Source organism: Tetrao urogallus (assembly GCF_951394365.1).
Source record: "Tetrao urogallus genome assembly, chromosome: 1".
NCBI lineage: Eukaryota > Metazoa > Chordata > Aves > Galliformes > Phasianidae > Tetrao > Tetrao urogallus.
In genome coordinates this window covers 129,208,399-129,272,054 of record NC_136813.1, presented here as the reverse complement: position 1 = coordinate 129,272,054, position 63,656 = coordinate 129,208,399, and the positions used below count along the sequence as shown (strand labels likewise).

At 39.5% G+C, this 63,656-nt stretch overlaps 2 protein-coding genes across 2 annotated transcripts; both read right to left on the bottom strand.

Annotated features, from left to right (window-relative positions):
• Nucleotides 1–2,970: 2,970 nt before the first annotated feature.
• LOC306957714 (solute carrier organic anion transporter family member 1C1-like) lies at nt 2,971–21,765 on the bottom strand (the record flags this gene model as incomplete). Its single annotated transcript, XM_079549060.1, has 14 exons — nt 2,971–3,193; nt 4,001–4,118; nt 5,052–5,116; nt 6,490–6,671; nt 7,582–7,747; nt 10,198–10,393; nt 10,801–10,965; nt 13,342–13,581; nt 14,377–14,475; nt 18,450–18,596; nt 18,869–18,999; nt 20,186–20,318; nt 20,430–20,571; nt 21,655–21,765. The coding sequence occupies 14 exons, from the start codon at nt 21,763–21,765 to the stop codon at nt 2,971–2,973; spliced, it is 2,118 nt and encodes a 705-aa protein (XP_079405186.1).
• A 16,100-nt stretch (nt 21,766–37,865) lies between these two features.
• On the bottom strand, nt 37,866–55,208 carry SLCO1A2 (solute carrier organic anion transporter family member 1A2; the record flags this gene model as incomplete). The annotated part of the gene is made up of 14 exons (XM_079542388.1): nt 55,146–55,208; nt 53,866–54,007; nt 51,811–51,943; nt 50,312–50,418; nt 47,951–48,097; nt 47,564–47,662; nt 46,842–47,072; nt 44,500–44,664; nt 42,474–42,669; nt 41,619–41,784; nt 40,691–40,875; nt 40,110–40,174; nt 38,907–39,024; nt 37,866–38,013 (listed from the first exon to the last, which is right to left on the bottom strand). Exons 1-14 carry the CDS (start codon nt 55,203–55,205, stop codon nt 37,866–37,868), a joined length of 1,962 nt encoding a protein of 653 aa, XP_079398514.1. The 5' UTR covers nt 55,206–55,208.
• Nucleotides 55,209–63,656: the final 8,448 nt, after the last annotated feature.

Here is a 63,656-nt window from a genome sequence, read left to right as displayed (position 1 = left end):
CTTCATGATAAACAAGAGTTGAGTAAACTCCAGGCTCATGCCCTTAAACCTTCCACAGTCTGATAAAAATCCACCTGTTCAGTCACCTCCTCATTGATTTCAGTAGAACTACTGTAATTGGCAGCCCACCTAGCCGCCTGTGATGGTCTCTTAGCTACCTGATTTGTACTCAAAAGCATGCCTGTAGCTGCAAATTAAAATGCCTCTAGCACAGTTTTCCTGTTAAATACTTTATCTTACTACATATAATGTTTTCTCTTTCTCTTTGGAGAACACTAAGGATATTTTGTCAGCAAGGAAGCTAACTTGTTCAGTCATCAATTAGTTTTTGACAAAGCGATTTTCTGAGAAGAGGCATACATGGCATGAAAGCATATCTGATCACACCTGAGAGCACTCAGCCACGAGAGGTGAGTGTACAAGGCCATGGACAGAGCTGCCAACCACTAGGCAGGCTGCCCAGGATCCATCTTGGCCTTGAATGCCTCCACAGATGGAGGTGCCTCACTTTTGGGCCAGCTTGGTACTACCTTTTTGAAGGGGCCATTTGAGGATAAGGTCAACGACATGAAACCCTGAGACCCAGGGCTCAGCAGTTTTGCTGCAGCATGGCTGTGTGACATCGTGAAGAAAAAATGAGAAAAAAAACCACAAAACAACAATAACAAAAAAGCCACCTTTGTCGAGCTTTGAAGAAGAACATGAGATTAACCTGTCTAGAAAACAAATGCGAAAACACAATGAGCACTGTAACTGCTGACCCACCTGTAACTAGAAGATCAACAGTTTAAGAAATGAGAAATAGTGATGTGAATAGGAATAAAAACCTAAGAACAATGGTGAAAATCAAAAGGTGGCTATTTACAAAAATGAAGGACCGGTCCATTCCTTAGCATCATTACGTGATGGACAACCAACAGCAATTTGGCAGGGAGACTCCAGCATCAGTAACAGAGCTTTTCACTCAAGTTTCTCAGTAGAGTCCCAAGGACTTCTTCAGTTCTCCATTCAATGCATTCTTCACAGTGCTCTATTCCTTGCCTTTGGAGCAGGGAGACTTAAAATGGAGAATTTCCATATTTTTCCCCAAATGTGAGAAGCAAGTGGAAGAAATGCTCGTAGAAAATGCCACACTCTTGTGCTCCTACATAATTTTTACATGTTCTATGCTAGTTGCATACTGAAGAACAAATTCTTTCTCTGAAGAAACTTCTGCCTGCTCTTCACAGTAGAGTGCTTAGAGTAGCACTTAAAAATCAGTGCATATCAGAAAGTAGGCAAGTGATACAGCCTTGGAGTTGGGAGCATACTAAGCCAGAAACTCATTTAATACTACCAGTGGTAGCATTTATGCCATTATTGATGGTAGAGATTGTTATGGAGAATGATGTTAAGTCTCATTTATCTAAAAAAGTCACAGCATCAGGTTGTAGCTGGGGTAAATATCTGGATATGAATCATTGAATCTGACCAGAATCTCATTTCTAGTCTGACATCGATTGTCAATGCATGCTTTCCAAGACATTTCTTACTGGCAAAATCAAGCAATAGGTGCAAAAAAGCTTTCATATTTTTTTTCTTTTTTTTTAAAAGGCTGTATATATATAAAAAAAAAAACAAACAGTGTACAAAAATAAATATCCAAACAACAAAAGTACCAAGAAGATGATGTTAGTATGAGTCACCTGACTGAGTCTATTTGCCTAGTGCAGATCAGGAGTATTTCTGGAACTGCCAATATGTTTGTTCAGTGTTAAAACATTGTTTGTAGAAAGAGAGAGGCACACAGTTATTTTCTGTCTGAAAAATTCCTGAGGTTCCAGGAACTTAGATTTTTCTTTAATTATTTCCAAACCTAGACAGAGTGTCTGTATCATCTATACTAGAGAAGTTTTCATTCCCCTTTTCTTAAAATGCACAGTACTTCTCCATTTTTGTCAGCAGTTTGCTATCAGAGTTCTGATTACAAAAGACACAAGATCTAAATGCGCTGGTCATTGCCTTTTAGCAAAAAAATGCGTGCAACTTCATCTCCAGGGACAAGATATGAAGAACCTGTTTTCAGCAAGTACTAAATCAGGCCTTCCCCAATTTCTGTGCTTGCACTTATACAGGGCTGATGGTTCATGAAAGATGAAATAGCCATGTCATGTGAAGAATCCCTGAAGTAATCTACCTATTGAATTCTGTGAAACTGCAAGCTTTCAGCACTACATTTCAAGGCTTGCTGGTAGTTCTTTAAACAAGGAAGGAAATCTACATACCTGTGGTATAAATGCAGTGGCTATTGGGATAAAAATGCCCTTAGAAACACACATGAAAACAAACAAACAAAAAACAATAAATCAATGTAATTTTAATACCTATCAATTTATTGCATCAGTTCACAGTAAGTTTACTCAAACTTAGGACTGAGATGTGCTGCAAAATTAATACACTACTTTCTTCTGTTTGCAATCCATTTTGATTGTAAACGTGTTCAAGCCAAACCCTAGAGTCTCTGTGCAGTTCTTGTTCATATGACCACTGGCAGCCATAGGGTTCTCACCTGAGCAAGGACTGTAGGACCGAGTCTGTAACAAGGAACCACACTATAGAAGCCACCAGAGACTTTGGACTAGGAATAGAGATGGTAAAAATGGAAATAAGCTTATTGTAGATTTCATCTTTTTAATTTTTCAATTATAATCAAAATGACGACACTGAAAAAACCTGATCAGTCCTACAGGCAAACTAGAAAAGAACTGGGAATACAAGCATGGAAGAGTCTCCCTAAATTTTGAAAACCTTTTCCCTCTATTTTTTTCAGATAAGGAGAAGAAGAGAATAGGGTGAAACAACTTAAAAGTCAACATTTCAAAGGTATTTTTTGAACCTCCAAATGTAGCCCAGTTGTTGAAGTCAGGTAGACCCCTGTTGTGCTTAGAAAAATTGAAAACTAGGCAGTTAAGAAAAAGCCTTGTTTCCTTTTCACATACAAGTTTCTTCACTTTCTTCTGAGGTTTTTGCACCTGGAAGAGCTTCTTTTTTGTTCACCGTAACTGGTTCTTTGTTGATTGTTTCTTCTGCATTTTTAGTATCTGTCATCTCTTTGTCATCTGTTTTGAAGCGTCTCATGATTAAAACACAGAGCACCATGTATAAGACACAGCACCCTGCCCGCAGTCCTGCAATGAGGCCAAGATAGACATTTCTAGGAAAAAAAAAAGTTGACAAAATACATTTATATTAATATTTGCCACTTCCGAGTGGGGGAAAAAAAAAAAAAGAAAAAAAAAAGAAACAGGATACCCAAACCATTTATTCCCAGCCAGGTATCTTTCCATTTTTTGGGAAGTGACAAGCAAAAAGCAAACAATCCCATAATTTTCAGTCTCAGACAAGCCCTAATCTGGTCCTACACTCCTCAAGGAAATATCTCCTCTCTGAAGACTTGAGCAGATGATGAGTTTTGCCTGCTCGCCCAATCTTTCCCCATCCCCAGGTAAATTTGGTGAAGTGTCTTACACATTAGGAATCAGAGAAATGACTGTTGAGGAAAAGTAGGAAAGTATCCTTGGTGCTGTAACTACTGTACTGTTCCTTAGTCTCTCACAAACTCAAAGCACTGCAGAATTACTCAGTGCACTAGGTCTCCACTGAAGGAACTACTTCTGGTGATGAGAGTTCACAGCAATGTCATATATTAGACTTGCAAGGCTGGATATAGATCTGGGCAGCCTGGTCTAGTGGTTGGAGATCCTGCGCATGGGAGGGGAGTTGAAACTAGATGATCGTTATGGTCTTTTTCAACCCAGGCTGAAATATTATTCTATTGGTTTTTAAATGTATATGGCTTATTTGATCTATTAGTGATTATTTAAAATACATGATTTTGGTGCTTCGGTATCCTAATCTGCTTATTAAAAAATCATTGTGTGCAGAATGTATTTCAGTTCTTACTGGTCAAAGTTGCCTCAGAAGCCAATTTCCTAATCACTCACTGAAGACTTCAGCTTACCTGAATGCTTTTGTGTCATATATTCGGCAAGACCCAGATCCACCACAGCTTTTTGTCCCCCATTTCAAGCAGGTCTCATCTATCAAGGCACCAAAATAAATAGGGGCTGGGAGTCCACCTGCAAAGAAAATTTTTATGACATGATCTCAGATTTTCAGCTCTCATTAACATTATGGTAGAGAAAGGAAAAAATTAATCGCAGAGTTTCTGAATTATAGCTACCTAGAATGGGATAAAAAATCCTGCCCTGGCTTTAAGAGCAGAAGACTTCTGAAAACTTTTAAACAAGTATCTAAAGAAGATTATATACAGCGGTGAGGGGGAGAGAGGGAGAATGTTGCTAATCCCACTTCAATGGTATTTTATTAGAATTATGTAAATAAATAATATAAATAAATTTTCAGTCCCTGGTATGGAAATTACATGTCATCGTACATTAATATCTGTGTACACTCATGTATCCAGTCAGTTTGCAAATGAAAAAATGGCTGGCACAGTGTCAAGAGCTCCATTCATACTCTCGATCAAAACCAATCATGCAGTGTGTGTTACTTATGCAGCACTGAAAGATTCTCTATTAGATAGCTATGATGCTTAAATACAATCAGTAAGATTCTAGTTATAATGTGATTTTGTTATGAAAACTTTTTTATGAAAGCACAAAGTTGATTCCCTGCAGCATTCAGCTGAAAGACCCAAATGACTACTTGGGTGTTTCTTCACTGGGAAGATTTCAAAATTCAGAACATCCAGACTAATCATGCATAGATAGAAGCGTCCAAAAAACAAATAAATAAGAGTTCAATACACTTTCTTTTCTTTGACTAATTCCTTCACTGCACAGAAAAAGATCTGGTGAGATAATTGTAATACATAATCGCATACCAGGAAACATATAGCTAGCTCTTCCAAACATTCTGAAATGTATTTTCTGCTTATGATTAAAGTTCTTCAAAATTCGCTCTCTTTCAGAGCAAGGAGTTTGCACTGCCTAGTTTTGATCTATCTCTTCGATTGCCTACTTGAATGACACAAGGAAATGAAGTTTTACCTAGTATTCTACCACCTAAAGTTTCGATCCCGACAGCAAAGGATTTCAGGTCTGGTGAAACAGATCTACAAAGGAAACAAAAATAACACACTGTTTTCACATTTTGAGGAGCAACAGAGTAATACAGCTAAACTGATGGCTATGCTGTGATCACCTGCATGTGCACCACTGCAAGAGTAATGTGGCTAACTTTGCAGAGCTCACTCAACACCAATTGAAAATGTTCACCAAAGTTATGAATCAGATGTTAAGCCTCCTTCTGTTGATTTCAGTGGATAAACTCCCATCAAAATAGTTGGGAATATTTACAGAAACTACTCTTAAGCCAAAGGAGAGAAAATTACAATGATCTTTGGGAGAGGATGCACAGGGAAACTGAAGAGAAACAACTAGAAGTAGTCAGTTTGTTCCATAAGTTCAGCTGCAAGAAGCTGCCTTTTCTTTTGAAGGGGCTGTACCAAGTAGTGGCAGACAGACAGCAATAATGAGGTTGTGCAATCCCTCCTAGCTATCTGCTTTTGTAAGTGGAAGTGAGTTACCTGGCTATAAAAGCATGTCATTGCTACCAGTGGAGATACAGACTGTGTCCATCAGAGGAATTAGAAGAATTCACAAAAAGCAGCAGAGAGTACTGATCTGGCACAGAAGCAGGCAGGGGGCTTGCCACAGCCAGGCTGAACAGGAATTTAAACTACACCAGTTCATCATCTTTTCATCAGTAACATTAATTGCTTCTCATTATGCACATTAGTATTCTGGAAACTTTGCCCAGCCTTGTCCATAAACCAGGCAAGCAGCAAGAACGTCTGCACCCAGAAGTACTGCAAAAGAATCAGCAGCTTAGGAAAGACAGTTAACTAGCCATGTGCACAGACTGCTGATGATTGCAATTCACCCATAAGCATAACTGAAAGAAATTATCATGCAAAAGGTACAGAACATTGTCTTTTCTTCTGAGAATAAAATAGCAGTGCTGTGTTACAACTGAAGAAATAAAAATAAAAAATTATTGCTGCTGACATTGTTCTGTTTGTAATCTGTTCATGTCTGTCTTGATATAAGAGGGAGTACTGGGTTTCTCACAACACATAAAACATTCTGAGCAAATAAGGCTTTACAGAGGTGAATGCCTTTATCTGGGGTAATGTGAACAGCATAGTCACCTTGGACATGACTTAACACCATACTCATTTTGGGTTCATTGCTCTGTTAAACACATCTCTGTCATCAGAAGTGAAATGTCAGCATGAGGCTTGCCCACTCCATTACCAAAGTATCAGCTCAGCCTTAAACTGGAATTAGGGAAAGATACAAAGCCCCAGTGTGGTCAACATGACAGTCCTCACAATAGGAAACAAATGGTATTTTCCTTATCAAATGGTATATTCCTTTTCTCTTTCCCCAAGCTTTATGGTCAAGGTAAGGTAAAGTATTTCACCTAAACATAATCATGTATGTAGGAGTGCCTCCTAAGGCTAAAATAAATGCACATGCAGTCTGTAATGCTAAAAAATAGGGAAATGCTTTGGTACAGCTCTCTCTTTGGCACTGTCCCAAAACTGCAGATGCATTGCCATGTCCATGCTCTTGTCCTTCCACACAGCTGCAATTGTGAAACACCTGAAAGGAGAAGATGAGAAGTCATTTAATCAGAATTCAGTGACTCAAGATGATTTTAGTAGCTAGATTTTTCACTCTCCGTAACAGGCAGTCTGTTGTTTATAGTGAGAGGACCTCCCTAGTAATCTCTGCAGACTGATGTCCAAGTTCATTAGTATGCTCAAGTCACTTTGCACTGCTCCAGAGACACAAAGCAACTGTGATTCTAGTTTCAGCCATTCCATTGCTAGGAATGAAAGCACTCTGTAAAGTGAAGATGAGTAAAAGCTGTGAAATCCAGATGTGAACTGTTATCCATCCATTCTGCTCGGGGATCCTATGAAGTACATAAGTAAGAATAAAAAATGTCGATATGAACACAATAATGAACACTAAAAATCAGGGTATCTATGTATCCAAAAGAGCATTTGATGCTGAATTGAGTGTGAGCTGTTTCATAGCTTCTGAAGTTAGCAAGAGACATGAGTTTGAAAGTCAAGTCCCCTGAAGTGAATGAAGCAAGAGAATACGGCTATAAATGCAACAGTATGTTGTTTGAAAATACTGCCTGCCTTTTCAGCGTTGTTATATGAAGACAATTCTGCTTCTGCCAGAAGACATGGACATAGTAAAAGATCTAGCGAGAAACGTAAAGCCAAATTCACAGTTTTATTGCTGAGAAGAAAATCAGTTTTTAAAAAGATCAAGAAATGTAAGGCAAAAGCCTCATGTTTCATGTCTTGCCTGAGTAGCTCACTTATGTCACCAAAACTCTTTTAAAAACTTGCAACAATTCAATCATTCAATTTCTACTACAAAACTAAACAGTAAAACATGGACATGTGTCTACAGGATTTCTTAATCACAAGGCCAAAAAAACAATGTATTGAGAAATTCAATTGCCTGTACAATCATTTATCTTTACATTTACCATATTCTTTCCCATCCCAGTTGACGATTTACATCCCGCAAAGCAGGCTGTCATGTAAGTGATGCCATTGTCCCCACATACAGGATCCCACTGATCCACCTTGCAGCTGCAGTCAGCATTGCAACTGGCCGTGAAACTGTTTTTAGGGGAGGAAAGTTGTTTAAACCTGGAGAAAAAGAGCAAGAAATAAAATAATTAAATATTAAAATTAAATATTTAAACTAAATACAAGAGAGTAGGCAGGGGAAATGATGAGAATGTTAAACAATCAGTATGGACAGATATCTGCTATCATCTAGAAGAGCGAATTTACTGTATGGAGACACAGCTAATTTTGACTAAACCAAACTGCTCTTGATATTTTTCATCATCTGTTAATATTTTTACAGACTGTTGCTGAAAAGGTATGGAATTCATACACCAGGTATTTTTGGCTAGAAGAAATTACTAGATGTTATTTTTTCATTTGAAACCTCATCTGAAATTGTACAATTACAATGATTTCATTGTACTTAAAATCTCTTATCACATGTAGTCTATGCTTGCCCCTAGCAATAGGGAAGATCATACTGTATCCAAGTACTGGAAATGGTAATAAAAAACTACATTTGCCTGTATATTGCCAAAATACAGCAGCAAAATACTCTTGATAGTCATTCACTGAATCAGAGATAGCTAGTGGCAATGAAAGTTACACTAGTCTGAAAGGGAATAGCTGCCTCCATCTCAGCTCTGACTTTGTTTAGCAGCTGGAACAACCCAAACTAACTGGAAGACTAGAATCAAGAATGTATAAAGTGAAATACTGAGAACATGGTGGAAGAGCTCAATTTTCAGAAAGCATCGGGAGCTCGCTATCAACAAATCACCTCTGCTTTGAAGAGTTTCCCCATTTAAGAAAAAGTTTCAACACTTTTTCTTCGCCTTTTGCCTTTTCTTTCTACCTATCCCTCTATCCAAAACACTTCTCAAGTGAGTAACATTTATCCTACATATTTTGGAAAGTAAAATAAGAGTATTGGATTATGTGTTCAACCATAGGTATCTCTGCTGGACAAACATCTGATATCTTTTATGTAACTAGCCTCACAGCTGAACTGGGTTTTAGGTTTTGCAAAACACCTAGATATTCTTCTGAACATAGACTCCATTTCAAAAAACAAAACAAAACAAAACACAGGCCTGAGTTTCTGTCTGAACTGAAAAACTAGCAAGCTCTGCTGGATTCAGTTTAATCCTTTAAAATCCCTTGAAATTTGTTGGACCTGACTGAAATAACTTTAAACAGTAGGCAATTGTGGTAGGCTGCTAGAGTCAGAAAAATGCAGGATGCACAGCCATGGTCCTGGTAAGGGAGGGGAAATATTTGTGTGCTCACCATATCATCCTGGCAGCGTCACTTTCCACCTCCCAGCTGAAAAGATGAACTCAGGCAAGTCAGTAGCTCCAAGTACCAAGAAAGGCTGGCAACTAACTACCCATGCAGGTTGGCAACTGCTTATCTAGAGGATGGTGCATTCTAGAGGCAAAACTACTAGAGGGGCCACTTTCCACAATCTTTTTATCTCCTATTCCCTATGTGGAAGCAAGGACAAGCTTTAAATTAAAGCTTTTAAATAGAGTAAATAGAGTAAAAAATTTCAACTGTCTATGATGAATTTAATTAGTCATCTGTTAGCATACAAGAGTATATTGAGTCTAAGACACTCCAGCAGAGGGCCACAAAGACAATGAAGGGAGATACTTAGAGTATCTCCCCTATGAAGAAAGGCTAGGTGACCTGGGTCTGTTCAGCCTTAAGAAGACTGAGAGGTGATCTTATTAATGTTTACCAATATCTTAAGTGTGGGAGTCAAAGTGACATGGCCAACCTCTTTTCAGTGGTTCATGGGGAAACAGTCATAAACTGGAGCACAGGAAGTTCTGCTCCAATATGTGAAGGAACTTCTTCACAGTAAGGGTGACAGAGCACTGGAACAGACTGCCTAGGGAGGTTGTGGATTCTCCTTCTCTGGAGATACTCAAGACCTGCCTGCACGCCTATTTGTGCAACCTGCTGTAGGGAGCCTGCTTTGCAGGGAGGTTGAACCTGATGATCTCTACAGGTCCATTCCAACTCCAACAATTCTGTGTCTCTGTGTCTGTGTCTTCTATATTGCCGACATCTGGCAATAAACAATTTTGAAAAGGAACTGTCCAACTCAAATTAAATTTGAAAAACAAAATCAGAGCATTCTGCACAGCCCTAGGTACTAGGTACTAGGTATCCTTCCATCTTGACAAGTCTATTTCACTATCTAGGATTTTCTCATATCACCTGCAAAGGAACAAGACTGGTATAATCACAGTAGCTCCACTGTAGCGGAAAACACAATGATTGACACAAGTGGAAGACCTTCAGTTAGAATGAAAATTCATTCTCTTAAACAGACATATACATACACAGGTAATATTTTCGAACTCATCCAAATGCAAATTTTCCCTAGATTAGAAGGTTTATAGTCCAGATGAGACTACAAACTCAGATTAATTTATGAGAGTAGAGGAAGACAAGTACATGCCCCATGCTCTGCATGACACAGGGAGCAACAAACAGAAATCCAGGGGAATACAAACCCAGAGTAAGGCACTGTGAGACCAGCCAGCTGAAGCACCTCACAATTGCACATGAAGTACAAGAGGTTTAACAGATACGCTACTATAAAGGAGATGCATGCAAACTTTGCCATTCCAGTTACATGAAGTTTGAATTTCTTGATCAGATAGCCTCCCAGAAACATCCCCAGGATTGTAATGGGTAAAAGTATCACACCTGCAAATAAAAGGTAACAGAAAGGTATTAACTGCTGCTGCTTGAACAGACCATTCTTTTTAGAAGAAATACCTTTCCGTTCGTATGTTGTCATAGTTTGTGTGGGATTTTTTGTTCACAGAAACAGACATAATCCCAATCTAAGTCTTTTTAAAAAGCATCAGCCAAAAAGATTGATCCAGTGCTAATAATCCTCCAGTTGTCTAAATTAGGTAGACTAGGAAAATGAGCAATATGATGGTAATGATGGTAATTTCATCAGTTTCAAAAAATAGTGGAAAAATAATACATCTCTACATACTTTTTTTTACCAAAAACTTCACAGAAGATCATCATAGAAACCTATACAAAACACAAAGAAAACCTCCTTTCCAAAATTAGAATTTCAAATAAGGCCATGTACCTACCAACTAGAAAGATGGCTTTTGCCACTGATACATTAAATTGCTGCTCCATAAACTTTGTCTCATATGTTATCAATCCAACAAGAGAATTATACTGCAGAATGGTGAGGAACACATACACCAGGAAAACTGGATTTCCAAACAATTTCTTCAAAGTTGGTAGGAAATCTGCAATGGAGAGGTACATGCTGTACACCCTGCTAAACACAGAGAAGAGTTGTTTTGGCATCCTTTGGACTATAAAACTAAGCTTGATTTAATTAATGTCTGTACTGTAAACTGTAATTCTTTGGCAATCAAAACCTGTTCAAGTGAGAGTTTCCCCTTGCCAGCATTTGACCTATAATGCTATTACTGCATGACACATCAAGACTGAATGGTATGGTGGAGGCTGGATTGGGAAAGAGAAATCCTAGATTATAGAATCATAGAATCCTTAGACTTGGAAGGGACCTTTAAAGGTCATCAGTCCAACTTCCTGCAAGCAGTTGATACTCAGAAAAAGGGAGTCGCCCAAGCAAAGGCTAGAACATTTCCTGAGATCCTTGATTGGAGCATTAACATCAATAAAATTAAGACAGTGAAGACAAAAACCTGCGCTGAGTTTATAGTCTATCATCTATAAATCACACTTGAAGGCACTTTACCAGAAAATGTCCTGCCCCTCCCTTACACATGCATGCATCCAACTAAAGCAATAGGGGACCGAGTACAGCCATGAGCAGTTGCACCTGATCTGGCATGTACTAAATTAACTCGGCATCACTGAGGTCATACACAGAAACCATGAATTCAGTGAAATTCCTCCAACTGTAGTACTTACACCCTTAGAATCACAGAATATTTAAGGATTATCTCTAAGATTATCTATTCTAACCACCCACTTACCATCAATATTGTCTGCTAAACCATGTCCCTAAGTACTGTATCTACCCTTTCCTCAAACACCTACAGAGATGGTGGCTCCACCATTTCCCTGGACACTCTGTTTGAATGCCTAACCACTCTTTTTTTGAAGATTTTTTTCCTAATATATAATCTTGAACTTCCGCTGGCACAACTCAAGACTACTACCTCCCATCTTATCACTGACACCTGGGCAAGGAGACCAACCACTACCTCACCATAAAATCATTTAGAGGAGTTGTAGAGAGCAATAAGGCCACCCTGGAGCCTCCTCTTCCCTAGACTGGACAATCCCAGTTTCTTCAAGCACTCCCTGTAAGACTTGCATTCCAGACCCTTCATCAACTTTGTTGCCTTTCTCTGAGGCCTTTCTCAGGGCCTCAGCACCTTTCTTGTAGTGAGGGGCCCAAAACTGAGCACAGTACTCAAGGTATGGCTGCACCAGGGCTGGCTGAGTGCAGGGGGATGAGGTCCTCCCTGGTCCTGCTGGCTACACTATTTCTGATTCAAGCCAGGATGGTGTTGGTCTTCTTCTCACCTCCACCAAGCCGCTGGCTCACATTCAGCAGAGAGTCAACCAACACTCCTGAATCTTCTTCCTCCATGCAACTTTCCAGCCACTCTGCCCCGGGTTTGCAGTGTTGCATGGGGTTGTTGTGACGAATTGCAGGACCCAACACTTGGTCTTGTTGAAGCTCATCCCACTGGCCTCCATTCATTGATCCAACCTGTCCAAGTCCCTCTATAGGGCCCTCCATACTAAGGCAGATCAACATCTTCTCCCAGCTTGTTATGGTCTGCAAACTTACTGAGGGTGTGCTCAAATCCCCTCATCTAAATCACCAATAAAGATACCAAACTGGGCCAGTTCCAATACTGACCCCTGGGGAACACCACATATGACCAGTTGCCAGTTGGATTTAACTCCACCACCACTTGCTGGGGCTGGCCCTCCAGCCAGTTCTTTACCCAGCAAAGTGTGTAAAGTTGCAAGTTGTCCAAGCATCCAGCTTGGACAGCAAAAGTTGCCCAAGCATCAAGCTGCCAGCTTCCCCAGGAGAACACTATGGGAGAGTATTGTCAAAGTATGGAGAGGCAATGTCAAAGGCTTTGCTAAAATCTCATAGACTATGTCAAAAGCCTTCCCTTTGTCCACTAGTTGGGTCACCTGGTCATAGAAGGAGATGTTGTTGATCAGGCAGCACCTGCCTTTCATGAACCCATGCTGGCTAGGCCTGACCACCCAGTTATCCGCCTTTGTTTCCCTCCCATATGCTGGCCACAGGTAAACAATATCCTGCCAGCTCATAAATGACAGGATGTTTTTCACTTTGTCATGATTATAGCTGAATGATAGCCATTGGATTGAACTGAGAATATGCCTAAAGCAACAGTATGAGCTTTTTCTAGTTGTCTGACATAAGAGCAGATTTCATCTGTGACTGAAACACATCCTTAGTAATTAATAATACTAATAATTAATAGTGCAATAACATAACAATTGAGAGAAGTCATTTCTGTTCACCATTTGCATTACAAAAATTTGCATTTTGCTGAAGTTTTACAAACTTATGCTTAGTCCAAAATGAACCCCTGAGAGAGTATTCACATGCAGACTTTTGGGCAATAATCTTTCACCTTTTACTGCCTCAGAGAACTTTAACTCTGGCTGAGCTGGGGGGTCTGTTTTACAGTGATCTCCTTGAACAGGCAGATGACTGATCTTCTTTGGATTCTCATCCTCTCCTTCTTTTGTTAAGGAGTAAGGCAGAAAAAAAAAAGGTAAGGAAGCAATGAAGTTCACTGCTCCACAGATGAGCAATCCAAGCCACCAGGCACCAACCCATCGAGTATCCTTGGGATTTATGTTAATAGCATCTGTAAAGTGTGGGAAGACAGGAAAAAGAGATTGAATATCATGCAGAATAATTAAACTGTTTATACACATCCTTTTATATGCTATTTAGAAATAAAGGTATTTGCATTTCACATGAAGAACATGAGGAACTGAAATACAGCTTGTATCAAATCTATTCCAGACAGTCATAAGACATGCCAATATCTTAATCTATACACATGATGGCATTTCTTCGCTCCACTCTATGCACTTGTGCAAGTACAGATGTTTTTAGCACTTTCTGTGGGACAAGTGACAGCAACAGAGCCCTTCACAACCAAAATAAAACCTCCCTTTCTCAATCTCCTTCTGTTCCCTCGTTCTTCCATCCCCAAGCTTAAGAGCTTTCCTTGAAGTTCCTCAAATTTTCACTAGGATTAGGGATCATGAAAGTGATTTAGACAAAGAAATGAGGTTTCTTACCCATTTTTACTGTGTGTTTTTTAGAACACACTTTTTTGCCATCAAAAATGTAAGCAGAGAGAAAATTTGCCCATTTCTTCTCGGTTGTGCAGCAAGGGTGCTGCAAGGGCTTTTACAAGAGTATGAAGAGGCTCATAATGTTACTACAGTGGGGGTAAGGGGCTTAAAGTAAGGGCTATTCCAGTCACACTGCAGTGCTGTACATATTAAAATGGAAATAACATGAGTTTTTTAGTAGAAAAACTCTCCCTTTATGAGGGAGAGCTCCCCTTTATGGAGCAGTAAACTGGGAACATGCTTCCTAGCAAGCAGGTTCCTGCATACATCTAATGCACCACCTCACCATTTCTTACCGATATCCACAACACCAATATCTACCCAGAGGCTGGCACAGAAAGATCCAAGCAGGAAACCCAAAGTCGGCCCAAACATTCCTGAGGACCTCACCAGACCTGCAAAGGAAGGGAGCAGTGCAGGAGAGTGAGAATGCGTGGTGGGTACACACACTTGAAGAGAGGAGAAGAGAGGCAAAAGAGGCAGGTACAGGTTGTGAGGGGACAACTCACCGTAAAATGCTAAGTGGCAGGTAGGAAAATGAACCATAAATGGCCAAACTCATAAGCTGCAGTGAAGAAGAAGGCAAGACAAGGACTGTAGAAGAAACAGGAAGAAGGAGAACACCACTCTTATCCCTATTCCTCTCTAATTTCAGATTTTCACTGTGGCATCATTCAGTGTATGACCACTAATTAATGAACATGCAACTCCAGGCCTGCCAGAGGTATCATAAGCATATTTGCAACTATATTTGCAATCTGCATGATGTTATTTCATTGTAGAATTCAAGGCTTTTTCCTGTTCTCTTTGTTCTGTCCTTGGTTTAATTTTAAATAACAGTATTTGCCCTGATTATGTGTGTATAAGGCACATATTTTTACAGCTGGGAGTCACATTCACATGGGAGGAACACTAAGAGTGCGTGAGCATGAGATTAGACACAAGAACCTGAGAAAATTTTCATCAGGCAACACAACAAGGAAATATCAGTAGACTTGTGTTTCAACAAAGTCCATTAGGCAGCATCTTTGTTAATTCATGAAGCACCAGAATGAACAAATCAGCTAACAGTTGTGCTAATAGGTGCTTAGACAGCTCTAAAAATATCAATAAATCTAGTGATCAGGTCATGACCTCTTTAAAATCAGCTTTCAGCGTTGCTGCTGGCCTCACTGGGACTCCTGTTTCCCTTTCGGCTTCTGCTTAGAGAGGGGATATCACAGGGTCAGGAGAAAAAGATAGTTGCACCTGGAAGCAATTGAATTAGCTGAAAGGTTAGTACACACCTATAAAGCTAGGGTTGCATTTTGAAGATAGGGTATGCAAATACCCTGGCATATGGCCACCAAGGCAATCAGGAGAAAACAAAAACATCCTCAAAATAATTTAAGCATAGGTCTCCTCCCTGCTTATGTTGATCAGTTGAAGATTGGCTATGAGGTGGTAATGCTTTCAAAAAACACTCAGTTATTCAGATTTTTGAATTCTAGAGTAGCATTGCCACTTGGGAGATATCAGAAGTTTCAGAAGGCTTGATTTTATTCTGAAAAAAAAAGGAACTCTTGATCTGCTTGTTAGCTCTTGCCCATGGTTGGCAACATGCCTTGTAAATCCTACTGTGTTTTCTACTGCAGAGATTTTTCTCCTGTTTTGCAAACTTTCTTCTGAATGCAGTGATTGCTCAGCTTGCGATGAAGGATTTGGATAATAAATTTTTAGTATATAATTTAACTGTACAATATTTCCTCTTTGCTTCATTGCTCCACTTGCAAATTGATTTCATTTACATCTCTCATTTAACTTCATTGGAAGATCTGGCCTTTTAGATTAAATTCTGGTACAACCAAAGTTACTGACCTCAGTAGAAAAAGGAATATGACACCAGAAGCCTGGAGTTAGCTCTTTATGTTTATCTTTTAGTCTAAGGAAGATCTTACTATTCAGAAGTATTTAAGCTATCTCCAAAATTCAAATACTCAGTGACAAATTACTAAAATAAACAGATTAAAAAAAGGCACATCCATACCAATGGCCTGGCCAAATGTTGTGCAGTGTTTTTCTTTAAGATACTGTAAGATAACAGATAAACTAAGAGGTGTATATGCAATAACTTTGCATATGTCTGAAGCTTTTAGATTAATTACACTCACGTAATCTTTAAATTCAAGAATAACTTCACGAAGTTAATATGCTTGTACTATGATAACACAAAGCCAGATTAGTTCACTGAGATATTTTCTTATCACATTTTTGTGTTTACCCTTTGTAATTAATAAACAGACTAAACAAACAGTAAATCACTCACACATATCAGTTAGTCATTCACCGTATATTTACATAGCTTAGTCAACTCCTTTTATTGATGAATAATATAATCAGTTTTAAAATTTGTAGCATATGTTTGGCCTCATATATATTTTTACTGAAATAATAGGCTCAACAGGTACAGGTTTATCTACTAGTTCTCAAGTCACTGATGAAATTCCCTTCATTCAAACCTTCTTTGTGGGTGGGAAATCAATGAAGGTGAATTAAATAACTTGACTATATTTTCATCTTGAACTCTGCTACTGCCCTTAATTAATCATATTAACATTGAGTTTCAAATAAACTCAAAAATTCATTTATAAAAATGGCTAATGAAACGTTTATTGGTATAGGCCAGATCTTCATACATATATATTGGCAATTCTCTAGGTACCTAAACAGAAGTGAAATATTCAAAAATCTTAAAATACTTGAATAAGTTAAGTGCTTAGTGTGTGGGAGTATTTATGAAGCAACCACTCCATCAGAGCAGTCAGCTTAAAAGATCACTCCACCAAAAGTGACACTCTGAACAAAGTAATCCAATATTACTGCTTCCTGTTGAAAGCCAGTAGCACATAGGCAAGGATAATTGTACCTCATAGTCATACTGAGCAGTGACCCTGTGCAAAATAGTTTTTCTCTATGAAATACGGAATATATTGTATCACCTCAGGACTATGTTGGCAACCTGGTAGAACAACATACATTCAAAGAGCTCAGTAAAATTCAATCTAAAAATCATAGGATTTCCTGGGTGTTGCTCAGCCTCAAACTCTGCCTTGCTGGTCTGTTCAACTTCCGCAACACTGGGGGAAAAAAAAAATCGATTTCCTGTCTCAGAGACTTCTACACCCAAGCTATAATCTCTGCTAAATTCTGTAAGATAACTTTAAAAAACATAATCTTTACTTTTCTTTGCCCTTCTATAGCAAGTCTGGTTATATTACTGTCAATTGTCAATTTCAGCTGAAGTTTTAAAAATACATTTAATCAGAAGCACAGAGGCAATTAGAAGTATTTTTGATAACTATTGAGTGGAACTTCTGGTTTGTCAATTTCCTTTACAGTGTTTCCATTTTCGTAGAATCACAGAATCATAGAATGGCTTGGGTTGAAAAGGACCTCAGAGATCATCTAGTTTCAACCCCCTCCCCGCCATGGGCAGGGTCACCAACCACTAGAACAGACTGCCCAGAGCCATATCCAGTCTGGACTTGAATGCATCCAGGGATGGGGCATCCACAACCTCCTTGGGCAACCTCTATATTCTCTCCCCCTAAAAACATCTGCAGTGACCTAACCCAGTAGTACTTCTCACTGAGCTCTTCCTGAAACTGTCTTGTTATCTCTATGACTGGTCCAGCTTCACCAAGCTTATTTCAGGCAGCAGTTTTGTGCTCTCTCAGTCACATGCAAAAACCAAGAAATCAATTTGGCAATAAATAAATTAGCTTGGGTGTAAGTATTTCTGTCTTGAGCAATAAATTATCTTTCATCAAAACAACAACAAAATGTTCATTAGAAGGAATTTGTTACAACACCCTCTCTAAGGTTTTATTTTTTCCTCAGGTAACCAGTGACTATAAAAGGCTTTCATTAGGAAATTTATTCCTTGTAAATTTCAAAAAGTCAGATCAAAAACTTCTGAAACACATGCTTTCATTACTGTGATGAAAGATAATTCTCTCACCACTAGGAAGAATTTATTCTCTGAAGCTGTGGTACTGAAAATGAGGTGCCAGCTAAGGAAGGTAAGATTTCGCTTCGGAGAACTTAGTATTTGACTACGTTTCTTTCCATCACAGATAAAATTAGCACATTTAGTAGCAGTCACTCAAGGAAAGCAAAAGGAGAGTTTGATAAACATTCTTCAAAGACAAAGATGAGATCTGTTTTTTATTGCTTTTTTTGTCCCTATTCAACACAAATTATCTAGGACACATCAGAGAGAGAGGTTTTTTTACGAGCATGAGCAAATGGATTTTTTTTTTTTTTTTTTGGTCTAAAAAATGTTAGATAAAAGAATGCTGAGCATAAAAATCATTCATACACATATTACCTATGTAAAATGCTGAGTTTTCTTCTTTAGAAAAATCATCAATGTACGAAACCCCCAGTGGCATAACTGGTGCTTCCCCAATTCCACGTAAAAGGTTCCCCATCAACACAAAGAGCCAAAAATAGGAATTAGATGTTTTTTCACATCCTGCAGGCCATAAATATTTACATTTCTGTGAGCATAATTCTGAAAGTACATTATTGCAACAGAAAAATAACATAAAAATGTTTTTCATATTCACATACATTCATAATTGTGTGGGTTTGTATATGTCATGATTTCTAGCAAGGGCTTTGCTATTACATTTTTCAATTAAAAAAAAAAAAAAGAATTGTATCAAGTGGGGACAAGTAGAGGAAGGGAATTCAAAAAACGAGGGGGCATAAAATGAGGGATTCAACATCAGAGCTTTAGCTTACCTGAATTTTTCATTGTGCTGGGTGTTTCTGTAGCATCTGAGACTGAATGGTCCACAGAGGATGCTGGGGAGCAAGCTGATACACTTGTAGATGAGTTGTCCACAGTAACTGCTATCCTTTCATAATTATAACTGGAAAACAACTGTGTAAAATACTACTGACATATCAAAGACTATGTTTTGCAGAAAGCATGTATAAGCCTTGCATTCATGGGGTTTCTGCCACACAGAGGCAGAGTGGAGACCGCTCACTTCTAGCACTTTCACTGAAAAAAAGGTATCTTCACAGCTTTTTGAAAAGTGACCAGTATTTTCTCAAGTTATTGAGAAACAGAGCTTATTCCTTGGCTTAAGAGATCATTCTTTATACTGAAGGACACATTCAGAGTCTGTCCACATCAGTCTACATACAATAGTGTTGATCTTTCCATACTAGCACCTGGGTTTCTTACCTATGTGACAGATGGGTAACATAGAGGTATCTGTGTTAGTTTAAAACTAGCAGGTTCAGAATGCAATACTAATCAGTCTTTGCCTCTAAAGAGATTAATGCAGGCCACAAAACCTATGTGCTAGTTTGTATTTAAGTAGCCCCTACTGGAGGAAATTAAATTGAAACCAGCTCGAGTATATTCATTCTGCACTGGGATAAATGGGGAGTTGATATTCTATCTGGCTCTGTAATCGAATTCTAAGCTTTAATATTTTGATGGATGATAGCTAGCTGTCCATGACCACCGTGTTTTGCTCAGTGTTGTAGAGAGTGGGCAATCTTCAGAATTTGATTACAGGTTTGGGCTAAGTCAGAAATTTCCTTTGATCTGCTTCTGGTCTATGCTATCCCTTGCAGTACAGTTTTGCTGCTACTTCACAGAGTAGTGACCATGGCTGCTTTCTGAACAGTGCTCCAAAGATATAATTCTTTTCATGATCTCCTTATAACAGATACAGGTCTTGGAGCTAAAGAACAGATAAATTAAAAGCACAGGGAAATGATTTTATTTTTTGAGGGACAGAGGAGCTATGTTTTCAACCACTATTCACAGAGGATGTTGAAGAATTAGAGGTATGAACTGATTTTGATAGCTATGTAAGTACAGCAGCTTAGATCTGAAAGGGTATTTAGATATTTAATCTTCCTGAATTCAGTGGAAAATAATAGACACTCTGTGATGAAGACCTCTTCCACCAAGATCTCACCGCAATTCACTGACACATCCAGAAGAAACCATGATTCTCAACTCAGATGTGTGATTAAGCAAACCCTTTATATGGTTGAGGTGAATTCACGGACAATATGAAAACTCTCCATATTTACCGTCCCATTAGGAACTGAGGCATCACTGACAAAAATGCTCCTAATGACATGATGAGACATCCAACAGCAATTACTTTCGGTCGATGAACTCTTGGACCAAGATAGCTCACCAGTACCATTACCATTAAGTTACCTGCATCATCAGGAGAGATCATCAGTAATATTATGAGGGAAAAAAAAGATTTTAAGGAGTAAAATATGTTAAGAAGTATTCTTTTTAGATTTTCAGAAACAGAACACATACCTAACTCAAAACTGCCATCAATAATGCCAAATATTGATGATGAGATTTCGAATCTCCTTTCAATTTGACTGGACATGCTCTTCATGTAGCTTCCAGAAAATCCTTTCGCAAAAAAGGAAAAAGCTAAAGCTCCAAGAAATATCTGAAGAGAGAAAATAACTGAGTTTAGAAAACAGTACATTTTTCTTTACGACTAATTCCTCAGCAGCAGAAAAATGAAGTGCATTGTTTTTTAATTTTGTAATGAAAAAGTCCTTGCCATTTTTAAATTAAAACAGAAGATTTTACCTTCACATTCAGGACTGCTTGCAAAGCCTCTTCAACTACAATGGAAATGAAAGTTGGCATGCACCTGCTATGTTTTTACCACATACTGTTTTACTATTTTAGGTATTTCCTTCCTTAGGGAAAATATGCAGCAAAAAGCTGTTTATTACTGGTATTATGATTGTGGAATGTTTTAATTAGTTCTACTTCTTCTGTTCTGAAAAATACGTACAAAAAGATGCTTAAGCAGCTATTGTTTTGCTTATAGCACATATTTAATTAATTTGCTAGTAAAACATGACCTTATCTTTTAACTGTTGAAAACATTTATTGATTTCTATGTGCCTGGAATCATAGAATTCTTAGGGTTGGAAGGGACCTTTAGAGGTCATCTAGTCCACCTCCCATGCCATAAAGAAGGACATGCACCGCTAGATCAGGTTGCCCAGGGCTTTATCCAGCCTCGCCTTGAAAGTCTCCAGGGACAGGGCATCAACCACATCTCTAGGCAACATGTTCCAGTACCTCGCCAGCCTCACTGTAAAAAACTTTTTTCTTATATGCAACCTAAATCTACCCTCTTTAAGGTTGAAACCATTTCCCCTTGTTCAGTCACCACAGACCCTGTTAAAGAGTCTGTCCCCTTCTTTCCTGTAGCTCTCCTTTAGATAATGAAAGGCTGCTATCAAGCCACCTTGCAGCCTTCTCTTCTCTAGCCTGAACAGCCCTAGTACTTTCAGCTTGTCCTCGTAGCAAAGGTGTTCTATTCCTGGGATCATTTTCGTGGCCCTCCTCTGGATGTGCTCCAACAGGTTTATGTCTCTCCTGTACTGAGGAAACATATCCTACAGCATTGTTTCCAAATCATGTAGTATAAAACATTACCATACTTAATTTATTGAACTTTGGCAATTTCAGTATTTTAAAGAAAATACATGGTGAGGGTTCCTTTCCATACCTTTAGCTTTGAACAGTTATGGCACATAACCTTGGCAGGAGCCACAGCGCTATTGCTGTCCCGGAAAGATGGCTTGTCCTTAAGTTTGCCAGTGGTGATTATCTTGTCCATGGTTTCCCTCCTGTAGATCTGATCTCGTGATCTTCCTGTTTGGAAGAATATCACTATGATATCTTGGACACTGACACCTTATATATTCCAGTCTGTTTAATTCCTCTAGGAACTTATCAAAGGTCTCCTCTTGAAGGTCCTGAAGGCCAGCTGAGCCCTGAATGGAAGCCATTTGGGTGTCCTGAGGGCTTTTAGACTGTGTGGGCTGCAGGGCCATGGCAGTTTTCCTGGAGCTGACCTATAGAAATTTCTCAACTGGCCTGTGCAATTTTCCCAGATGAGACATCCAGAGTAGTTTGGATTCCATGAGAAAGTCCACAGATGTGCAGAAAAGTAAAAATTCTCTTAGCCACCCAATGTCCCCCCCAAAATTCTCCCACTGATAGCAAATAGGCACTATTGTGTAATACAGAGATATAAAGTGTCAGGAACATTCTCATTCCAATTTTGTAGCTTTCAATTCTAAATCCTAATCCAGGAGGAACCACCAAAAATGACTGTAGAAATCAAACACATAAATTTCAGAATGATCCATGCTATATGAAAGGGATCATTTATATGAAAGTTGATCTTAGATCATCTTTACCAGCTTGCAAATCAAAAAGCATTGGAAAAGAAGTTTTAGATAATTTATGTGTGGTGAATTCAGGCTTAATTCAGTTGTTAGAGGGCAGTAGCTGAAAGACAAGTTTCTCTATACCAAACATATTCTTTATTGACTTATATTTTGCTGATGATTAACTTTGCAAAAGACCTGTCTCCATTAAATAAACAATATTTAAATCAGTCACGTGGTTTTATTTTCACAATATTTAATGTTATACTTGCAGCTAATAATCTACTTTAAGCAAATCTTAAACTGCATAAACACATCTTCTCTTATGCCTAATGAAAAAACAGTTTCTATGCCCACTTGATAAAAATCTGAACTTTGACAAAAGAGTGAATCATTAACACTAGCATTGTTTAAAATTAAATGAGGCCAGAAGAATTATAGAAATGCGTGTTTAAAATAATAATTAATTGTAATTAAGAATTTTATTACAAAGAGATAAAGCAACACACAGTCCACCGTGCTTATCCTTTTAAAAACTCTAATTTGCAGAGTTCGGTTGTTGCACTTTATGTAATCTCTTTCAAGCCTAGTGACTCCAAGATGTACACAAATCCTAGCTTGTCTGCAGTGCAATGGTGCTTAGCAATTAAGCAAGCAAACAAACAGAAGAAGGAAATGAGAGAGAGGAGACACACAGCGAGAGAGACAGAGGGAGGGAGAGGCAGAGAGAGAACTTACTGTGTGTCACTTCTGCATCAGGCTGTTTCTTTCCTGCGCCCTAGGGCTCTCAGGCTGGAAGCCAGTGTAACGTCACAGCAAAAGCACTGCCTACTCAGAGGAATGGAGCACTCCAAAACATTTTTTTAAACCTTGGATTTCCTTCTTAAGGTGATTGCAAAAGTTTCCCACAGCTTTGCAAAAGAAGGCGGGTTTCTTGTGCTATCATTCCTTTGGCAGCGTACCCGCCTGCATGCTACTTGTGCCAGCCTCTACCAGGAGGAACAACTTGTTTCCTCCCTTTTTTTTTTTTTTTTCTTTAAGAGCCTAAATACTAACGCTGCTTAAGCACTTCTCCAAAGGTGACTGTCTACCACCTAACCGAATGGCTCAGCTCATGTAGAAGAGCTCTGAGAGGGAGGCTGTATCTTGCAACCTCAGTGATGTGCAGCTACTGGTGATTTTGATGAGGGTCAGCAGAGATACTAAAAGATGAATTACCTCTTCAAGAGGACATGAATTGCACATTTACATCAGACAGCTTTTGGTATGGGCTCCTGATTGTCATGACCCTGATGCAGAAGTGCAAGAGTGCTGCCCTCATGGTGTCCGAATGAGAGGTGAATTCCCTTAGGAAATCACAGCTTCCCATTGTAGATTGCCTGCCTACTATTAAGACATAGCTATAGGCAGATCCTGCAGGTGCCAACAAGAAATATAGGATGACAAACTGGCTGCAGACTGACCACACAGAAAAAATGCGCTAGCCCAATTCTCACCTGCTAACCAAGCACACACGCAAAATCTGTTCTCATGTCTAGTGGAGCTCAAAGCGCAAAACTGTCACGTGATTTTCTTCGTTAAAGCAGAACTGTACAGCACAAAGGAAAAAATCTGATCTAGGTAGTCTTTCCAGGCTTTAGCAACACATTCTCAAGAGCTCACAAATGCACAAGGTTTTGTTTTCCCTTGAAGCTTAGTAGTTAAATGCAATCATCTTAACTATATATTCACACTTGCTATTGAATTAGTATCATTTTCTGGCATTTATGGTGATGATTATATATTTATTGATTTATCATAGGTCTTGGTTTTATTCTTTTGAAATTTTGCCTTTCCCATTTTGTCAGTGGGACTCTACCCTTTAGCATGTCACAGATAATCAACAGATTAAAACTCAGCCCACTTCTACCTTTGAATTACAAGATACGCAACACCAAAAATGTTACACTAGTTTCAATCGCAGTGTTTCCTCATTAGACTCTTAGCAATAAATTTCTGACTTAATTAACACAGTTTTAACATGAGGAAAGAATGTATGAATTGAAATTTCTTCTCCTAAAAGATATTAGAATACAGGAAGTGCAATTAAACCTAGACTACAAATAAACTGATATCATACTTCTATTTAGATTAAGAGTTATCTTTTCCTTGTGCTTTGTCCTTTAACATTATTGAAAATATAATAATTTCTTAGAATCAATCATCAGAATAAATCAGAATTGGCTTCATCTGATAATTTGAAGCTGCACATATTGCAATCTACATTTAGACAGCTTTTAACTATCAGCACATTGCAAAGTTTGAGGAAAGCCATATATAAACATTAGCAGTGGTCCCCTATTTTCACCACCATCAGCTTGCAACCAGGTGGAAGAACAGAGGTCTGTTGGAAATATAATTGCAAGCCCTTTGTATATGTGGAGAGAAAGCAGAGCACATTTCTTAAAGTGAGACACTCCGAAATTTCCGATCATTGCTTCTGTAAGTGTATTTCAAAATTGAATATGAAGAGTTTTATCTATAAAGGGTATGTCATTTCTTGTGATTGTCACACACAAATTATAGGATTCACAGGAGTGGCAGCACAGCATGAATTCAGTGCAGACCCCTTGGGATGAGCCAGTTAGTCACAGGAGGAAAAAGAAGTATTTCCAAAGCTGAATTCTTTGCTCTATTTTAGATACTTACTTCAGAGTGAGATGAAATGAACTCCAGATGTGGCTGTGAAGCAAGGCAGCAAGATCAGATTTTGACAGCAGAAAGTCAGGAGATGAATCCCACCATAGAAAATTTCAGCACTGCTCTGGAAATTATCTTCTGTGGCTTTTGCAAACTGAACTTTGGCACCTGAGCCAGCATTTGCCATCATGCCTGCCAGCACAGCTCCATCCTGAGGTGGTGGCTGCAAAGGGACAAGGGAGGAAGTGGGCCCTTGTTACAGGCTGTTCAGTAAGGTGAGCCACAGCCACTGCAAGTGCTGGCAGAGCGCATCAGCAGTACACACCTGCCCTGATTTGGGCTGTTAAGCCAGACACCAGTCTGACAGCTGGCTGCACCTCAGTCCAGCCCTGGGAACCTGTTTGTCAAGGCCCACAGGGACACAGGAACTCAACAACAGCTGCTGACTGCCTGACCAAGTAACAGCCAGCTGCAGCCATATGAGTGGTGGGCATCAGAGGGAGATGGAGGAGTACCCAGCACCCAGTTCAAGGTGTGGCTTCAGCAGTGGGAGCTGCTCGCTTAGCCCCAGGGTGCTGCACTGCCTAAGGCCACCTGCCATAGTCCCAGAGTAGGACATGGTATTCCTGGCGTGATGTGCCTGGCTGAACGTAGCTGCACATTGACACCCTTGGTGTGTTGTGAACTGTGACTATGGGAGCAAGATATTCTAGGGCTAAGCACAAGAAAGGACATTGAGATCAGGTGTTTGTACATTCCCAGGTTCAGCTGGCAGGTTTCCCTAGGAGGCTGGTTTGTGGGCAGTCATGCACAAACCTGCAGAAGTGTAGGGTTGGCCTCTTGCCATGCAGAGCTGAACTAGGTGGCAGCCCCACTCAGGAGGCTCTAAGTTCAAAGCTGTACCTTGCCCATCAGTAAGAAATAATTGTGTGAGCAGATGTTGCTTGTTACCATTTAAATGCACCCAGCAACACCAAATGAGATGGACTGCCAGAACAGCTTTGGATTGAAGTGGCATGAGCCAGGAGCCAGGCTAGCAGCTAAGAGATGGTATGGTGATGCCATCTCTGGGTTGACGTGGCTGCAAGGCCCAGGCTTAGAGAACTCATCCCACAAGCCAGATGGGATGAGGTCAGGTTCTTTTCAGTGGTACTTAGCAACAAGTCAATGGGCAGTCATAGTATCATAGATCACCTGAGTTGGAAGGGACCAATAAGGATCATCATCTCCAACTCCTGGCTCCACGCGGGACCACCTAAAAATCAGACCATAGTTCTGAGAGCATTGTCCAAATGCTGCTTGAACTCTGGCAGCCTGGGGCCATGATCACTGCCCTGGGCAGCCTGTTCCATGCCCACCACACTCTGTTGAAGAACCTTTTCCTAACGTCCACCTGACTCTCCTCTGACAGAGCTCCATCCTATTCCCAGTGTCAGTGCTGGGCCTGATGCACCCCTGGGTACAGTCAGACTTCCTAGCTATTATACAAGGTTGAAATGAAAAAAATCATCCATTTCATGACCCTATGAAAAACACTTGGCATAAAAAAAAAAAAAAAAAAGAAGAAGAAAAAAAGGTCCTAAAAGCAGAATACCTAGACAGTTAAAATAAAGAACTAAAATGAAGTAATTCTGACTTTGCTTTTTAAAGCAGCATGATTCATTTTACAAACCCCAAGCCAATGAGATCTAAAATTATAACTTAGAAAACAGTTCATTTTAAAATATCAGTACTTTCAAGTCATCATCAAGATATTAAAAGACATGAGTGCAGCACATAGCATGGGGAAAAGAGCAGAACACAGTAATTAAGTATCCATCTAATGTAATAATTTACAGCAATGAATCTAGAGGGTCTGGTTTAAGCATTCACATAAAGGTTTAAAATGTACTTCATTCACAATCACCGAAGAACATGCTAAACATTCACATACCAGGGAGGATGTCTGCCAAAACTTTGCCCTTGAAAATGTCCAAATCTGCTCTAAAAGACCACACTGTACTGTCTTGGCTCTTCAGATTGTTCTCTTCAGGTCTCCATGTGCAGAACCAACTGCACTACGTGACACCTGCAGGACTTGATGTGACCAGTCAGGTGAGAAGAAAAAAAAAAAAAAGCTGGATGAAAAAGACAGAGATAAGTTTAGGTCCACACTGAAGCCCCTGCACAAGCACAAACTGCAATATAGGAAGTTCCATCCAAACATAAAGAACTTTACTGTGAAGGTGACAGAGCACTGGAACAGGCTGCCCAGAGAGGTCGTGGAGTCTCCTTCTTTGGAGATATTCCAAAGAATATCCGACACACCCGAACACTTTCCTATGCAATCTACTGTAGGGAATCTGCTTTAGTAAGGAGTTGTACTAGATGATCTCCAACCTCTACAGTTCTGTGATTTTGTGTAAGATGTTCACTCTTCCTGTTGATGCCAATTTTTCATCTCCAGAAATGAGTACAAAGTATTTGAGCTTGCTATGCTAAGCTACTGTGTGATATTATTTTAGTAATTCTAGCTCCTTCAGGTCTGGAGAGAATTAATAAAAGACAAAGATTCAAGCAGTAAAATCACTTCAGAGTGCTCTTCTATGAGAATATTCTCCTGTAAAACATTATTAGGTAACTGTTCTCAGGCCACCTGCAAAATTAGTGCAACCTAATAATGCAATCCAAGAATTTTCTCCCTCGCCTTCATCAGAGCAAAACCTTGCTCTGATGTTGTGTGCCAGCATCACAAAATGAGACACTATTTTCAGAGCAGTCCTCACAATAGCAGTGGAAGGGTAGTGTTACCAATTGCTTCAAATTATAAGATATTATGTCTGTGATCATGCTGGAAACAACAGTATTAATTTTGGAGGAACAGACACAAATCACATACAATTTGTAGTATTATGTGCTGTGTGTGCCTTTGAATTTAGATCTAACTTGTGCCATTAGCTGTGCTTGAATTATTTTGTCTTCTGAAAAATAAGAGGTTATCTCAAAAAAATCAGGTTTTTGACAGTGTTTTGTCAGACTAGGCAGTGTTAACGAGTGACTTCTAGCCCAAGTCTCTAGCAGCTACTGGATCAATGCTTTCATCTCAGTAATGGAATCGCTGATCAGCTGTATTCCACGCTTACCAAAAAACATCATGGCTTTTGGCCAACCCAAAAAAATGTACTGGGGATGTTTTCAAAATTTCTGAAGTAGAATACAACCAGTGACAGCCTTCAAAAGGATGCACATCTTCATTGTATGCCAGTGAAAATCACCTTTTACAAGTATTTTTTTATATTAAAAATAAGCCTAATAAACTAACCTCCCTTTTTGGTTGCAGTAGGAAGTCTGTATTATAAAGAAAGTAAAGTAACTCTATGGAGGATTATGACAGAATCCATCAGTAGCAATGGATGCGTCAAGCCAAGATCTCTATAAGCTTCGGAACAGAGTGGGATCTGCCCACATCATGCACCCTTTCAGTGGGAAAACAAAATGTGCCTGGGCCAGAGAGTGAGGAGATGTGAGCCCTCTCTAAGAAGGGAGCAGGACTGCCATGTGCTGTAGTGCCCTCATGAACAAAAGGCCAACAATTCCAGAGAGCTCAAGAGATAAACTCTCCATCCAGCAAAAATAAATAAATAAAATACCCGAAACACATTTTAAAAATAAATAAATAAATAAAAATCAAACTATTATCAACTTGGATGAAAAAATCGGTATTAAGAGATAAAATGAACACAAAAAAAGTGGCTGTGACATACTGGGGAAAGTTCCAAGATAACAAAATTAACAGACTACAAACAGATCTCTAGAGGAGTAATGGAAGTCATGCACAAACATCATTAAATTGGACTTGACAAACATTACTAAATATTTGCCAAGAAATATTATCTTGCTGTCGATCAAGAACGTAATTGATTTTACGTTCTCAATTTATAAAATCAGAAGAGTTACAACAACACAATTAAGAGTGAAACAAGAAGTCCAGGCACTACGCTGCTCCCTTCACCACAGCCTGCCTTCTGCAGTGTGAGAACCTTATAAAAAGTCAGTAGTCTTTCTGACATTTGGCAGCTGGGAGGGTCTGTTGCTTGCAGTACAATTCTTAGATACAAGCTAGATGTACTGAGCATGAGGGAAGGAGGATCAAGCATCCTTGAAGCAAGAAGAAAAAAACTTATAAAACAGTGGATGCAGTTTCTGTAAAACATGTCAGAGAAAAATATACACATTGCTGATGCAGAAGATGAGGAAGCATTACCTCAACATCAATTTCACATAATTTAATCAGGGAAAAAAAAAGACGTGAATGAATGTCAAATGAGTTGCCCCAGAAAATGACGGAAGGAAAAAAAGGAAAGGAAAAGTAAATTAAGGATTTACTTTACAGACAGTATCAGAAACACTATAAATATGAAAAAAAGGAATTCACAACAATGTCTAAAATAAAAATTACGAAAAAAATGGGGGGAGAAAATATCTACTGCTAACTGAAACAGTAAAAACAGCTTTTAGACTAGGTCAGATGGAAATTTAGACATCACAAAAACTGGACAAATGACAAACGAAAAGCCTCTAGGATGGTGCAGGTCAGTCATTAGAGTATCGCGGAAAAAGCTGTAACAAAAGGGGTACAAAAAAAGAAAAGAAAGAAAAGAAAGGAAAAGACTAAAGGAGAACAGATCACAGGGAGAGTGCTGCGATGGCACAAGGACGAGGCACTGACATCACAGAGCAACAGGCTGTGATGCCCCCGAGCTTTGGGCGCTGGCAGGGCCTGGCCCAGTCACTCTCGTGCCTGGACTCCTGCCGAGCGAGTGTGTGCGGCTTGGAGGCGCAGCGAGGATTTGGTTTGTGTGTACGGCTGTGCTTTGGGGACTGCTGGCAGCTGCTCTCAGTGCCCATCCGTACAGCCTTCACCTGTAGTCCCCTGGCCTGCCTGGCTCAGGCAGCCGGGGCCCCACGGGGTGCACGTGCAGCAGCACAGGTGAGCTGCGTGGGGACACGTCCCCCAGGGTGGCCATGGGGCGAGCTCTGGGATGGGGGAACTGCCAGGGCCAGGGCTGCAGTCTGACCCTGTGAGGGCTTGGGGCACAGGGCAGCACAGGCGTGGGGTCTGGAGGGTTTCCTGCTGAGGGAGCAGGACGTTTCTTCTGTCTGTCTCTGGGACAGGGAATGACTGTGGCTCTCTCCCTCTTGCAGTGCTCATCTTCCACTGCTGAGGCGCTGGTGAGGGAGAGCGACTCATCTTCACTCCCCATCAGGCCACGGCGTGAAGACCATGGCAGCAGAGGAGGCGTGGACATGTCCCATCTGCCGTGACGTGCGAAAGGACATTGCCTACGCAGTACCGTGCCGTCACGAGTTCTGCCTCGGCTGCATCCTGCGATGGGCCAAGCAGAAAGAGACCTGCCCGCTCTGCAGGAGAGTCATGGCAGTCGTTAAGCTTGCTGAGCTGGACGACGACGACGACCTGGACTTCGTCATCTGTCCCCCAGCACCACCAGTTCCTGCCTGCTTCCAGGCAGGCGTCACCCACATCGACAGCCCCCAGCACGATGCGCCATCCCCTCCAGCCTTTCTGCTGCTGCCAGAGGAGCAGGAGGCTGTGGAGGCAGAGGAGAGGCCTGTGGTGGGCGGTCTCCTGCTGGAGGTCTGGGCAGCCCTGTTCAGGCAGCACCGGGAGATGCTCGACCCTGTGCTGCCATGGCTGCGCCAGGAGCTGCGAGCCGTCTTTGGGGCACAGTGGTGGGAGGCAATGGCAGCGGAGAGCCTCATCCTGAACGCCCTGTGTCACATCGGGCTGGACAGCGAGGCCCTGATCCAGCTGCTGCGGCCTGCCCTGGGGGACCGAGCCGAGACGCTCATCCGGGGCCTTGTGGATGCCCTCGTGAGCCGGTGGGGCGAGGAGGCCCACAGGCAGCGGGGCCTCCAGGGCTTCCACGTGTCCGGAGGGCAGGAGGAGGGCCCTGCGGCCAGGGGGCAGGAGGACAGCGCCATGGCCGCCCCTGGCCCCGCAGCCTCCCCAGCAGGGACCGTTACATCAAGGCCTGCACCCAACGGACCCAACGGCAGCACCGAACGTCCCGACAGAGTGGAGCAGCCCAGCGCGCCACAGGCTGTCGTTCCTGGGGATCTCAGTCACACCCCAGCTGCGCGCATCCCCAGGGAACTCGAGGAGCCCCACGAGGAGACGGCGCAGGCGGCAGCATCAGGCCCCTCTGCCCAGGGCAGCAGCCCCTCCGCTCCTGGCCACTCGCCTGCGAGGGCCCGGCGGCCCCGTAAGAGGAGGGCTGGCAGTGACCCGGACCCACAGCAGCCCTGCAAGAAGCCAGCCCCTGGCAAGCACTAGCAGGGATTGCACTTCCCTTTAATCAAAACAATAAAGTGGAAAAAAAAAAACACACATGACACAGAGCCTCGGGATTTTTTGGCTTGGAAGGGACCTCTACAGAGATCATCACGTTCAATCCCACCCTCGTCCTAAAGCAGGTTTCCCGCTTTGCGCTTTTGTTTAATCAAAAAAATAAAGTGATAAAAAGATGTGAGTCCTACATTCTCTTTGCTGCTTTCTTCCCCTATCCCAATCTATCATCAAGAACATATCATCATGTTTATAGAAAGTATTTTGTCTTTAAGAATTTTGGGGTTTTGTGATTTTTTGTTTTCAGTGTTCTACATAAACATAATGTGGACTAGTGGGAGGTTATTTTCATTTCTCCTTTCCTGGAGACCTTTCCTTTTCCTGCTCTTATGGGCTTTGTGAGTATCCTGATGTGAGGGGAGGTTCGGCATCTCTGTAGGACCCCGGCCTCTGTCTTTCATCACTGTCTCAGCTCTCTCAGCCATATCAGCTCGCCTCGGAGAAAAGCACATGCTTCCGTTGCACTTTTGGGTTTTGAATTGCATTTTGGATTCTCTTCTGTTTCTCGTTTTGTTTGATTTGGTAAATTTAGTAAAGTAGCTCCTCAAATCTTTGCCACTGTGTTTTCTGTTTGTTAAAACTATCTGTTTGCTCTCTGTCCTTCCCCCTCGCCTGGAGCGTAAGCAGCCTGGGGCCGGCCAGGTCTCCTGACAAACAGTATCGCTTTTTTTTTTTTTTCCCCTTTTTCCCGAGGCTTGTGCCCCCCATTCACGGACTTGCATCTAGTTATAACCCCGTGACAAAGGATTACAGAGCGCATAAATGGCACTGGCTTACCACACAATGCAGAAACATTAACTTTTCCACACAAGCACTTCCCCCAACCATCCAACTCTCTGGATGGATAAAACAACTCAGAAATAGAGCACAGTGACTGTGGGAAACTAACTACCTGATCCTGCAGGCACAAACATACATTGAATATGGTGCATTCACCACTTGGAGATCTGGACATTAATGTTTCTCCTTAACAGTCATATCCAGTGTAATGCTCCATAGGAAGCCAAAGCACTGGGCCTGATCCTGCAATGCAAATCCAGTATTCCTTTCTCCACTATTCCCCCTCACCACCTTTTTTTTTTTTTTTTTTTAATGAAACTATTTGCGTGAATAAACACGCCGAGGCTGTGCACCCCCTGCACTTTCTTTTCTACCATCCAGTGATTCAAATCCACCGGGAGGAATGATGAGAGTTACAACACAGTACTAGGTTGAAAACTAAAGCAAATAGATAAATAAATGAATCAACAGCAGGGATCATGCCTGCTTAGCAATCTTTTGAAATTCCAGAGGTTTCAGCTGAAACTTAAGATTTTTAAGAATCTTCTGCTGCCTTCATTCCAGAAAGTTTTCTTGAGATCAGTTTACTACCTGCCGAAGAAATAAAAAATGTGTGCCAGACAGCAAGCAGCTGCCTGCACTCTGCCCTTCCAGAAAGCTGCCTCGAAACAATAGTAACAGCAAAGGTACAGAATGAACTGGACCATTTTGTTTTCCATTCATCTTAAATAAGTTTGTTTTTTTCAAACCCATCTCAGAGCTGTTTAAATAATAACATTATAAAGGCAGGCAGCCTTTGTGAAATACCACTCACAAAAACAAGCCTTTGTAATCAACTTTCTCTTTTGCACAACCACACAGGGCTTTCTGCCCCTTTGGTGAGGACCCTCCCCTCACACTGTCGAGGGTGTAAGGATTCAGCAAGATGCCATCTGTAGCACATGCAGACACGCTTCCCTGTCTCCTACCATCTGCTGTTTGTATTCTCTAAGCACTTCTCTTGGAAATGAGCAATCATTTATCACACTTCCAGCACAGGCTTATCCTCAGGAGATATTAGACATTGCAGTGCCTAATATTTCACCTTTGAGTGGTATCTACTTATTTTTTCCCCTGTTGTTTAAATCCCTTCTAACCGATCTTATGGTACTGCTTCCCTGAACAAAGCAAGAGAGAAACAATTACCTGGTAATTTTTCACATTCTCAAAGAAAGTCCTAAACACAATGAAAGTTCAAAATCCTAGCCAGCATTAACTGGGAACACTTTATACCTAATTAAGAATGGAATAAGCTAACACTAAGTCTGTAGAAATGAATAAGCAAGGGTAACCAAGAACCTGCTGCTGGATATATCCAGTTTTTATCATGTGACAAAATTTAAATAAAATAACAAGTAATTTAGAGTTTTTGTGTTCCAAATCACACCTCAAGTGTGATCAGAGTGTTCCTCTCTCCACCGCCACAGACTGAATTAGTTCTGAGTTCTGTGAGGTTTACCTGTATTAGAAGAATCTGTAGGGAGGAGCTATCTGCTAACACTCACCTGAGATAGAAAGAATAAAGAAGCAACCTACCATTTGCTGTAGATTAAATGTCTGAAAAAAGAAAGTGAACTTGAACTGCCAGCAAGATTTATCCAAAACTGTAATGCTCATATATTCAGAAGCAATGCATGTTAACATAGTATGTTTGCATCAGAAACACAAAGCTAACATTCATATCATATATTGGAAGGCCACGTCCTCAACAAAGTTATTGTGCAAGGATGCAGCTTTGGTCACCACACCTCCCTTACTCTCATCAATTGAAACCAACTTGCCAGGTAACATTTTTATCTTCTAAATGAGAAACTTTTTCTCAAAAAAAACCATAAAAAAATAGCTTCAACAGAATACATCAATAGCAATTTTAAATTGTGTATAAATAAGAGGTTTCAATTTTTACAAGACAGAAATAACAGGGAGACAACAAAATTTATACAGACAAATTTTTCCAAAATACATATAAAACTTAATAACGTCTTGTAAAATGCTGACACTTGGAGATAAAACAGCTGACAAAATTACAAGCTGATGTAGAAATAATAATATCAATATGAAAAAAAAAAGTTAAAAACCCAATAGCATACCCTGCACAAGCATACAGGCGTGCTGTGGCTGATGTTTTTCAGTGACACTGGCAACTTTGTGGTTTCGTCTTTAGAAATGTCAGCTGAGCACCCAGTCATGATCCGAAAGATAAAAGCAGTGGAACATCAGGAATTACAAAAGGCAGTGAGTGCAAAATGCTAGACAAATAGATGATATGCATACAGTTTCTGTACTTGTGTCTTTAAAATATCTCCAAGTTGCATTGGTCATAGTGCCAGAAAAACATCAAATGTATGTTTTTCAGAGTCTAGTAGCATCCATAGCCAGCACCTCATCTTTCACCTGATGGGTTTAAGGACAAAATTCACCTCATAGGCACTCTTCACTGAGCTGAAACTTTGTTGGTTGTGAAATCCATTTTCCCAGTTCCCAGGCACTTGGAAAAGAAACATACTGCCTATTTTCATTAATTTGATATGGGACTTAATCAACTCAAACTTTCATATGCTACTATTTCATAAAAAACAAGGCAAAACAAAATCCCAAACAAACAAAAAAATTAACTTTACACAGCTTCTTATTGGCATTATTGTCATTCATGGCTTGTGTTATCCACAGTGCCCAAACTTACAAGCACGAGGTATATATACCATCTGAGTTCCTACTGCAGCCCACAGAGTAAGTAGCTTCTGTTCAGAGGTGCATCACAACAACGACAGCTGGGGGTCAGTCTTTAAATCCCCAACATCACCTACTTAAACAATAAATCTTAATGAGGCCATTCATTTTTATATCAAACACACACAAATAAGCTTCCTGAACTGAGGTCAGCACGCTCAGAATTTGGAAGGATCAAGCCGAAGTTTTGGATTTACATTGAAGGAATAACTCCAGGAATATTCTTCTGACCTCCTGATCTAATCCTAGGAATATTTGTTGTACCAGACAGTATATAATAAAGGTTTTCTTACAATTACTTTGGAATGTCCTGTACTCTCCATTTCCTGGTTTTGCCCTGCAGAAGTGATGCTCCTACCTTCCGCTTATTCCAAGAAAACTCTCTGCCATGCTATCACTCAAGGAACACCTGCTGAGCTGATAAACAGATCGAATAGCAGGCTAATGATTTCAAAGCACCTGGGGAGGGTGGCCTGTAACACTGCCACATTCTCAGGCAAATGAACTGGAACAATTAAAAGGAAAATAAATGCATGTATTGAAAGACTAAATTGGAGACTTTCTTATCTGCTTCCTTCCATTTCAGAGCACAGTGAGTTAACTAGGCCTGACTCTTTGACAGCAGTCCATTTCAGTGGCACAGGTTTGTCTACCTAACAAGGCCCTTTTGTTTGCTACAGCTGTGAAACCTCAGTGCACTGTATTTTTCCAGTTTCCCAGGTTACCTTGGCACTAAACCATGCCAGTGACTGCAAAATACTTTTAACTGCAGATTTGAGGGAATATAATACCCAATACAAGTTGAATTATGGCTTTCAGTGAATTCCCCAGAGCAGCAAGAGCAATGCTTAAAATCAACTGTGCTCAAGAAGCCTCTGAAAGTCCTGAGCATAACCGAGGTCTGCACTCTTTGCTCTGTCACAAACTGCATCACATTTTTCTTTTTCATTCCCTTCCCCTTTCTCAGGTTACTCTGTTGAGGTTGTCCAGTTCAGAGGACTGAGAGAAATCTCATTGCTCTCTGCAGTTCCCTGAGGAGGGGAAGTAGAGGGAGGTTCCAGGCTCTGTTCCTAGTACTGATGACAGGAGGGGAACAGCACATAGCTGCCCTTCAACACGGTCAGACTGCACACAGGGGAAAATGTTCTTTACTGTGAGGGCAGTCAAACACTGGAACAGGCTCCCCAGAGAGGTGGTTGATGCTCAATGCTTAAGAGGTATTTGAATAATACTAGCTTTTGGCTAGCGCTGAAGTGCAATTGGACTTGATGATGTGTTAAAGTCCCTTCCAGATGATCCCTCCCCTCCCTTCCCTTCCCTTCCTTTTCAGCTCCATTAGTTGATGCAGATAGGGGCTGTGACCAATCCTTCCAAAATAATTAAATGTAAGAAAGTAGTACATTTGAAGAAACTTTAAACTCTGGAGATAAACTCCTGCTCTATGGAAATAAATTATCTTCTGTCTTTGATTCTGTGAGGGACAGATGAAATTCCAAGCGCATACACAGATAGTGTTAATAAGATACCCCAAGGCACAACAGAATATAAACTAACATAAATACTTTGAGAAAATATAATTCCTGCTACTCTGTGGCTTAAGAAGGTCCCAGATAGATGAAATGGCAGTGAATCCTTCTCACATGGGCTAAATGGGCAGGAAACTACCGGAGTTTTAGTGTATGGTATAGACCAATTGGTCTATAGCATGGAATACATATCAAGAAACTCCCTTTGTGCCCTATGCAGTAGGGAATAATAATCAGGGCTGGGGTTTGGGTTTTTTTTGCTTTTTTGTTTGGTTTGGTTGGTTGATTTGTTTTTTGGGCTTCCAGCAGCTATAATCAAATGGCTTAAGAAGCTCTTTCTTGGTTGTCTGCAGACAGACCTAAGGTCCTCTGCACTGGACCAAATATTCAGCTAAACTGTATGCATTGTACTCAACCAAATATACACATAGTGTGACATATGCCCTGCAGCAAGGTCTTCCGAATGGGTTTACTCTTGAGATATTTAAGATAACTCAGGGCAATGGCTCACTGATGCTTAACATCAAATGGATACTACATGCCTTATAGCATCTGATCTGACAGAAATAAAAGTTGAACAAAGACAACTACTGCTTAGTGTCGTTCAGGTAATAACTTGACTAGACATGAGAAGGTATGAGATTTAGCAGACATCAGTGTGGTGGGCAAAATACTTTCAAGTATCGTTTTTTACTCTCTATGTACAACTTACCTACTAGACTGAATGCAAAAGAAGTGACAAATCCTGGTAATTTTTCCTTGTCCGTGCTCTATGCAAAACTTAAAATATCACGATAGTAGAGCATTTTTTTAATTAAGTTTTTTATTTGTATTTGTTGTTATTACTGCAGCACATGACATAAACTAAGTTCCCAGTATATTGACTGCCTACACTGTGTAGAATACCATACAGTCCTTACTTGAAAAGACTGACAACTTAAGTTCATGAAAAACTCAGGCCCAATAAAGCTTCACATCTTGTCTACAGTCAACAAGAGAGATTGTGGCAGAAGCCATTGAAGAATTCGAGGGCAAAATCTAGCATCACTGGAGTCAGTTGCAAAACTCTCACTACCTTCAGCGAAACCAGGATTGAAACTGTATGCTTCTGCTTTCTACTCCTTTGCTCAGATGAATCAAATCTGGCATTTCGTCATATTTCTACTCTTTGTACCTTTGCACCAAACACGTTTTTCCTGTAACTCCTGTTTATGAACTGATAATAATATGAGAATATAATTAGGATGTAACTTTGTGAAAATCTATTAATCTCTGTCCAGAAGCTCACTAATTAAAATAAGAAATCTTTTACAAAGATATGTCCAAAATTTACATTGTGATGTTTTTTCACAATATATCCTGCTTTGAAATGCTACTTCAACGCTTATTGTCCTTTATCCTGCAATTCTACTGGTGCATTTAATGAGACATTTCTTTCAGATGTAAGTTGCTTCTTTAAAATAAAGAGAGTTAATAAACCTGGAATAAAGGACAGTCCACGTAACAATGCTGGCAGGCCAAGGTAGATCCACCTGAAATAAAAGATGTGCTTTGTGAAATATGAGTATTCATGAAAAAATAGCTAAATTTGTCACCTACATCTTATTATGATAATTGCCCAGATGCTCTAAAGCTGGTGCCCTGATCCTGGATCTCAAGGAAGATGAACCAATACTAGAAAAAGGAATATATCAGTGGCAGTGAAGTGGCTATTTACATCACTCAGTTTCAGGCAACTAATTTAACTAGATAAGTCAGCCACTGTTATCTAGCCACAGTCTCCTTGCAACTTTCTCTGTAGGGAAAAAGAGAAAGAGACCTGAAAAGGGCAGCTTAGACAAGAGTAAAACTTCTGGATATTCATGTGTTAGCCTTCTTTCAAAACCAACCTCTTTACATAGCATTATACAGAACCAGTCTGAGACATTAGTTGAACGATTCCTGCAGTGCTTCCTGAAGGACTAAAAAAGGTATGAAATGTAGTTGTTTAGATCAAATTCCAACTTGTGTAACTATATAACATCTAAATTTCCCCTAGAAGTTCAATTCAAGTACTATTTCAACAGGTTGGTTTTTTTCAGATATACAGTATAAAGAGACAAAAAAATGCCTGACATTTTTTCCACAAGAGTTTACTGCTTTTAGATCTTTTCATCAGAATTTAGCATTTTTAGGTGTGTTCTCCTGAAAGATTGTGAGTGAATATAATTATGGTTCCAGAGAATTCCTGGCTAAAGGATATTCCAGCATCTGTGATAAAGGCTGCACTCAACAAATGAAGCCAATACCAAAGAAATGTGTTGTGTCAAATTTATAACATAGGAACAGTTCGTCTACTAGAAGAATAAGGAGAGCACACAATTGCACCTATGTGCATTTAATAATACAGCATGGAGGAGAAAATAGTATGAAGTAGGAAATATACCTGTATTTGACTATGTCGTATATCCTACATGCTCCTTCTCCGCCACAAGACTTAGTACCCCATTTCATGCATGTGGTATCTATCAAAGCTCCAAAAAAAATGGGAGATGGAATTCCAGCTAGAAAGGATATTAGCAATGTTTTAGTGAATAGCATTTTTTTTTTCTGATTAGCAAATGCACCAAAGATTCTACACTGTTTCTTATCTACTCCATCTGCCCTGTCATCTTCCAGTAAGACCCATGTTTTCTTATTCACCTATCTTGAACAAAAGATTATATTTCCTGTTGCATGTTATCGAATATATTCATTAAAATATGGACTGTGACTAAGAACAAAACTCAGTATTTACTCTCATCAGTGACCATACTGCTGTGTTCAATGAACACTTGGTAAGAGCAAAAAAATGTAGATGACTTTCAGATGAGTGCCAGATCTAGACAGCCTATTCCACAATATATGAAGGCTGCTCTGAAAATAATGCCTCCTGTTTTATTCGGTTGGCCCACAAGGCTAGAGCTGGATGCTGGTGGTATGGCAGTAGAGGCTGAACCTTCCTACCAGTATCCCCTTAGATTTTATTGCTGTGTGACAGATGGCAGCAGAGGGGCAATCTGACAAAATGTTGTCTGACATGGAATTGCATGAAACAACGGTGTGTCACTGAATTCTTCCAAGGAAAAAAATGACACCCACTGACATCCACTGACTCCTGCTGAACATTTATAGAGAGCAGAGTGGATGTGAGCACAGTGAGGTGGTGATCAGTACGTTTTAGCAATGGTGACAGATGTGAAATGTGAAAGACAAGTCATGTTCCAAATGGCCACGCAGATGTTTACAAGCGTGGTGTGCAAGGGTCTCGTTCATCGCTGGTGAAAACGCATAGTTAACAGTGATGACTGTGTTGAAAAACAGTGCTCTGTATTCGAGAATTTGCTCTATCAGTGTTGCTGTACTGTTTGGATCTGTTGTAGTTTCATGGAAATACATAGGAGGCATTACTTTTGGAACTATCCATGTAAATAAATGACTGTTCTCATTTCCAATGTTGCCTAGATCCATAAAAAAGGAAAAAACATTTTCTGTTCAAAGGCACTATACTGAAGTATACTCCTGTGTCATGCTCTTATGGGTCCTGGTGTGATCCATATAGCTGCTGTAGACTAACTATGCTTCTGAAGTGTGTTAGAGCTTTTCTTACCAAATACTCTGGCAGCTAATTCATGGACACCCACTCCAAATGACTTTTCTTCAGGCTTTAGAGACCTGTATTGTAATTATATCGTAAATAGATTAACAGAGGTGACCTTAAAAACATAAATACTTTTCCATTTTTTTCCTTTTCAATCAAAATCTTCATCACATTAGGTCCAAACCATTCCTATTAGACGACAGTTTGAAAGAGTTCATTACCTTCATTAGATGAAATTCCTTAACTAGGACTGCCAAATCACAAAAAGAAAAGCCATTTTCCCAGTATTATTCACTCGGACAGAAGCCAGCATGAAGTCCAAGAATGTACAGTGGCTTTATCAACATCATGTTGACGTAATCAATAAAGAAATTGGTATTACACACCCCTACATTCATTCAGGGTAAAGCTGATAGCCAAAGCAACCAAATTTAGCACAACACCAAACCTTAATAAAGCACAGAAATGACATAATAGTTTTTCTTTTCTTCCTCCCTCAGTGCACAAACCAAAAACTTTTATTTCCTGGGGTATCTGACAAAGAGTAAAAAGTCCTGTAGTTTTTCTAAGGTATGGACGTTATACTGTACCTTATTAAGACCATGAACCCAGGCATTGCTGCTAAGGAAAAAATGAAGCTGCCAACTAATTGCAGTATTAAAAAGTATTGAAGCATCTTGTCACAGTTTTTTCCTTTGTCACATTGGCCCAGAACTGCAGAGGCATTTTGAAATGGAAATTCTGAGGCTGCAACACAGGTGCAATTTTCAAATACCTGCCAAAAGAGTATTTTAATCACACAGACTTGTCAAAACTCACACACTGAGAATGACATTCATGCATTTGGCACCTAGCTCACTCTTCCTGCTCCTGAGTATTTTGCACACATGCAGCACTGTGCTGTGGCCTCTTAACCAGTCTGCCAGGCACAGGTCCAACTTGTGGTGTGTGGGGTTAGAGGCAGGGAGGGAGCTGTGTTGTTTTTACATAGCTGGCACTACACTTCCTCAAGAATGCCATGATCAAATGAGCTGTTACATTTCCAGCACTGCCTGCTTACATGGTACTTCCAGCACCATTAGATTTGATTCTCTTTTTCACAACCAATATTTGTGTTTTTTGTTTTTTGTTTTTTGTTTTTTTTTAATTTATAGGAGAAAAATGGAATTAAATCCATGCAATAGACTTTCATTTTGAACAAAATGTTCTTGTGCACTCAAGATTCCAATTTGCCATACTTTGAAAACAATTTCTCACACTATTTTAAGATCCTTTTAGTTGTAAAAAAAAAAAAAAAAAAAAGAAAAAGAAAAAAAATAGACTCTTCTTCACTATATTCTTTAATTTACATTTAATATAATTTTCATATTCTATTTGGAATTTCTGATTCTATCCAATGAATTTGTCCAACTCTACTTATTACCTTAATCCAAGTAAAAGTACATCCCCTTATACTGATATGGCTATTTCTCACCTACTGTGTTTCATAGCTACACCATAATAGAACTGATGCTTTACCACACTTTTTCCAGTTCCTGTTGAGGCCTTACACCCAGCCAGACAAGATGACACATAAGTGATTCCATTGTTCGCACAAACTGGGTCCCACACTTTAAGTGTGCAATTACAATCTCTGTTGCAGTCAGCAAGTAGAGTATTTTCTGCATATGACAATTGATCTATTCTGAAATACATTTAGAAGATGAGGAAATATTTTAGTAATGAAATAACTATAGTAACTCTTTGAAGTTTTATTCTATTCTATTATTATTCTATTCTAGGTTGCAGGTTGAACCAACATACACAATCCTGCATGCTTCTGTCCTGGACTGGGAATGCAGAATTATGCCTTTCTGTCATTCTACTGGCTGTTATTTCACATTATATTAGTCATAGTATATCATATTACATCATGTTATGCTATCTATTAATAGGTGGGTATGCATAAGCTACAGATTTTTTCTCATCTGTGACATGTATGTTCTTGATTGTCTCTAAATATTAAATAAAAGTGCATGTTCATTTTCCAGACACATGACTCACCCATAATGATTAATAGCAGGCTTCAAATCAAGAAACTGCAGGTAAGATACCCTCTTACAATTCCTTAGAAATAAAAGTTCTGTTAAATTAAAGGAAGATATTGTTTCCCTCTGTAATTCTGAAACTGCATTGATGTACATTTGATTTGACACATATATTTAACCTGCTGTTACTTTGCTTGAATGTATAATTAAATTAGTCAAAGAATTAATTTGAATGTGCTGCTGTATGAGTGGAAACTAAAATGTACCTGGCTCTGTTTCTCAAAACTGTGGAGTTCCTGGTTAATTCCTGGCAAGAAAAATCCAGGTTGCACCTTAAAGAACGTACCCTTCATAGGAGACCGTTAGGCCGGCAACTGGTGAAGTGTCACAGATAGTCCAAAAGGCAGTAAAGTACAGAAGGTAATCCAGAAAAGTTACCCAACATGCTATATGTGCAGCCTGGTAGGTATTTATCTTGAATTTCTTCATAAATAAGCCTCCAAAAAAGTACCCAAGGCATATAATTGGTATGTTGTAAACACCTATTTTAAAAATTAAAATGTCCATGTTAAAATAAAGAAGGAGAACATCAAAGCTATTTGTAAAGGGTGACTGTTTTGCAATGACTCATATAGCTCCTGTGACTGAGTAGTTTAACTAAAGTTGGAAATGATGCTCTACTAGTTCTCTTGCACACCCAAAACGTCTATGGAAGTCAACAGCAGCTGTGAACTGCTAGGAGAGCTGGAGGGTAGAACTAAAATGATTCAGTGGAAAATTGCTGTCTGCAGTTACAATGTAATTCCAACACACATACAAAACAGGGTTTTGGTACAGCTTTCCTAATTGTGAGAGAAATCCAGTGGGAGCAGGTCTTGAAGCACACTGAGCATCATGGATAGAAGGAACAGACATTAAATTTCGGTACGGGTTTGTTGAATGTGCTCTCATTCTTCTCAGCTGTTAGATACCTTAATGAGGAAAATAGTGACTGAAGGACATTTAGGAACTAGTTTAACATCATCACCATATGGTTTTGTTGGCATTGCTCAAGGCAATGCTGGTTTTCTAGCAATCCTTGACTGTCAGTGAGCATGGAGGATGCGAGGAAAGGGGAAGACTATTGAATGTGACAAAGGATTCTCTCAAAGTACTATATACGTAGATACAGAAAGCAGCTTGTCTTTAAAAAAAATCCAACAATGTAATGTCAGCGCAAAAAAGAAAGGATGATATTTACATGCCTTTGAATGAACAATTTCAAAACACTGGCAACAGAGAATTATAGTAATACTTATACAGTCTGGGACATTGTGTTTTCCTGGGATTAAAGAAATTATGTGGCTGCTGTGGAGATAAGCACTGAGTTAAGGAACAGAAGTATGGCTAGATGTGTTTTAAGATTTTCCTTCTGTGGTGATTCAATAAATTCTAATCTAATTAAGCCAGAGCAGTTAAACAAGAGAACACTGAGAATTTAAGAATTGAAAAAGAGGAGCTATAAGAAGGCTCTGACACTTTCAGGGTATTTGCTTTGTGCCACAACTACTTGCCATTACTGTTTCCAAATGTACACAGCCTTCTTGTCCCTGCTCATAGAAAAAAGACATGCTCATAAAGAGACATAAAAAAAACATTTTGGTCAGTGCTTTCTTCCCATGGAGTTCTGCATGTGAAAGAGGATCTGTTGGTTTCAGAAGACTCAAGAACATCTGAAGAGTAGAGATGACGGAAAGTATTGAATTGGCAATTTTAACTACACATACATTCAACCCATCTGTGTCTTAAGAGTGTTAAGAGCATTGTTTCCATGAACATGAAATATACCCTCTACTTTAAAGAATTAGTTTTAAACAAAGATGATATAAGCATTGGTCTCTCATACATTCTTAATGTGAACTAAAATAACCTCTCTGAATTCAGTGGTTTAAGTTTTACATCAGCTGAACTTTCGTAGAATCATAGAATCACAAGGTTGGAAAGGACCCACAAGATCATCTAGTCCAGCCATCCTCTTATCACCATTACTACCACTAAGCTACTAAACTATATCTCGTAGCTCCTCATCCAGCCTCTTGAACAACAGAATCATAGAATCACAAGGTTGGAAAAGACCTACAAGATCATCTTTCTGACACAATTCAACTGATGAAAAGGGGATTATTAAATTTTTGACAGAAAAACAGCAGATTCTTAACAGAAAATGCATGGCTATTTAGAAATGTTTTTTAGTGTGGAATTTGTCATTTATAGAAGCATTTTCCCTTATGTATATGTGTGCATACGCACATTAATATACATACACGTGTATGTATATATATATACAGGGAGTTTTAACAGAGATATAGTAGAACAGAATGAAGCAACTTTACCAATTAAAAAGATGGCATCTGATGCAGATTTTCCAAATTGCTGTTCCAGATATTTAGGCATGAAGGATATCATGCCAAGGAAGGCACTGAACTGTAGCACACTTATAACTATAAATAACATATAAACTGGGTTGCGAAGTAAAGCCTTGAGGAACGGGAAGAAATCTGAAATGAAATAATGTAATGAGTTAGCATGATCCTTTATGAAATGAATCATACATTGTTCAGTGTTGCTAAGAGGAAAAAGAGAGGATGGTGGTTCTTAAGTGGATCAGGATAATTCTTGTGCTTTGCCAGACACCATATTTCAAAGATTTATTGGTTATTTCAGGCTACCCTGACACGTTTCTTCTACATAGAGACAGCCTCTCACACACTTATCCTCGGTAAGGCTACTGTTTATGAAAATCATAGTGATAATTTGATCATGAAAATTTCAGGAGACTTTTAGCTTTTCAGTGTCTGAACTTTGCACTTGCGGACTGACAGCAGCAGCTACTCCACTATCTTTCCTACTACTTACCTTAGCCCATGCCTTAAAGCGTTCACAAAAATCCTTTTTCTGCACCTGCCGGGCAAAGGGAATACAAAGAGAGAGGGGTGCAAACACACTAGGCACCTGTGATTACATGCACCAGACATGCGATTACAGAATCACAGAATGGCCAGGGTTGGAAGGGACCTCAAGGATCATCAAGCTCCAACTCTTCTGCCACATGCAGGGCCACCAACCTGCCCATTTAATAGTAGACCAGGCTGCTCAGGGCCCCATCCAACCTGGCCTTGAACACCTCCAGGGATGGGACGGGGCATCCACAACCTCTCTGGGCAGCCTGTTCCAGCACCTCACCACTCTCGGTAAAGAACTTCCCCCTGACACACAACCTAAATCTTCCTTCCCTCAACTTAAAACCATTTCCCCTTGTCCTGCCGTTATCAACCCTTTCAAAGAGTTGATTCCCCTCCTGTTTGTGGGTTCCCTTTAGGTATTGAAGGGCTGCAATGAGGTCACCCCGCAGCCTTCTTTTCTCCAGGCTGAACAAGCCCAGCTCCCTTCATAGGGTCTTCATAGGGGAAGTGCTCCAGTCCCCTGATCATCTTTGTGGCTCTCCTCTGGACCCTCTCCAACAGCTCTCTATCTTTCTTGTACTGGGGGCTCCAGACCTGGATGCAGTACTCCAGCTGGGGCCTCACAAGAGCAGAGCAGAGGGGGACAATCACCTCCCTGTTCCTGCTGGCCACCCCTCTTTTGATGGAGCCCAGGATACCATTTGCCTTCCGAGCTGCAAGAGCACACTGCTGGCTCATGTTAAGTTTTTCATCCATCATGACCCCCAGGTTCTTCTCCGCAGTGCTGCTCTCAAGGATCGCTCGGTTATTACAACTATTAGCAATGTGGCAGAAAAGGCCTGAAAAGGGAAGTGCCTGCAGTCATTCCCATCAAATGCTCAAAGTCTGCATTTTCCAGTCTTCAGCTAAGTAAAACAATGAGAAACTAATTTATACTTGTAATGTCTTTTCTATGTGCAATGTCTATTAATTATTGAAACAATAAAAGAATTTAAAAAAAAAAAAGAAAAACAATAAAAGAAATAAAGAAAATACAAAAAACAACAATAAAAATCATTATTTTATAATGTTCTCTAGTATCTAATGTGCTGAGCTGACATCAGGAAACTACAGGAAAATGTGAACTTGTGTACAACGATAGTTCATCTATGCACTTATATTTTCAACTAACACAAAAATACAAGATTTTTAAAAGCAGCTTCCTGCAGGTATATAATTTCCCAGGATTACAGATCTGAAAAACCACAGATGTGAACACTGCTAACAGTAACATGAATAAATGTAAATGAAATAGATTTTTGCTTAACAGTCATTCAATGTTTATGAGACTTTTAAGCATCTGTCTATTCCCTTTGTGGCATTAAGTTGGACTCAAGAAATGCACCAGCCTTGTGCTGCTTTCCTGCTTTTCTAACCAGTAAATGTGAGGTACAAGCATCTAACATCTGCAACTTGTCCAAAGTTGCTCTCACCGAGGTGTAGTATTCTTAACTAGATTTCAGTGCATTAATCCCAGCAGGAAGAAAAGCTACAAATCCATATACATCTGACATGTCGCAGGGAGAAAGGGGTGAATTCTGATCCTGAATCTATGAAACCTTCTGCCTCTGTGAAGAGACATTCTAAATTCTAGCTCAAATTCTTTGTACTACAGAGAGTAGAAAATCATAGTATGCATTTTGTACCTTGGGCATATTTGTTTTTTAAAAAATGCATATTGTTCACACCTTAAGGACAAAACTAAGACAAAAATACAAGATGGTATAACTTGCCTTTAGCAATTTCATACATGGTCTGTTTGGTTTCCTTTTGCTCATTTTCTTCCAATAGTACTCCTTCTTTTTTATGTGTCTCAGACTCATTTGTTTCCCCTTCCTTCACAAGTGACCTGGGCAAAAACCAAAAAGGCAGTCCTGCAAGAAGATTCACTAATCCACAAATCAAAATGCCCAGCCACCATGCTCCAACCCAGCGGACATCAGTAGGTGTTATAGTTAGCTCCCCTAAAAAGGAAACAAACAAACAAAAAAAGCAATGGTATCTCAATTAGTTTATAAATAATTTTTCTTTCATTCTTTGTTTTTCTGATCACCTCTGATGTATTTTATTAAAAGCACTTTAAACATTTAAATTCAAACTGACAAAAGAGAACAATTCTCCAATCTTTTACTTATTCATCTAGCAAATTTCATCATTTCAACCGTTTGTGCTAAATTAATTTTAGCCTTTTCCTATCTTAACCCAGATGATGCAATCATTCATCAAATAATTTATATTCAGATTCATTCATGTGTGTGTGAACTCAGGGCTTTTATTGGATTGAATATCACACTGGCTTTTTCCATTCTAAAATACCAGCAAATTAAAATGAATATACTTCATATTTGAAGTTAATTCAGAACTTCATATTGCTGGTTGATAGACCATTATGCCTACTGATTTACATAAAAGATTTTATATATTCAGGGTAAGATTTTACATATTAATCCATCACCTGCATCTACAGATTCCAGATCAACAAACAGTTTTGCACAGAATGATGCCAACAAGAAACCAAGAAAGGGGCCAATTACTGTCGCAGTATGTAGACAACCTAGAATATGAAAAGAGAAAACATGCAAAATCAAAACACAGACATAAATACTTTCTTGAGGTAATTCTAGATGCTTAGGATAGCTGTACTGGATAAACATTTAGAGCAAAAAATGACATTATTTCAACAAATAGTTAAATTACAAGTTCTACACTACTACTGCTTCAATTCAATTTAATTCAAACTGCACTGTTTAAATGCAGTAATGTCTTTCTTCTCTCTTCTTCACTTTTGTTTACTTTCATGTTTGTTTGGGGGAGGGCAATTAGCATGATAGGATAGGTTTACCCTGGTAGAAAGGTGAATTCTCTGTTTTGGCAAAATCTTCCAAATACGAAATGCCTAAAGGCATGATGGGAGTTTCACCCATTCCTCGTATTAAGTTTCCAACCATCACAAATATCCACAGCAATGACCCAGACTCCTTCTCACACTCTGTGAATAGAAAAGAAACCAGAATTAATGCTTTGATTCTACCAGTTACGTTCTAGAGATGTAGACAACAGCTAACTGACAGTTTAAACTGTGATTAGTAGATCAGTCCTCTAAGACATGGATATAAATAGTTGCTATACTCAAAAGGCTCCAGAATAAAAAGAAGTTATTGCACTTCCTGGAGTAGAGTTCAAATCCCTTCTGTCTCCATGCCACATCTTGTCTAAACACATGTCAGTCCAATCACTGCATAAACTAGGACTCTTCCTGTACTCGTCTCCCTCATCAAAGCTACCATTTCTCTGACAGATGTAAGAAAAATACCCCTGAACAACAGTGATATAGGGATAAATTTATCTTGTCTTACAGATTAAGGTCTTTCCAACATCCTTTTCTGTTTCAAGATTAGTGCTAACTTGCCATAAAGGGAGGCAGGTCTCCAAAAATTTAATGCAATGCAAGCAAATCTTGGAATGGCAAAAATAATTTACATTTGCTAGGTACAACTGCTATTTTTATCTTACACTAATATTATGCCATATGTTTCATATCAAATTAAACAGCAACATGGACACTTATACCTACATTTTTCATCTAGAAAAAAGCTATTTTTAGAAGGTTTTCTTGCCAGTTCATAGCATGTCTCTGCATGTATCAATTTACTATGGTCGAACTGCTGAGATCTCATATGGGACATGTTTAGGATACTGGAAATAAAACACTTTGTTTCAAACTTTCTTAATTAAAAAAAAAAAATTGCTAGAATTGATTTCTTAAATGAGAACAGTTTACTTAAAAAAAAAAAGAAAGAAAAGAACAATAAGAATGTATGCCTTTTCATATTCTTCTACAATATTCCAAAGAAAGGTTTTTCAACTTTCTTCAAGTTTATGCCATAATCAGTGATGTAGTAAAGACCACGCTTTCAGTGGTCTCCCTTAGAATAGAATTACATTCTGTGAGAGGTCTCCCTCTCATAGAATTAAGGTTGGAAATGACCTCTAAGGTCATCTAGTCCAACCATCCTCTTACCACCAATATTAGCTACTATGCCACGACCCTCACTGTGACATCTACCCATTTCTTGAACACCTCCAGGAACAGCGACTCCACCACCTCCCCAGACAGCCTGTTCCAGAGCCTGACTTATCTGTTTGAAAATAGGCTATTCCTAATATCCAAACAGAGCCTTCCCTGATGCAACTTAAGGCCATTACCTTTCATCATATCAGCAATCACATGGGAGAAGAAGCCAAACCCTACCTCACTACAACCTCCTTTCAGGTTGTACACTTGGCCACCTGGGCACACTCCTGTCTCATGTTCAGCTGAGCACTGACTAGCACCCCCAGATCCTTTTCCTCCAAGAAAGTGAGAGCAGTGCAGAAGTAGTGTTGTTCTACACTTGCATTAAACAAAATTCCTGAAATTTCTAGCTTCTTTGTCTTCTTTCATACTGATAGCTGGATTCAGATTGATCACTTCTAATTTTCTGAAGTTGATAAGCCTCCAGAAAAGCATATAGAGAATGAATTCCTCTGAGAATTTAGCAAAGCCTTTGTAGCCTCCCAAGACAAGCTACCAAGGAAGCCCAGGCAGTTCAGACTAAATGCTCCCCTCTGAGGTAGTTGAATACCAGAGAGATTAATCCCATCCTCAGTGTGAGGATTTCATGTTGTCTCTGTCGCTTTTGACTTCACAGTAGTTACTTTTATGCATATACTATTGCCAGTGAACATGCATGTTTCAGTCACCCAGGTAAGTGTCAGCCTAGTTTATGTTATTTCATCTTTTCTTTAAAAAGATTTGGGAGCTCCTTTTTTTGTTCTACCTCTGTTTTTCATTACTTTATGTCTTGTGTGGTACAGTAAAAAAAAAAAAAAAAAAGAACTTAGTTCCTTCCACCCATTGTCCAATTAATAATTTCCCACCTCCTTACTATGTCATAGTATTTCGAGTTTTAAAAAAGGAACATTTCTGAGAAAAATCTCATGTTATATGTCTCTGAAGTGGAATGATAAGGATATTAACCAAGCTGTTTGGATGCTGTGGAAAATGCATGAAACGGAGCTACAGCTGTGGAGTCACAGGCTAAGAGAGAACAAGGCAAAAACTAAAAAATATAAATAAAAGTGAGCTAATAAAAAAATACTATTTACTTAAACACTGTAAAAACTGAGTGAGAAGTAGTAGTAGACGTAGGAAAAGTCATACCTGTTGATGGTTCCTCTGTAGGTAAAGAGAACAAGCTTTGGTTAAGATGGCACAGAGGCACGACTGAAGAATTCTCCTGTGGTGAAACGCTGCTTTCAATATGATACCTGTTTGAGTCAAAGTAAAACACGTACAGACAGAGAACAAATATATGAGTGAGGAGCCTCATAAATCTGTTTCATGAAGCTACCTGAAAGAGGGGCATGCAGCTATAGCAAGAAGGAAATGCACTTCAAAAGTTAACTCAGAATTTATAACAAATCAGACTAGGAACAAAAGAAACCAGTGCAGTGTTTGATCCGGACAGTTACCTAGTCTCTGACATAATTTTGTAACAGATGTTTCACAGAAGATGATGAAATACCCTAATGAAGTCTCTCATATCATCTTTTCCCCTCTTCTCCCTACATTCTAATCCAATTTACACCTTAAGCAGAGGGTGCCTCCGGGGCTATCAGAGCCATACCACATTGGGTGTAACTAGAGGGCCTTCTTTTCTCCAAAATAAATTATCACTGATTAGAAATTAGACAAGCCTAAATGATTGATTTGAAATGATTTGTTAAATTGAGGAAAAAAAAAAGTGAGAAAGGGGCTAAAAAGTCATTATGGTCCGTAAAGGCCTTGCCAATGCAGCGTTCAAGTTTGATCTCTCAGCCAGGGTCCAGACCAAAGGCATCTGAAAAATTATCTTGGATTGCATGTTCAAGTAGATAAGATGTAGTAGTGCAGTGTGACTGCACTGTATTTTCAGAAAGTCCATGCACGTGGTAGTACAAGAAGTAAGACAAGGAACAGCAAGGCAAGACAAGGCAAGATGCCCAGCAGTGGTGACAGTCCTCAGAAATGATGGCTGACTTTTGAAGCCGTCTCATAAGCAAAACAATCAAAGTTGCTCTGCAACTGTTTCATCACCCTCGTGCTCAGCAATTCCTCACTCATTAAGTAATCACATTCCAGTAGGAGGAGTTGCATATTAAAGCATGTAAGGATCACAAGAAACTGTTGTGATTTAACCAAATATGGCAGCTCCAGCCCAGGGCTGCTCCCTAAGGGTTCTTTAAGGTCTGAAGCTCCTTCAGACCTCATCCTCTGCTTCACCACAGTCTGCTCCATGATTGCATGGGCAAACCTGCTCCCTGGTGCCCATAGGCTGCCTACTCCACTGTGTGCCTCTACAGGGCTGTAGGGAGTTTCTGCTCCTCACCTCAAATACCTCTCACCTTCCTTGATGCCTGTAGGGCTGCTTCTCTCCCATTTCTCACTCCTCTTTCCCAGCTGCTGTTGCACAGCAGTATTCCCTGTCCTTAACTCTGCTCCCTCAGGGACACAACTAGAGCAATTCCTGGCTCAGCTCTGGCAGTGGCAGGTCCCTTTTGGAGCAACTGGAGCTGTATGAGATGGGGCAGCTCCTGTTATATTCTCACAGAGGCCACCCTGCAGCCCTCCCTCTGCTAACAAAGCCTTGGCCCGCAAGCCCAGTATACCAAAATACTCACCTTCCAAATAGGAAATGAGGAAATGATGTCAAAAGACAGCCAAATGCAAAAACCGTGCAGCCCAAAGCAATTACTTTGGGTCTGTGAAACTTTCCTCCAAAGTAACTGACAAATGCTATCAGCAGCAGGTTACCTGCAAAAAGAACCTGGTTTGTATTTACGAACAAAGGCATTCTTTTACCTTTTAAATCCAAGAGCAATTCTCATTATATGTTGTTAGCTCAACATCCATTACTTCTCCTATAAACCTATAAAGACTGTAACTAGACAGGGAACTGGTTAAGTGGTGCAGTAATACCCTTCTATCTGTGATATTCTTCTGAAAGACTTAACACCACATGAGAAGAACTTGAAAATTGGAGGCAGAATAAAAAAGCGATTATGGTGAAAGAGGAGGTTTTTGACCACACCTGTGTAGAGAAGAAATTTCTCACAACTTTATGTAGAGATTAGGCCCAGGACTACAAAATAAGAGCTGCTTTGGAAAGTTACTCTCCTGGGATACTCTATTTAGCAATGTGTGGGAAAGTATGTATTCAGAGATACATATTCAAGTGTTTCTGTACTGAAAATATTAAACATGAGATGACATTCCAAGAAAAGAGGAATAATAAATTGATATTAATTTTAGTAATAATTTAAGAGGAATAAAAAGATTTTGTAACTAGTGCCATTTCAAAATTCAAATGAGATTAAAAAAACTGGAATGTCTCCTCCTCTACTTTCACAGTGCAACTAAGAGATGTTTGAAGTCTCATACCATAAATTAAGTCCTGCAACAGTAAAAATTTGCTAACTGTTCAACTTCTAATTTTGTGATCGTTTTATCAAAACAGTGAAACCTTATCAATGACTGGTGAGCATAATGTTCTGAAAGAAAACAGCATCTTTTTTTTATGTACAATTGCTAAACTGACAGCACTGAACCAGTAGCTTGAATGAAAGTTGAATAGATGTATTTGTACAGTGCTAATAAGATCTTATGCCTACACTTGCACAGTCTTAATAAATACTTCATGCCTGGCACATACACTGATCTTTAATCATTTTAAATGTTAATATGATGATTCGTAGTTACTTTACATTCCTGGAAATATGAACACCACAACTTGCTATAGAAAAATGTATACGAAAGATGATCTATTTAAAATAATAAGTTTTTACTTAATTAATCATATTTTTATATAATTAATCTCAGTGATTTAATATTTCTTAAACTCTCCTTTTCAAAAGCAAGAATATATTCTGGGTATTCAGTCTCAGTCATAACATCGAGTTGCCTGATAAGACTGCTTTGCAGACAGCAGCATGGTGTCACAGTTTCTCCTACTTGAATGTGCTGAAAAGGGCCTTGTGTCTCCTACTCACCTGTGTGTACTAGCCTCTGCAGGTCATTTCCTCAGTTGAGCCAGGGATCATAAAGATCCAGACTCCAATTTTAAGAGTGTAAAACATGCTTTGACGATCTCCTCTGAATTGGCTCTGAAGCTCTTAAGTCTTTTGTTTAGCTTTTGTGGCAATGGCAAGACTTAAGCCTGTCACTGTGCAGTGAAGCTCACTGATAGATTTGAGGGGCACTAACAGTAGAAACCTTATTTACAGTTACATGGGTGTAAAAACTTAAAATACTATTGAGTTTGAGTAAGGAGACAATCCACTTCAACCAACTTTGAGGTCACTGATTAAAAAGAACTGTAAAAATACTGACGTGAACTTACATTCAAACTGGGTCTATGCAATCATTCTGTTTTGTTATTTATTTATTTAGTATAAAGCTTATTAAATAATTCTGGTTTGTTAGTTGCTCTGTCATAGTGTGAGAGTGTACAAGTTAGCTAAACCAACCTCTAATCCTAAACATCGTCATATAAGTTGTCGTGTTATTTTCCAAGATACTCATATGTAAGTACTAACACACGCAGTAGAAGAAAGTTGGTCACTATGCTGTCGCAAACACCCACTGACAGATTGCTGATGGGCATGAGAGTCACTAATACATAGTCAGCCAACATTTTACATATTCAAGGAAAAATAAATATTAAAATGAGTAATTACCAATTTCAAAGCTTCCATTAATGATCCCCACTAAAGATGCAGGAATATTGAATTGCTTCTCTATCTGTGTGAACATGCTGTTCAAGTAAGCACCAGTCATCGTTTTACCAATAAATGCAAGTGACAGCGCCAGCAGAAATAACTAGGAAGGGAAGAGTAGATTGGATGAATTCAAAATTATATATTTAGGAATTTACATGGTTGTTTTCCCACCAGAGATGTGCTTCTAAGTAAAACAATTCAATACTTTCTGATCTACTTATAGAGGAATACAAAGTGAACTCAAATCCCATTAATTAGCTTTGTCCACAGAGTTACGGTTTCACTGAAACAAAAAGGAAAATGAGGACATAATTTGTTCTTCACCTGCTCCCAGTTACCAAGACTCCAAAAACCTTAATCCCCACTTGCCCAGTCAGGCGCAGTGCAGCCTCACCCAACGGGACCCTGCTGCAAGATTTCCCTCTGCAGGACTGTGGAAAACCTGCAGCCTGAGGACATAAAGTTTCCTGCGCTGGGTGCAAAGCTCTTGGCACTACGCTTATGGCAGCAGTTGGTAGGATTCTTGCAGAATTAAGATCGTTGCCTTTGATAGAATTACTGGATTAAGTAGCTGTTCTGTCTCATCAGTAGAGGTTACGAGCCAATTTCAAACATTGACAGTAAAAAGTGTGTCCTTTCTGACAAGAATCTGGTAGTAAGTGACCATGAGAAAAAAAAAAAAAAGAAAATAAAATTATATATATATACACTGCAGCATTCAAATGCTTTAAATTTTAGGGTTATTAATAAACATTATTTGTGAAATGAAATCAATAGTATTTTTAAATACATCTACTACGATAGCTAAAAAGCATGGGTAATGTATTTGGGCTTTGAATCCCTCTTACATCAAGCTATTTTTTATCTCTTTATAGTGCTTCTTGACAAGTTGAATAGTCTGGGGTTACAACCACAGCCATTTTTTACTTCCATGTCACTACTGGCTCATTTCACAAGTCTATAAACAAATGGTAATCGTGCCAGACTAGAGGGATCACACAAGTTCAGAGGTGGAAATTCAAAGGAGCAATCAGGCATATCTCTAACACATCACAGAGTTCAGGGACGTAAAAAGCAACGTATTTGGTTTCAAGTTTGCTTGACCTCAGTGTTCAAAGCATTAACGATAAGAAACAGACTGTTCATTCATTTATTCTAGATTTTAACTCCTACTGAATGACTGTAAGTGCAAGTACCTGTGGCTCTGCTCATACAAAATTGTGAAAATATTTCTGTACCGTAAGCCTGGAAATGCCGCAGAATTTGTCGTCTGCACGTGGTTTCCGAGTTTCTTTCATGTTGCCTTTTTGAGTCAATCCTGATGTCTGAATCTGTCTACTGATCCCTTTATAGTGTTAAAAAAGACAAAAGAAAAAAAAAATTGGCCTACATTTGCAAAAAATAAAAAATAAAAACAGCATTTCTCCTGAGATACCTCATATTTGATCATCTTCTTTAAATAATTGTAAACCAGTCTAACAGTAGTGGATTCCAACAGAACCTATAAGCATATGCATGTACATTTTCTAATTGAGAAAATTTGACCAAAAAAAACATTGACATAACAGCAAACTATTTCACATCAGATGCTCAATGCTATCAGCACTATACAATCGGTGCTTTCAGCATTGTCTCACAGCATGTAATGATGAACTCAAAGTAAGGTGAGATGACATCTGAAGGAAGATAAAAGTATGAGAAGATCAATGAGACAGATGCATGAAACTGTATAAAAATGGTGAAAAATGGCCACAGGCCAACCAGAAGGTAAAGAATGGAGAAAAGAATCTTAGGAAGGCAAAGTAGTTTGTAACTGTCCATACTTCTTCTCAATCTTCTTCACAAGCATTTGGATTGAACACTGTGGGAGATAACACCCTGAACATTTGTATGCCTGGCTGACACATACCTGTCTTCTGTGGTCTTTCGCACCATCCCTGTCCCTGCTAGCCATACAAAAGACATTTAGTTCTGCTCTGCACGTTCTGTTGAATTATCAGCTCTTCCACTTGAACCAATGTAAGTTCATTAATTTTAGTAAAAATTGGACTGAGGCCTAATTTCTTGGCATTAAAAGCATTAGAACAACAGAAGTAGAACAACAGAAGTAGAAGTAGAACAACAGAAAACCACACACACACACAAAAAAGAAAAAAACCAACAACCACACCATAATAATTTATCCCAAGTTATGAAAAAAAAATTCCTCCCTGCCTACATTTAGTCATCTCCACCTTAGGTTCACGGTTAGAGCTTCTCATACTGCTAAGCCATGTGCTTTCTTACACATTTTACCAATTTCCCAAAACTTTATTTAAAGAAGGAGCAATATATTCCAGGGACTTGGAATATAGTGACCTCTAAAAGCCACTCCACATCTGCTGCATTCCACAGAGAGTTAAACATAAAGAACATCAGTCAAAGGATCCTAAGGACTACCAGAAGGAATTCATTAAATCCAGTTATTCACTACAGTTCCCTACTGCCTGATGATGTAAGCTGAAGAAAACCAGAGCAAGTCAGAGCCCTACCTTACAGCCGGAACAGATAGAGGCTCATTTCCCCTTTTTCCTCTTAGATGCGCTTTCAAAGTTCTACCTTGCAACAACTGCTCTTCTTAATGTGTTCCACTTCATGGCTAGGAAGCAAGCTGCCCTTGACAAGTCTGCCAATAGAACTCAATTGCTCTTTTACATTCTTCAGCCCAACACCCTCTCAGCCAATCTCTTCACACACTAATTTCTACAACAATGTTAATCCTCTCAAATGTATTTCTTCATTAACTTGATTCTTGGCAAATTCACGGGCATGAACTCCTTCCATAGCCACCCTTACATTTCCAGTCTTCAAAAGAGTAACACATTATTGTACTGTTCCTGGAAATAATTTAAAATTAAGTGTAGTTGATCAGCAACTGAGACAATTGATTCTGTTTAATAGTTTGTACTTCTGCTTTGTTTATGGGTGTTTACTTGTGCTGTGTTTTGTCATTAGTATTAAAATGTTTGTGGAACAAGCAGGGAATAAGGCCTAGCCCATACATATGCACGAAAGAATGGTCCTGCTTGACCAACCTAATTTCCTTCTATGATCAGGTGACTGCCATGGGTGAGGGAAAGGCTGTGGATGTAGTCTACTAAGACTTTGTACCTTGTCTTCCACAGTATTCTCCTGAAGAAGCTGGCAGCCTGTAGCTTGTACGGGTACAGTCTTTGCTGGGTCAAGAACTGGCTGGATGGCTGGGCCCAGAAAATAGTGTTGAATAGAGTTAAATTCTGCTGGCGACCAGTCACAAGTGGTGCTCCCCAGGGGTCAGTACTGGGGCTGGCTCTGTTTAAGATCTTTACTGATGACCTGGATAAGGGAATTGGGTGCACCCTCAGTAAGTTTGCAAATGACACCAAGCTGGGAGGAAGTGTTGATCTTCCATGGGGTAGGAAAGCCCTACAGAAGGATCTGGACATTCGATCAATGGGCTGAGGCCAATGGGATGAGCTTCAACAAGACCAACTGTCGGGTCCCACACTTTGGTTCCATGCAGCGCTACAGGTTTCAGGCAGACTGCCTGGGGTATTAGTCAACAGCCAGCTGAACAAGAGCCATTAATGTGCCCAAGTGGCCAAGAAGGCCAATGGCATCCTGGCTTGAATGTATGTATCATGTGCTGCCAGCAGGAGCAAGGAGGTGATAGTTCCTCTGTACTCAGCCCTGGTGAGGCCACACCTTGAGTACTGTATTCACTTTTGGGCCCCATCACTGCAAGAAAGACACTGAGGCCCTGGAGCATGTCCAGAGAACAATAAAAATGGCGAAGGGTCTGGAGTGCAAGTCTTGTGAACCAGGATTGTTCAGTCTGGAGAAGAGGAGGCTCGGGGGAAACCTTATTACTCTCTACAACTGCCTAAAAGGAGGTTATAGTGAGGTGCGGGTTCTCGTAGGTAACTGGTGATAGGAAGAGAGGTAATGGCCTTAAGTTGCACGAGAGGAGGCTCTGTTCAGATATTTTAAAGTTATTCTTAGAAAGAGAAGTTGAGCACTGGAACAGGCAGTCCAGGGAAGTGGTGGAATCACTATTCCTGAAAGTGTTCAAGAAAAGGATAGATGTGGAATCAAGGGGCATGGTTTAGTGGGCATGGTGGCTGCAGTTTGACTAAATGATCTTAGTGGTCTTTTCCAACCTTAATGATTTGATGATTTCACAGCAAAATATGCTTATACAGCTTTGCATCTTCTCAGAAATTTTGCATTAGACTTTAGATCCCAATGAATCTTTTATGCCTTTTCTTAATATTAATGTGCTTTATTCAGACTGTAGTACACATGACATGTCAAAAGATGAGCAGCGGACAAAGAATGCAGTCCCTATATCTGTCTTCTTCTGCTCCTCAGAGTTGGCAATAGGATTCTGTTGCTTATTGTACCAGTCCCTGCATTTCACTAGTGCTTATGGGACACATCATCTGGCTTTACAGGTTTTTCTTCTGGTGCTAAAGTTACTGGTTCTGAGTTATTTCCTTCACTTGGGACATCCGAAACATCACACTGCCTGTCATTTGATTAGTGAAGATAATGTTTGCTTTCACTTATTATTACCTCCCTTCAAAGCATGAATTATTGCAGAAAAAAAAAAAATCATTTTGATTTCTGTTTGACTGGGAAGATTATTAAGTATGTGAACTGATTAACAAAATAGACAGAATGATGAATACCAGTTGTGTTCCTGAGGTTGCTTTCCTCAGCTTTAAAATATTTTTTGTCACATTTGGTCAAGCAGAGCTGAAGGCCACATAATCCAAGATTCTACATCAAGGAGATATAAATGTATAAATCATTTAGTTTAGGTGTATTTATATTACAGTTTAAAATTAGTTTACAACTTACACTGCAGTTTCTGCGACTAAAGATGAGCCAATAGTGTTCTCTATCCTGTCTCCCATCTCTCTGCTATGCACTCCCATTGCTTATTTTTTACTTCCTGGATATTCTGCAAACCTCTAGCTCGTTAAATAGGCAGAAAAAAAACCAACTGGTTTCCAGGTAGTGAACTGATTTGGCCCACTGAGTGGTTCAGCAAGTGTCAAGAAAAAGTAGGAATGTGGAACAAAGAACTTGAGAGGAGAAAGTGAGGATGAAAGCAAAGTAGGAAAGGGTGAAGAGTGCCTATCTGAGCACCAGTGATGCATTATGTCACCTCAAATATTTGTAGAGGAATGATCGCAAGCCTTAACCATAGCTGCCCAGGCCAGCCCTGAACACAACCCTAGAATCAGCACAGTTGTAAGGAAATTATCTCCTTCATTGAGCATCCGTCAGCATTTCTTTAGCCAACAGCAAGATGAGAGACAGCTTATGCTGCAAGGATATTCACACGGGCTAAATTTTGTAACAAATTGCTTGGGAAGTTTGTGTGGGCCAGGTGAGACTGTATTTATCCAAAAGTTTGCCCTCAGGTTCCAATTCACCTACCAGCTATAATGTAAAAACCTGCCCCTGAATTCTACTCCTAAGTCTGCAATATCCACTGAACTTTCAGGGAAGAGGTCAATAAAATCCCTTTTACAAGAACTTACTCCTTCCTTTTCTGCACTGAGTTTGGAATACATTTATGCGGGCTAAGAATAAGGTAGAGGTAAGTTAGAGGTAACATCACAACTTTTCCAGCCACCTCCACTACAGAACAGCATTTCCTTTCTCTCATCACAAGCAGGTCAAGAAAGACCAACAGAAATCAGCCCATCTGCAGAAGGCAGCCACTTTGCATGAAAAGCTAAAGAGCACAATGCAGATGGTTCCGCTACAGGCTGCATTTATAAATTAAATGTGTGAAGGATAGTGGATATAATTTAGCCTAAAATATAAAAGCATACATCTTGTGTGGATCAGAGTAGGCATAGGCTGTGTGGCTGACAGCAGACAGGCTACAGTTGAGAGGTGGGAATTTAGGCCTGTTTGTACTGTTTGTACACTAAATCCATAATCATGTTGCAGTTTTAAACATTTCACCTTAATGAACAAATAAAAAGGAGGGGATAAAAAAAGGATACATGTGGATTTCAAAGTCTTGGAAGCAATATTCTGCCAATTGCCCTCCCTGAGTCCCAGTGGACCATCTTATTTTCAGTGTAAAACACATCCTTCATTTAACTCGGCTTAGTCATTTGGGTAAACAGATAAGTTCACATCTTGTTTACAAGTTGGACTAAAAAATAATGAAGTAACTAATTATTAGCAGAGAGCAAATAGAGTATCTGTCGGGACTTTTAACTAATTTATCGTGGCAGTTGCAAAAAGCACTTTAAAATGTTGTTTCACTAAGCACAGTTCAAACTGTTACCCAAATGTAAATACACTAATGCTGGATTGAAACAAAGGAAAGGAAAAGATTCTCAGGGCAAAACAATCAGGTACTTACAGTTTTGAGAAGATTTTCAGAAGAAATGACTGATACTGTACACTTAAACTTTGGCTTTTATTCTGAACAGTTAAAAATTAACCCAAGTATAATTTACTGCAGAATTTTTTCTTTTGGCAGCTACAGATGTACACTTCGGAGAACCCACACAGATACAAAAGACACAGGCTTAAAGAGCGTACAGAACTATGTACATTTACAGGATGAGGCAATGTCCGAGCAAAGGATAACAAGAGGTCAGACTGAAAGACAAGAGTGAGTCTGAGTTTCTCACATTTAGGGAAGTTGTTTAAGATGAGTTACTAGATGGAAAGCAGAACAAGCATAATCACTGGCTATGTTTTGCTTTCTTGGAATTATTTGGAAGAGAGTGTAGCTCTTTCCAGGTGACATAAAGCACTTGCCTCTGAAGCACAGTGGCATAATACTACTCTCCCTAACATCTCCAGCTGCAAGTCTTGTTGTGTTTCTTCTTAGTATAACATCTTCCTGGATCAATTTTTGAAGCATTTAATTTTAACTATGTACTGAATAACGTAGGCATTGTCAGTTCTAAAAAGGGGCAAAGATCCTAATAACTAGGCACTGCAATATTCACTAGGGTCACCCTCGCTTTTAGGACAGTAGTTGGGTGACGTCAGTGCACTGTGCAGAAGAGAGGTACAAAAGCTGCCCATGGTCACACACCGCTGGGGCAGTGCTGCACACTGGGTGCTGCTAGTTATTGATTAGCGGATGTTACAAAACCAAAGAGTGGAAAGTCATTGTGACTGTGATCAAAGCAGGCAGACATCAGACATGGGACTCAGGAGAGAGACCCTCAACTACTGGTGCTGAAGCATGCTTCACCTGTGACCCTAAGTATCTTGATGGCATACATTCATGTATGTTTTTCACACAGGAATGCACATGAAAAAGCCTAAATGCAAGGTCTACAAAGTTTGGTGAGGGTGGGATTGGGATGAATGAGCACCTGGCTCTGAGCACAACATCCTTGGACAAGGCTTCTCAGATTTATTCTAGCTGAAGGAGCACCCAGCTTTGCACCCTGGACTACAGTATGCCCCTTAAGGTTTGTCAGCTTGACGTGGGGAAATAGCAGACCAGCAAAGTCTCATGTACTTAGAAGTACACTGCTGTACTGTAAAACATTTTAATTCAAGTTACTAATAACAGTCTCTGCCTTTAGGCCATCTAGGCCTTAGGCACCATACAGCCATTTTTTAGAAGTTCTGCTGATGACCTAGAGACCACCAGTGATTGAGAACCCCAGTCTGCTCAGTGCTGCACCACAGCAAGAGGTGAGGCACTGTTCTCCATTGTTTCTTAGAATAAAAACTGACAAAGGTAAATGACTGACGGCATACCTTCTCAGTTGTCACACACTAGAAAATATCTCAAGAAAAAATCTTTTAACATTCCTCCAGTGTGAGAAAACCTTCATTCTTCCTCAGAAGACATACATTTCACAAGAGTTACAGCCCTGCTTTCTGTTCTTTCTTCATGATGGCCTCCAAATTATACCTGATGACTACCTGTACTGAAATTTTGCTTATATAGTATAACTAAAATTCAAAATTCTGTTTCTATCATTCATTTCCTTAAAACAAAATCTGAGGTAAAATATTATTTCTCATTTCCCATTAATTTGAAGGTTTTCTTGCATTTTATGTTTTCCTCACATACCTATTGTTTCCAATGGAAAATACTGCTTTTTTTTTCGCAGAACAAAGTACAATGAAAAAGCAAGACTGAACAGTGAAAGAAAATGGCTTAGTATAAATCTGCCTTAACTCAGTATGATCATCCTTGCTTCCCTAATACAGCACCTAAAGATGATGAAGGATGAGGACACTGCCCATCCAAAGAAAAGTTCTTCAACAGAGTAAGTCGGTGGCTTTGTAGTATTCATTCAGCTGCAAAGTGAGTTCTCTCTTGTATCATCACTGGCTGCAGAAGCCCTCTGCTCATAACTATGTCTTGTTTTATGTAAAACAGAAGTCCTAGCATCATTAAAGCTTTACTCCTGCTTTTACATTAAAAATACCAAAACCTCAGTAGTCTAATTGGAATAATTAGCTATGAAAATCTGACTGCAAGTAATCAAGAGAATTGGTTAGGAAAGTGCACTTAGAACTTGATACCTATTTATTGTAACCGATCGGAAAGCAGAACATTAGATCCCAGTGTAGGTGATCTTTTCCCCATGCTTACAAAGGTTAGTATTCCTTTCTTCCATCTCTAATTGCATCCATTTTTAAATATTTCATCTCACATATATTGGTAGGATATATTCTACATAAGTTTTATATTTTAAGCAACGTTGTTTGCAGAGAGTAAAGTGGCCATGATTTTGACTATAGAGATCCCTATTTTCAAATAATGTTATCCGTCATACCTATTTAAAAGTATCCAGATGACAACAAGTGCTCTCTTTCCTTTAGAAATAATAATAATAAAAAAAAGGTAAAGCAGAAGAAGAAGAAAATACTATCTTGTCAAAAGCTGAAGTACTCCTCATGATGGTAGCTTTAATTATTGCATACTTTATCTCAATTGACTTTTGTAGTTTAACGATTCACATTTTCAAATATTCATATTGCCCATTCCAGAAGATTTCTTTTTGTATGTACTACCCAATTTGATCAGTTCAAACGACCATACCTGCAAAGAGCTTATGGACCTATGTGCTGAACCATCTAAAAAGTCAAAGAAATTTAACTTACTGATGGGATTGGGTATGAATTGAGTTTATATTTATATGAAAAATTAAGAGAGAGATGTTTCAAGGGCATAATCCTCTGGATATGTACATGAGCACATAAGCACATACACTAATGAATCTTAACAAGAACAGTTTGCATTCATGAAAGATTAATACAGACTTTCTCTTCGGTAGTGTTCTGTTTTTCTGTGGCACCATGAGAAGGGAAGTACTGAATTATATGAATCCTGGCTTCATAGACCAAGGATCTTAGAGACTGCTGCTTACAAATCAACAAATGCTATATAACCATATTATTAGCTCTACAACCCTAGAGGAAGGCAAGTGCCTTTTACTCAGAAAACCACATAGATTATTCCACTGAAAATAGTGTTTTCCCAGAAAAGAAAAACAGACTAAAAATATATTTATTTATTTGATTTTTTAGCTACCTGTGAGTGCTACAGAGCTTTTGCATTTTCTCAAGCATTTTGAAAGCTGAAGGATATCAAGGGAACATTTTTATGGTAAGCGCATGTTCTCAGTTTTAAAGTAGATAATTGTAGCCTACTTTACATGGTCTGTGTGTATAAAAACGAGCCTGAAGTAACAAATCTCTAGGGACCATACTTG